Genomic DNA, 72,089 nt, shown 5'->3' on the forward strand with positions numbered 1-72,089 from the left:
CATTTAATGTTGAAATTATTAGATTCCATTTAACAGCATGATAACCTAGGATCTGCTACATGCAAGTCGGTTGTTTAACAGCCTGCTTAAGAAAATATAAAGCTGCACTCTGGATTGTATATAATGGTACATCTAGAAAATTGGAACTGCTTTACTGCCGTAGAACATTGGTTAAGTGCTATATTATGTACATGTGAAATTTTGGAAAATTGGAAATGCAATATTGCTATAGGAAAATTTACAGTAAAAAGAAGGTACTTAGCACATAGATTGGCCAAAGTATATGAGCCCAACTGCAACGTCAATGCGTACCCTATAGTTGGGTCCCTGTGCAGATAAGACACCTCTCCTGGACTAAAAAGCCTGTAAAATATGGGGCAGAAAGTATCCAGCTAGTTAAAACCACCTGAATCTGCTGGAATTGGCGTGGGAGTGCATATGTCACATGAGTTTGCTTGTTGTGGATTCTGTTTGTGGGCTCCCTCTGGTGGTTACTGCTGGTACTGGGTGACTTTGGTGGGTTGCGGCCTTTGGTTTCCACCTGTCCATCAGTGGCTGGGTGTTTCCTATTTTACCTGGCCTTTCTGTCATTCCCTTGCCGGCTATCAATGTATTCAGATGTGCTCTGTTTGGTTCCTGCCTACCTGCTCCCAGATCTTTCAGGATAAGCTAAGTGCTGATTTTCAGTTGTTTGGTTTTTTGTCCAGCTTGCTCATTATGTCTCTATGCTAGCTGGTAGCTCTAGTGGACTGAGGTTCTCCCCATGTGCCATGAGTTGGCACATGGGTTCTTGTAATCTCAGGATGTTTTTTTTTTATTAGGGTTTTTTGCTGACCGCTCAGTCCCCTTTTGTATCGTTCTGCTTTCTAGTTTACAGCGGGCCTCAATTTGCTAAAACTATATATATCATCTCTATGTGTGTGCCTTCCTCTCATTTCACCGTCAATACATGTGGGGGGCAACTATATCTTTTGGGGTTCATTCCTCTGGAGGCAAGTGAGGTCTTTATTTTCTCTGCAGTGCTAGTTAGCTCTTAGGCTGGTGCGTGGCGTCTAGAACCAACGTAGGCACACTCCCTGGCTATCTCTAGTTGCGTTTGTCAGGCGTAGGGCAGCGGTCAGCCCAGGTTCCATCACCCTAGAGCTCATCCGTAATATATTTGTACTTTGCTTGTCCTGTGCTATCCCTAGCCATTGGGATTCATGACAGTATAGCCGGCCCACAAAGTGTTAATTGTTTGGGCTGAAGCAGGAGAAAGAGAAGTGTTTAAGGGAAATTTTTTTTTTTTTCCCTTCAGAGTTATGCTGCCTAGCCCTTAATTGCTGTCTAGCTGCTTCTTACCTCCTCTTAACCCTTGAATGGCTCTGATCTTAGCTGTTTAACATGGATGTCCAGAGTTTGGCTTCCAGCCTGAGTAATCTCGCGGCAAAAGTTCAAAACATACAGGATTTTGTTGTTCACACTCCCATGTCTGAACCTAGAATTCCTATTCCAGAGTTCTTTTCTGGAGATAGATCTACCTTCCTGAATTTCAGGAACAATTGTAAATTGTTTCTTTCTTTAAAATCTCGCTCCTCTGGAGACCCTGCTCAACAGGTCAAGATTGTAATATCTTTCCTGCGGGGCGACCCTCAGAATTGGGCATTTGCATTGGCACCAGGGATCCTGCATTGCTCAGTGTGGATGCGTTTTTTCTGGCATTGGGATTGCTCTATGAGGAACCTAACCTGGAGATTCAGGCTGAAAAGGCTTTATTAGCCCTCTCTCAGGGGCATGATGAAGCGGAAATATATTGTCAGAAGTTTCGGAAATGGTCGGTGCTTACTCAGTGGAATGAGTGCGCCCTGGCTGCAAACTTCAGAAATGGTCTTTCTGAGGCCATTAAGGATATTATGGTGGGGTTCCCTACGCCTACAGGTCTGAATGAGTCTATGGCTATGGCCATTCAGATTGATCAGCGTTTACGGGAGTGCAAACCCGTGCACCAGTTGGCGGTGTCTTCTGAACAGGCACCTGAGACTATGCAATGTGATAGAATTCAGTCCAGAAGTGAACGGCAAAATTATAGGCGGAAAAATGGATTGTGTTTCTATTGTGGTGATTCAGCTCATGTTATATCAGCATGCTCTAAACGCACAAAAAGGGTTGATAAATCTTTTGCCATTGGTACTCTGCAGCCTAAGTTCATTTTGTCTGTGACTCTGATTTTTTCACTGTCTTCCATTTCCGCCGATGCCTATGTGGATTCGGGCGCTGCCCTGAGTCTTATGGATTGGTCATTTGCTAAACGCTGCGGTTTTAGTCTGGAACCTCTGGAAGTTCCTATTCCTCTGAAGGGAATTGACTCTACACCATTGGCTATGAATAAACCGCAGTATTGGACACAAGTGACCATGCGCATGACTCCCGTTCATCAGGAGGTGATTCGCTTCCTTGTACTTTATAATTTACATGATGTACTAGTGCTTGGTCTGCCATGGTTACAAACTCATAATCCTGTCCTGGACTGGAAAACAATGTCTGTGTTAAGCTGGGGATGTCAGGGGGTTCATGATGATGCACCTCCGATTTCAATCGCTTCATCTACTCCTTCTGAGATCCCTGTGTTTTTGTCTGACTATAGGGATGTTTTTGAGGAGCCTAAGCTCAATTCGCTCCCTCCGCATAGAGATTGTGACTGTGCTATAGAATTGATTCCTGGCAGTAAGTTCCCTAAGGGTCGTTTATTTAATCTGTCACTGCCAGAGCATACTGCTATGTGGAATTATATTAAGGAGTCCTTGGAAAAGGGACATATTCGTCCATCTTCGTCCCCTCTGGGAGCAGGTTTTTTTTTGTGGCAAAAAAAGATGGTTCCCTGAGGCCTTGTATAGATTATCGCCTTCTGAATAAGATTACAGTCAAGTATCAGTATCCATTGCCATTATTGACTGATTTGTTTGCTCGCATTAAGGGGGCTAGGTGGTTCACTAAGATAGATCTTCGCGGTGCGTATAATCTGGTGCGGATAAAACAGGGTGATGAGTGGAAAACCGCATTTAATACGCCTGAGGGCCATTTTGAGTATTTGGTAATGCCTTTTGGACTCTCCAATGCTCCGTCAGTCTTTCAGTCCTTTATGCACAATATTTTCCATGAATATCTGGATAAGTTTATGATTGTGTATTTGGATGATATTTTGGTGTTTTCTGATGACTGGGAGTCTCATGTTCTACAGGTCAGGAAGGTGTTTCAGGTTCTGCGGGCCAATTCTCTGTTTGTGAAGGGCTCAAAGTGTCTCTTCGGAGTCCAGAAGATTTTTTTTTGGGGGGTACATTTTTCTCCTTCTACTATTGAGATGGATCCCGTCAAGGTTCAGGCGATTTGTGACTGGACACAACCTACATCTGTTAAGAGCCTTCAGAAGTTCTTGGGGTTTGCTAATTTTTATCGTCGGTTCATTGCTAATTTTTCCAGTATTGTTAAACCTTTGACTGATTTGACTAAAAAGGGTGCTGATGTTGCTGATTGGTCTCCTGCGGCCGTGGAGGCCTTTCAGGAACTTAAGCGCCGGTTTTCTTCTGCTCCTGTGTTGTGTCAACCAGATGTTTCACTTCCTTTTCAGGTTGAGGTTGATGCTTCCGAGATTGGAGCGGGGGCGGTTTTGTCACAGAGAAGTTCTAATGGCTCGGTGATGAAGCCATGTGCATTCTTCTCTAGAAAATTCTCGCCCGCCGAGCGCAATTATGATGTGGGTAATCGGGAGCTTTTGGCCATGAAGTGGGCATTTGAGGAGTGGCGTCATTGGCTTGAGGGTGCTAAACATCGTGTGGTGGTCTTGACTGATCACAAGAATCTCATTTACCTTGAGTCTGCCAGGCGTTTGAATCCTAGACAGGCTCGTTGGTCGTTGTTTTTTTCTCGTTTCAATTTTGTGGTTTCATACCTGCCAGGTTCAAAGAATGTGAAGGCAGATGCTCTTTCCAGGAGTTTTGTGCCTGACTCTCCTGGAGACTCTGGGCCTACTGGTATCCTTAGGGATGGGGTAATATTGTCCACCGTATCCCCAGACTTGCGACGTGCATTGCAGGAGTTTCAGGTGGATAAACCGGATCGTTGTCCACCAGAAAGACTGTTTGTTCCGGATGATTGGACCAGTAGAGTCATCTCCGAGGTCCATTCTTCTGTGTTGGCTGGTCATCCTGGAATATTTGGTACTAGAGACTTGGTGGCCAGGTCTTTTTGGTGGCCTTCCTTGTCTAGGGATGTGCGTACCTTTGTGCAGTCTTGTGAAGTGTGTGCTCGAGCTAAGCCTTGCTGTTCTCGGGCCAGTGGGTTGTTGTTATCCTTGCCCGTCCCGAAGAGGCCTTGGACGCACATTTCCATGGATTTTATTTCTGATCTCCCGGTTTCACAGAAAATGTCCGTTATCTGGGTTGTGTGTGACCGCTTTTCTAAGATGGTTCATTTGGTGCCCTTGCCTAAGTTGCCTTCCTCCTCTGAGTTGGTCCCTTTATTTTTTCAGAACGTGGTTCGTTTGCATGGGATTCCGGAGAATATCGTTTCTGACAGGGGATCCCAGTTTGTGTCTAGATTTTGGCGGACGTTTTGTGCCAAGATGGGCATTGATTTGTCTTTCTCGTCTGCATTCCATCCTCAGACGAATGGCCAGACGGAGCGAACTAATCAGACCTTGGAAACTTATTTGAGGTGTTTTGTTTCTGCTGATCAAGATGACTGGGTTGCTTTTTTGCCACTGGCCGAATTTGCTCTTAATAATCGGGCTAGTTCTGCCACGTTGGTCTCTCCTTTTTTTTGTAATTCGGGGTTTCATCCTCGTTTTTCCTCTGGTCAGGTGGAGCCTTCGGATTGTCCTGGAGTGGACGTGGTGGTGGACAGGCTACATCAGATTTGGAATCAGGTGGTGGACAATTTGAAGTTATCTCAGGAGAAGACTCAGCAGTTTGCTAATCGCCGTCGCCGCGTGGGTCCCCGACTTCTTGTTGGGGATTTGGTGTGGTTGTCTTCTCGTTTTGTCCCTATGAAGGTCTCTTCTCCTAAGTTCAAGCCTCGGTTCATCGGTCCTTATAGGATCTCGGAGATTCTTAACCCTGTATCTTTTCGTTTGGATCTCCCAGCATCGTTTGCTATTCATAATGTGTTCCATCGGTCGTTGTTGCGGAGGTATGAGGTGCCCGTTGTTCCTTCGGTTGAGCCTCCTGCTCCGGTGCTGGTGGAGGGAGAATTGGAGTATGTTGTTGAGAAGATCTTGGATTCTCGTGTTTCCAGACGCAAACTCCAGTATTTGGTTAAGTGGAAGGGTTATGGTCAGGAGGATAATTCCTGGGTGGTCGCCTCCGATGTTCATGCGACTGATTTGGTCCGCGCCTTCCATAGAGCTCACCCTGATCGCCCTGGGGGTTCTCGTAAGGGTTCGGTGACCCCTCCTCAAGGGGGGGGTACTGTTGTGGATTCTGTTTGTGGGCTCCCTCTGGTGGTTACTGCTGGTACTGGGTGACTTTGGTGGGTTGCGGCCTTTGGTTTCCACCTGTCCATCAGTGGCTGGGTGTTTCCTATTTTACCTGGCCTTTCTGTCATTTCCCTTGCCGGCTATCAATGTATTCAGATGTGCTCTGTTTGGTTCCTGCCTACCTGCTCATAGATCTTTCAGGATAAGCTAAGTGCTGATTTTCAGTTGTTTGGTTTTTTGTCCAGCTTGCTCATTATGTCTCTATGCTAGCTGGTAGCTCTAGTGGACTGAGGTTCTCCCCATGTGCCATGAGTTGGCACATGGGTTCTTGTAATCTCAGGATGGTTTTTTTGATTAGGGTTTTTTGCTGACCGCTCAGTCCCCTTTTGTATCGTTCTGCTTTCTAGTTTACAGCGGGCCTCAATTTGCTAAAACTATATATATCATCTCTATGTGTGTGCCTTCCTCTCATTTCACCGTCAATACATGTGGGGGGCAACTATATCTTTTGGGGTTCATTCCTCTGGAGGCAAGTGAGGTCTTTATTTTCTCTGCAGTGCTAGTTAGCTCTTAGGCTGGTGCGTGGCGTCTAGAACCAACGTAGGCACGCTCCCTGGCTATCTCTAGTTGCGTTTGTCAGGCGTAGGGCAGCGGTCAGCCCAGGTTCCATCACCCTAGAGCTCGTCCGTAATATATTTGTACTTTGCTTGTCCTGTGCTATCCCTAGCCATTGGGATTCATGACATTTGCTACAAACAGAAAAAAAAACTGACCAGCTTGTCCCTACTAGCGTGAATGGGTGCCATCTGACATAACAATTCTAAGTAAATAAAAAGCTGCACTCTGGATTGTTTAGAATGGTTCATCTAGAAAATTGGAACTGCATTACTGCAATCTATATATCTAATCAACTCTATACTATTCTGCCCACTGATAGGATTGCATGTTGAAAATGTTAGATTCAATTTAACAGCATAATAACCCTCGATCTGCTACATGCAAGTCGGTTGTTTAATAGCCTGCTTAGAGAGGCTACCCATACTTCTATAGAAATAGGTGTAAGATGACCATACACAATAAAAAAAAAGTTTCCTTTAAAAAAATCCTTTATTTGAAATCTATTTAAAATGAGCATACAGCAAGTTGGCCAAACATTGGCACCACTTACCAATAAAAAACATGAACAAGACACCATATATGATGTTTGGTACAAATTATCCTACAAAATTCAGCAAAAAAAGTAAGTACATAGTAACTATGATTATTAGATATCAATGTAGTATACAGTCCATTATATAGTCAGTATAACCACATAATAATCTCTCTATCCAGACCTGATATCAGAACATAATGAACCAAAACATGCATAATAGTATAATAAAAAGTATTGGTACCAAAGGTGCATCATGGTGCCAAAAAGATGGTCAGCGTAACTATGCCGATTTTGTGCCTAAGTAAACAATTGCTGCTCACAATTAAATATGAAGCGCTTTGCATGCTTGCCAGGTGAGGAAGACATAACACAGAGAGATTCTAGCCACCCCAGCCTCATCTCATCTGATCAGCGCAGATTTGGTAGCAATGAGGAGGTGGACGTTCAGGAGGAGGTATAGGGGGAACTGTTGAATATCACTAGAGAGTCTAGTAGCCACACAACCTTCGTCTCTCTTACATGGATGGGCTGAGGATGGGAATGAGGTGCAAGAGATGAGAGTCATCATGGTAGAGACAGGGAAGTGTTGGCTGTATGGAACTTGGCACATATGGCCAACTTTATGTATCATTTGTTGTGAATTCTGCTCTTGGGCTCCCTCCGGTGGTTGTAAGTGGTAGCGCTGCTGTCTCTGAATCGCAGCATTTATCAGGTGTGTTCACTTTTTGCAATTTTGACTGGGCTATTTAGTCTTGCTTCACCCTTTAGTCAGTTCCAGTTGTCCATTGTTCCTGGAGGATTCACATCCCTGCCTGGTCTCTTCTGCTTTGCAGTTCATTTCAACAAAGATAAGTTCTGGCCTTGATTTTTGCTGTTCACATGCTTTGGCCTTATTGTTCAGTTCTTTTCCATGTTTTTGTCTTGTCCAGCTTGGTCTGTATAAGGATTTGTTTAGCCAAGCTGGTATCTCTGGAGATGCAGATATGCCCTCCATATCTTTAGTTAGCTGTGGAGATTTTGTATTTTCTGTGGTGGATATTTTCTAGTGTTTTAATACTGACCGAATAGTACTCTGTCCTATCCTTTCTATTTAGCTAGAAGTGGCCTCCTTTGCTAAATTCTCATTTCAGTCTGTGTATGTTTTTTCCCTCTCCTCTCACAGTCAATATTTGTGGGGGGCTGTCTATCCTTTGGGGATTTTCTCTGAGGCAAGATAGTTTTCCCTTTTCTATCTTTAGGGGTAATTAGTCCTCCGGCTGTGTCGAGATGTCTAGGGAGCGCTAGGTACATTCCACGGCTACTTCTAGTTGCGGTGTTAAGTTCAGGGTCTGCGGTCAGTACAGGTACCACCTTCTCTAGAGTACGTCTCATGCTGCTCTTAGGCCACCAGATCATAACAGTACAACTGGCCAACAATGAGTTAACCGCATCTCAGAAGAAGGGAAGGAAAGTGCTGAGCCATTTTTTTTTTTTTTTCTGTAGTCTGTTGTGTTTTTTTTTTTTTTCTTTCTTCCCTCTTTACTTCTGGGTGGCTCAGGAGTTCGGCGCTGGTATGGATGTTCAGGGATTGGCTTCTCGTGTGGATCAACTTGCTGCTAGAGTACAGGGTATTTCCGATTATATCGTTCAGACTCCGGTTTTAGAGCCTAGAATTCCAACTCCTGATTTGTTTTTTGGGGATAGGTCCAAATTTCTGAGCTTTAAAAATAACTGTAAACTGTTTTTTGCTCTGAAACCCCGTTCCTCTGGTGATCCCATCCAGCAGGTTAAAATTGTTATATGTCTGCTGCGTGGTGACCCCCAGGATTGGGCATTTGCCCTGGAACCTGGGAATCCGGCTTTGCTTAATGTAGACACCTTTTTTCAGGCGCTTGGGTTATTGTATGATGAAACTAATTCAGTGGATCATGCTGAGAAGACCTTGTTGGCCCTGTCTCAGGGTCAAGAAGCGGCAGAATCATATTGCCAGAAGTTTAGAAAATGGTCTGTACTGACTAAATGGAATGAGGATGCCTTGGCGGCAATCTTCAGAAAGGGTCTTTCTGAATCCGTTAAAGATGTTATGGTGGGGTTCCCCACGCCTGCTGGTCTGAGTGATTCTATGTCTCTGGCCATTCAGATTGATCGGCGCTTGCGCGAGCGCAGAGTTGTGCACACTGTGGCGTTGTCTTCCGAGCGGAGTCCTGAGCCTATGCAGTGTGATAGGATTGTGTCTAGACCTGAAAGACAAGGATTCAGACGTCAGAATGGGTTGTGTTTTTGCTGCGGCGATTCTGCTCATGTTGTTTCTGATTGCCCTAAGCGTGCCAAGAGAATCGCTAGTTCTGTTACCATCAGTACTGTACAACCTAAATTTCTGTTGTCTGTGACCCTGATCTGCTCATTATCGTCATTTTCTGTCATGGCATTTGTGGATTCAGGCGCCGCTCTAAATTTAATGGACTTAGAATTTGACAGACGTTGTGGTTTCCCCTTGCAGCCTTTGCAGAGTCCTATTCCTTTGAGGGGCATTGATGCTACACCGTTGGCTAAAAATAAACCTCAGTTTTGGACACAGCTGATCATGTGCATGGCGCCAGCCCATCAGGAAGATTGTCGTTTTCTGGTGTTGCATAATTTGCATGATGCTATTGTGCTGGGTTTCCCATGGTTACAGGTGCATAATCCGGTATTAGATTGGAAATCTATGTCTGTGACTAGTTGGGGTTGTCAGGGGGTTCATAATGACGTTCCTTTGATGTCAATTGCCTCCTCCCCCTCTTCTGAAATTCCTGAGTTTTTGTCAGATTTCCAGGATGTATTCAATGAGCCCAAGTCCAGTTCCCTTCCACCGCATAGGGACTGTGATTGTGCTATTGACTTGATTCCAGGCTGTAAGTTCCCTAAGGGCCAACTTTTCAACCTGTCTGTGCCAGAACATACCGCCATGCGGAGCTATGTTAAGGAGTCCTTGGAGAAGGGGCATATTCGGCCATCTTCTTCATCATTGGGAGCAGGGGTTTTTTTTGTTGCCAAAAAAGATGGCTCCTTGAGACCCTGTATTGATTATCGCCTCTTGAATAAGATCACGGTCAAATTCCAATACCCTTTGCCTTTGCTTTCTGATCTGTTTGCTAGGATTAAGGGGGCTAGTTGGTTTACTAAGATTGACCTTCGAGGAGCATATAATCTTGTTCGTATTAATCAGGGTGACGAATGGAAAACTGCATTTAATACGCCCGAAGGCCATTTTGAATACCTTGTGATGCCATTCGGACTCTCTAATGCTCCATCTGTGTTTCAGTCCTTTATGCATGATATATTTCGGAATTATCTTGATAAATTCATGATTGTATATTTGGATGATATTTTGATTTTTTCAGATGATTGGGAGTCTCATGTGAAACAAGTCAGGATGGTATTTCAGATCCTTCGTGATAATGCCTTGTTTGTGAAGGGGTCTAAGTGCCTCTTTGGAGTACAGAAGATTTCTTTTTTGGGCTTCATTTTTTCTCCCTCATCTATAGAAATGGATCCGGTTAAGGTTCAGGCCATTCATGATTGGATCCAGCCCACATCCGTGAAGAGCCTTCAGAAATTTTTGGGCTTTGCTAATTTTTATCGCCGTTTCATTGCCAACTTCTCCAGTGTGGTTAAACCCCTGACCGATTTGACGAAGAAAGGCGCTGATGTGACGAATTGGTCCTCTGCGGCTGTTTCTGCCTTTCAGGAGCTTAAACGCCGATTTACTTCTGCCCCTGTGTTGCGTCAGCCAGATGTTTCTCTTCCTTTTCAGGTTGAGGTTGACGCTTCTGAGATTGGGGCAGGGGCCGTTTTGTCTCAGAGGAATTCTGATGTTTCCTTGATGAAACCGTGTGCCTTCTTTTCTCGAAAGTTTTCGCCTGCGGAACACAATTATGATGTCGGCAATCATGAGTTGTTGGCTATGAAGTGGGCATTTGAGGAGTGGCGACATTGGCTTGAGGGAGCCAAGCACCATATTGTGGTCTGACTCTTGACCGATCATAAGAATCTGATTTATCTCGAGTCTGCCAAACGGCTGAATCCTAGACAGGCCCGATGGTCCCTGTTTTTCTCCCATTTTGATTTTGTGGTCTCGTATCTTCCGGGTTCTAAGAATGTTAAGGCTGATGCCCTCTCTAGGAGCTTTTTGCCTGATTCTCCTGGGGTCCTTGAGCCAGTCGGTATTCTGAAGGAAGGGGTGATTCTTTCTGCCATCTCCCCTGATTTACGACGGGTTCTTCAGGAATTTCAGGCTGATAAACCTGACCGCTGTCCAGTGGGGAAACTGTTTGTTCCTGACAGATGGACTAGTAAAGTGATTTCGGAGGTTCATTGTTCTGTGTTAGCTGGTCATCCTGGGATTTTTGGTACCAGAGATTTGGTTGGTATGTCCTTTTGGTGGCCTTCTTTGTCACGGGATGTGCGTTCTTTTGTGCAGTCCTGTGGGATTTGTGCGCGGGCCAAGCCTTGCTGTTCCCGCACTAGTGGGTTGCTTTTGCCTTTGCCGGTCCCTGAGAGGCCTTGGACGCATATTTCTAAGGATTTTATTTCGGATCTTCCGGTTTCCCAGAGGATGTCAGTTATCTGGGTGGTTTGTGACCGGTTTTCTAAGATGGTTCATTTGGTACCTTTGCCTAAGTTGCCTTCCTCTTCTGATTTGGTTCCGTTGTTTTTTCAGCATGTGGTTCGTTTGCATGGCATTCCGGAGAATATTGTGTCCGATAGAGGTTCCCAGTTTGTTTCTAGGTTTTGGCGGGCCTTTTGTGCTAGGCTGGGCATTGATTTGTCTTTTTCTTCCGCATTTCATCCTCAGACAAATGGCCAAACCGAGTGAACTAATCAGACTTTGGAAACTTATTTGAGATGCTTTGTGTCTGCTGATCAGGATGATTGGGTGGCTTTCTTGCCATTGGCCGAGGTTGCCCTTAATAATCAGGCTAGTTCTGTTACCTTGGTTTCACCCTTCTTTTGTAACTCTGGTTTTCATCCTCGTTTTTCTTCGGGGCAGGTTGAGCCTTCTGATTGTCCTGGGGTGACCTCTGTAGTTGACAGGTTGCAGCAAATTTTGGCTCATGTTGACAATTTGGTGTTGTCTCAGGAGGGGGCTCAGCGTTTTGCTAACCGTCGTCGGTGTGTTTGTTCCCGGCTTCGGGTTGGGGATTTGGTCTGGTTGTCTTCCCGCCATGTCCCTATCAAGGTTTCTTCCCCTAAGTTTAAGCCTCGGTTTATTGGCCCTTATAGGATTTCTGAGATTATCAATCCAGTGTCTTTTCGTTTCGCCCTTCCAGCCTCTTTTTCCATCCATAATGTTTTTCATAGATCTTTGTTGCGGAAATATGTGGTGCCCGTTGTTCCCTCTGTTGATCCTCCTGCCCCGGTGTTGATTGATGGGGAGTTGGAGTATGTGGTTGAGAAGATTTTGGATTCTCGTTTTTCGAGGCGGAAGCTTCAGTATCTTGTCAAATGGAAGGGTTATGGCCAGGAGTATAATTCTTGGGTTGTTGCCTCCGATGTTCATGCTGATGATTTGGTTTGTGCCTTTCATTTGGCTCATCCGGATCGGCCTGGGGGCTCTGGTGAGGGTTCGGTGACCCCTCCTCAAGGGGGGGTACTGTTGTGAATTCTGCTCTTTGGCTCCCTCCGGTGGTTGTAAGTGGTAGCGCTGCTGTCTCTGAATCGCAGCATTTATCAGGTGTGTTCACTTTTTGCAATTTTGACTGGGCTATTTAGTCTTGCTTCACCGTTTAGTCAGTGCCAGTTGTCCATTGTTCCTGGAGGATTCACATCCCTGCCTGGTCTCTTCTGCTTTGCAGTTCATTTCAACAATGATAAGTTCTGGCCTTGATTTTTGCTGTCCACATGCTGTGGCCTTATTGTTCAGTTCTTTTCCATGTTTTTGTCTTGTCCAGCTTGGTCTGTATAAGGATTTGTTTAGCCAAGCTGGTATCTCTGGAGATGTAGATATACCCTGCATATATTTAGTTAGCTGTGGAGATTTTGTATTTTCTGTGGTGGATATTTTCTAGTGTTTTAATACTGACCGCATAGTACTCTGTCCTATCCTTTCTATTTAGCTAGAAGTGGCCTCCTTTGCTAAATTCTCATTTCAGTCTGTGTATGTTTTTTCCCTCTCCTCTCACAGTCAATATTTGTGGGGGGCTGTCTATCCTTTGGGGATTTTCTCTGAGGCAAGATAGTTTTCCCTTTTCTATCTCTAGGGGTAATTAGTCCTCTGGCTGTGTCGAGATGTCTAGGGAGCGCTAGGTACATTCCACGGCTACTTCTAGTTGCGGTGTTAAGTTCAGGGTCTGCGGTCAGTACAGGTACCACCTTCTCCAGAGTACGTCTCATGCTGCTCTTAGGCCACCAGATCATAACAATCATTGCCTTTACCATTAACCTTGCATTATATTCATCTTAGCCAAAAAGAGTACTGCTTCTTTTCACCATGCTAGATCCACGCTACAAGGAGAACTTTGCTTCTCTTCTACCTGATGTGGAGAGGTCTTCTAAAATTGAGCCATACCAGAAGGCCATTGTGTAAAATATTTTGAAAAATTCCCATCAGACAATGCTAGCGGCAGTGGTCCAGCTTCCTTGTCTAACCAAGAAGGAGAGTCCAGGGAGACAAACAGCAGAGGCAGGGGTACACTGTCAAAGGCATGGTCCAATTTCATGACACCAGCCCAGCAATCAGGGCCTGATGACTAGGTATTTTTGACAAGGAGGAAAATGTTTTTAAAGATGGTCAAGCAATACCTGGCCAACCAAACTGGTGTACTCCCTACTTCTTCTTTGACTTTTATCTATTGGGTCTCACAGCTGGACACCTGGCCTGAACTTTCCCTCTATGCCTTGGATGTGTTGTGCTACCCTGTCATTATCGTCTCGTGCGAGCATGTTTTTAGTGCCACCGAGGGTGTCATAACAGACAGACACTTTTGCCTGTGAACTGAGAATGCTGACAGACTATGGAGTACATTTCATTGGTATATAACACTCAAAAAACTTGTTAAAAATGTATCGCTAATACTGTATATTCCTCATCCATAGGGTATTACATCTTCTTAGGTACAGTTCATTGCTATACAAGCCTAAAAAAACTTGTTAAAAAGTGTATCTTTATTATAACGCTCATCCATAGACTTTTCCATATTATTGGGTAGATTTCAGTGGCACTGTATATAAGCCTCAAAATACTTGTTCAAGATATTCTCAGTATTGTCTTGCTCACCCATAGACTATTCTATGAGTTTTATCCTTCTGTGACAGAGCCAACTCCTGCCAATTATTGTTTTGGGGGGAGGGCCCATGATTTATATATATATATATATATATATATATATATATATATATATATATATATATATATTTATATATATAATTGTCTAAGGGTCTGTTTGTAACTGAAATCCCACGTTGCTGATTGGTCGTGCCTGGCTGGCATTGACCAATCAGCATTGGAGGACAGTCTGTGAGGGAGAGAATAACATGGACAGTCTGTGAGGGAGAGAATAACATGGAGGACAGTGTGTGAGGGAGAGAATAACATGGAGGACAGTGTGTGAGGGAGAGAATAACATGGAGGACAGTTAGGGCGGGAGAGAATAACATGGAGGACAGTCTGTGAGGGAGAAAATAATATGGAGGACAGTCTGTGAGGGAGAGAACAACATGGAGGACAGTCTGTGATGTAGAGAATAACATGGAGGACAGTGTGTGAGGGAGAGAATAACATGGAGGACAGTCTGTGAGGGAGAGAACAACATGGAGGGCAGTGTGTAAGGGAGAGAATAAAAATTTTCCCTGTTTTTAAGTTTATCATATGGTAAATGGTGTCTTTGAAAACTATAAGTCATTCTGTAGAAAACAAGCTGTCATACAGCGATAGATGACTAATAAAGTTTTGACTCTTAAAATAAAGACAGGAGAAAAACAATGGCAGAGTGTCCAATGGGTTAAAACATAAATGTAAGCACCAATGTTTATATGAATACTAGATGGTGGCCCGATTCTAACGCATCGGGTATCTACTATATAATCTTCTAATTCTGTCTGTTTGTTTGTAACACCAGCTGCCCGTGACCAATCAGCGACAGGCACAGTCCGGCCGCGAATTGGCACGGGATTTGAACCACGCACGGGCACGGCACAGGATTTGAACCACGCTTCACTGATTGGTTATTCCCGGCCGGCCGCGACCAATCAGCGACAGGCGCAGTCCGGCCGCAAATTCGCGCAAGATTTAAATCACGCTTCGCTGATTGGTTGCGCCTGGCCAGCCGCCACAAATCAGCGACAGGCACAGTCCGGCCGCAATTTGGCCCAGGATTTGAACCACGCTTCGCTGATCGGTTGCGCCCGCTTGGCCGCAACCAATCAGCGATATTGTCGCGGGATTTAAACACCGCTTCACTGATTGGTTGCGACTGGCTGGGCGTGACCAATCAGTGAAGCGGTGTTTAAATCCAGCGCCTATATCACTGATTGGTTGCGTCCGGCCGGGTGCGACCAATCAGCGACAGGTGCAGTCTGGCCGAGAATTGGTGCGGGATTTGAACCATGCTTCGCGATATTGGCTCGAGATTTAAATCCCACTGCGCTGATTGGTCGCACCCGGCCGGCCGCGACCAATCAGTGATATTGGCGGGGGATTTAAACACCACTTCACTGATAATGTATATATTTTACCCGGAAAATCCTGTGTATTCATTGCATTAGTCTTAAATCTTCATAAACTACATACATATTCTAGAATACCCGATGTGTTAGAATCGGGCCACCATCTAGTATATATATATATACATATATATATATATATATATATATATATATATATATACACTCACTGGCCACTTTATTAGGTACACCTGTCCAACTTCTTGTTAACACTTAATTTCTAATCAGCCAATCACATGGCGGCAACTCAGTGCATTTAGGCATGTAGACATGGTCAAGACAATCTCCTGCAGTTCAAACCGAGCATCAGTATGGGGAAGAAAGGTGATTTGAGTGCCTTTGAACGTGGCATGGTTGTTGGTGCCAGAAGGGCTGGTCTGAGTATTTCAGAAACTGCTGATCTACTGGGATTTTCACGCACAACCATCTCTAGGGTTTACAGAGAATGGTCCGAAAAAGAAAAAAAATCCAGTGAGCGGCAGTTCTGTGGGCGGAAATGCCTTGTTGATGCCAGAGGTCAGAGGAGAATGGGCAAACTGGTTCGAGCTGATAGAAAGGCAACAGTGACTCAAATCGCCACCCGTTACAACCAAGGTAGGCCTAAGAGCATCTCTGAACGCACAGTGCGTCGAACTTTGAGGCAGATGGGCTACAGCAGCAGAAGACCACACCGGGTACCACTCCTTTCAGCTAAGAACAGGAAACTGAGGCTACAATTTGTACAAGCTCATCGAAATTGGACAGTAGAAGATTGGAAAAACGTTGCTTGGTCTGATGAGTCTCGATTTCTGCTGCGACATTCGGATGGTAGGGTCAGAATTTGGCGTAAACAACATGAAAGCATGGATCCATCCTGCCTTGTATGGAGCATCTTTGGGATGTGCAGCCGACAAATCTGCGGCAACTGTGTGATGCCATCATGTCAATATGGACCAAAATCTCTGAGGAATGCTTCCAGCACCTTGTTGAATCTATGCCACGAAGAATTGAGGCAGTTCTGAAGGCAAAAGGGGGTCCAACCCGTTACTAGCATGGTGTACCTAATAAAGTGGCCGGTGAGTGTATATGTATATATATATGTACCCCTGTATATGTATGTTTGTTTCATTTATTTACAGTTGTTTTTTGGCTCAGTATTTTTTTGTAGGGGAAGGCAAGGAGCATTATTAGTACATATAAGAGGACTCTAGGGTTGTTATTATTACTGCATGTGAAACTACTCCGGTGCTAATACTACTGTTTATGGGGACACTGTTGCGATTATTACTGTATGTGTACAGACTCTGTGGCCATTATTACTGTATGTGGAGTAGAACTCAGGTGCCATTATTAATATATGTTGGGGGAACTCAAAGGCCACATGGGAAGAACTCTGGGGGCTATCAAAGGGAATGCAAGAGTTGTTATTACTGTATGTGATGGAGACATTGGACCATTATTACTGAAAATGGGGCTGTGTGCCCCATTATTACTTTGTGTGTGTTGAAGACAATAGTCCATTATTACTGTGAGTGGGGGCTCTGTTTGTGATAGAGCTTAAAGACCATTATTACTCTATAGGGGGCACAAGGGACATTAATATTGTGTGTGGGGAGGACTCAAGGGACATTATATAATGTGTGTTGTGTGGCGATTATTGCAGTATATGATGGAGACAGTTCTTATTCTCTAACTCTTAATTCTCTAAATCTTAGATAAAAAATGTACAACTTTCTGATGTCCCATTAATGTAATGGTTCTTTATTTGCACACAACATATGTGCATAGCTAATTTTTAGTCATCTGCTGTGTTTTATATGTATTAATACATGACTGAAGTTTGAGGATAGAGATGTAATCGCTTCACTTACTGTAAATCTTGTGCTTTGTTTGCTCACTGTGTCTGTTATCACTTTTATAAAGTCCTGAGAACCTTCCTTCATCCAGATATTCTTCTTGAAACCTCACTGTATAAATTAAGATTACAGAGATTATAACAAAGAAAGCTACTAGCAGTGTTTGTTTTGTGATTATCTCAAAAAAGAAATTCACCACAGGAATGTTAGCATACAGCTCTCTTTTAATGTTGCTTTCAATGAACAACATCGTCCCTTTCATCACTGGATTTAGGGATCCTTAACATAACTTGTCATGTAAGTAATAGTTTCCGGAACAAATGACAGGTTTATTTTTTTTCTTTTATAAGACTACAGGTCATCTGAGTAATTTTAAGGACCGAAATACAGTAATAATTGATATTTTACATTAGAACTTATTTTAGCTGGTTCTAAATGAATTGAATTTGTTAGCCATAATTCTCAAAACAAAATAAAAGTCAGAGACGGAATTAGGCTTTTCCTGTACAAAGGGAAGCTATCATCAGAAATTGACCAATCAATTTATATCACTCACAATCTTTATTAAAAAAAAAAAAAAATAGTAATCTTGCAATTTTCACACTGGCCACTGGGAATTTTTTTAGATTTTACAGGCCTGATTTATTATTTTTAATTTCTTAAAGTCACTTTTCTTTTTTGTACTGAGGTAGTCGCTGACATTTTTTTTTTGTACTAAATTCTTCAAAATGATGAATGCAATTAATGAATTTGGCACAAAATAAAAGAAATGCTATTTATATTTTCTTTAACTAGTTGTTATAACTTTTCAGCACCAAAAGTTGCAAAGCCTTTAAAAAGTTACAACAAAGTAAAACATTGAAAACTCTGACAAAAACTTTATTCCATACAGGGACTGGGATGAGATGTGCTAAAAATCTGGAAGATTTGGTAAAAGTTGCATTTAATGAATCTGTCTAAACCACCTGTAAATGCAAAAAAATAAAATAATAAAACAACTTACAAAGTAGTGCAAAACAAATCGAGAATAAGGCACAAATACTAAAGTGTCTAAATAGGAGAAAATTATTCCTTAAAAGTGAAGAAAAACAATGTTAAAGGGCCACTGTCACCCCCCTCCAGCCGTTATAAACTAAAAGAGCCACCTTGGGCAGCAGTAATGCTCCATTCTAACAAGGTGGCTCTTTTAGTTTTTGATTCAGTTATTCCCTAAATAAAGCGTTTTAAAATTTGTACAAAATAACCTGTCCTTAGACCTGGAGGCGGTCCGAAGCTTCCTCGGTGAATCTCCCAACGGCCGTCACTCTTCTCTTCTGGGGATGTTGTCGCTGCCCCCTGAGCGCTGTTTCTTCTTAAATCCGGCGCCTGCGCTGTGCGTGCCTGCCTGGGGCAGGCGCAGTCTTCATTGTCCTTCATAGCTCAGATCCAGGGTGCCGAACTGCGCCTGTGCAGGCAGTGCGGCCACCCTGTTGCTGAATCCCCGCCCCGCACTGTGTTATTCATTATGCACAGTGCGGGGCTGGTGTTCCTGGGCATGCGCACTGCGCTGTTCAGACGCTCCCCCGGTCCCCCGCCTTCCAGCGTTGCCGGAATATACAGGTTTCCTTGCCGGCGTTTGGAACAGCCACAAAGAACAAAGCTGGAAGGCGGGGGACCTGGGGAGCGTCTGAACAGCGCAGAGCGCATGCCCAGGAACACCGGCCCCGCACTGTGCATAATGAATAACACAGTGCGGGGCGGGGATTCAGCAACAGGGTGGCCGCACTGCCCGCACAGGCGCAGTTCGGCACCCTGGATCTGAGCTATGAAGGACAATGAAGACTGCGCCTGCCCCAGGCAGGCACGCACAGCGCAGGCGCCGGATTTAAGAAGAAACAGCGCTCAGGGGGCAGCGACAACATCCCCAGAAGAGAAGAGTGACGGCCGTTGGGAGATTCACCGAGGAAGCTTCGGACCGCCTCCAGGTCTAAGGACAGGTTATTTTGTACAAATTTTAAAACGCTTTATTTATGGAATAACTGAATCAAAAACTAAAAGAGCCACCTTGTTAGAATGCAGCATTACTGCTGCACAAGGTGGCTCTTTTAGTTTATAACGGCTGGAGGGGGGTGACAGTGGCCTTTTAAATTGTGATACAGGAGAACCACGAGTCAAAAAATAGCCAGAAGGTTAACAAACTCATGTAATTTATTGAAAATCCAAAAACTCTAATTTTCACATTATAAGTATAAAATGTTACCATATAATAAACAATTTCAGAAAACTTGTGACTACATCCATAGGTACAAGCAATGACCCAGAATCACAGACCGAGATGGTAAAAAACGTAACAAATGCTAGCAAGTGTTGCCAAGTGGACAGCAGGCATGCTGCCAACACATCAATATAAGTATCATAGGCATATGGTGATTCAATTCAAAATTATAAGCTTATTAGTAATGCTTGTGAAATCGCCACATGCCTATATACAGAAAAGTGTACCTAGTGAGGTTAAATGGGCGGATTAATTACCCATGTATACGAGAAGTCCCGTCCGGATCCTAGTCAGCTACCCCAATGCGCATTTCGTGTCCAATTATAACCGCTTCCTCAGGGGGCGTGGCTTAGTCAAGATCTCAGTCCGGTTTAAGTAGTGATCGCTTCCGATCATGTAATAACCCTAAGAATTGCAAGTGCGCATGCGTGAATCGCAAGCGAGCTTCATCCCTACATCTCAACATCTCAGCCCTCCACACCGAACAGCAGGTCACAGTCACGTGAGTGGGTCGGTGCCACACCCACACCACGTCACACAGGACCGCCATCAGGTAAGGAGCCAAGAATGCAGGAAGTTCTGCACACCAGCATAATAACACCATGTATATAGTCATAAAATGACAAAGTGCCTAATGTGACAAACTGCCTATGAAAAGTGCTTAGATCGTGCATAAATCATCCTTATATTAAAGATCGTGTCCGATCATGAATAAATAGAAGTGCGCTTGCGTGAACCATAGCAGGGTTACACCCCACTCCCAACCCTCCCCCACATGGCTCTGGTAGACCACCTAATGGCTGTTTTCCCTGTGGCGACTGTACTTCGTGTCCGAATATCTGTCGTATTGCTACTTTTGATTCGGTTGATGGTAAAAGGACTTTTTCCATCAACCATCATATAACCTGCAATACTACCCAGGTTATATATTATGCGGTATGTAGTTGCCCAAAAATTTATGTTGGTTTAACATCTCGTCATTTGGGCACACGCACACGTGAACATGTGCGCGACATAATGGCTGCTAAGAATGTGACAGATATGACACTATTGAAGACGATACCACTTTACTGTCACTTTAGACAGTGTCACGGGTGTAACCCCAAGTCCTTTTAGGTACGAGGAATTGATCATGTTCAGTGTGGTATTAGAGGTGGAGATGTTAAGTGCATACTGGCACAGAGAGAGTGTCGTTGGATTACCACACTGGGCACTATGACACCTATGGGCCTCAATGAAACGCAGGGCTTTTCCTCTTTTTTTATAAATACTGTCCGAGGTTAGATATTATCCTGGTTTGTCTCTGCCATGTGCTATCAGTTTTAATTTTGTATCTCTGTTCTGTATTTTATATTTTTAGTGTGCTTGTACTGTTGACCATATCCACATGATTTCTGATGTTGGGGATATCTACATGAAAATTGGACTAGACCGGAATATCTGCAAATTACCCCTATATGGAGGAACTGTAAAGTCTTGCAGTGTGAAGTCTGACACATACAGGATCAGTGTGAAACATGACGGAATAATAACCAATATGTGATTGAGTATATGTGATCAATATATATGATTTGTTTCCTTGGTGTCACACACTGATCTGTCTGATATATGATATTATATTATTTTCTATGTCCTCACATTTCGGTCATGTAGTGTTTATGGCCGGGGTACATTTTATATTTATATGTCTACTTTTGTATTTGTATTTGATAAATAGTTTCCTTATATTGTTACCGTATATAGTAGATTATGCACAATGTCACTTTATTATTATCATTATTTGGTTAGCACACGTTAGTGGGTTTAATTCCCCGAACCCAATACCCCACCTGGCGGTCGTCCTAAGTCATGGGGTATGGGCGTGACTGGGTCTTGTCATGTGGGGGAGGGTTGGGAGTGGGGTGTAACCCTGCTACGGTTCACGCAAGTGCACTTCTATTTATTCATGATCGGACACCATCTTTAATATAAGCATGATTTATGCACGATCTAAGCACTTTTCATAGGCACTTTGTCACTTTAGGCACTTTGTCATTTTATGACTATATATATGGTGTTATTATGCTGGTGTGCAGAGCTTCCTGCGTTCTTGACTCCTTACCCGATGAAGGTCCTGTGTGACGTGGCGTGGGCGTGGCGCCGACCCACTCACGTGACTGGGACCTGCTGTTCAGTGTGGAGGGCTGAGACGCAGGGATGAAACTCGCTTGCGGTTCACGCATGCACACTTGCAATTCTTAGGGTTATTACATGATCGGAAGCGATCACTACTTAAACCGGACTGAGAGCTTGATTAAGCCATGCCCCCTGAGGAAGCGGTTATAATTGGACGCGAAACGCGCGTTGGGGTAGCTGACTAGGATCCGGACGGGACCTCTCGTATACATGGGTAATTAATCCCCTCATTTAACCTCACTAGGTACACTTTTCTGTATATAGGCATGTGGCAATTTCACTAGCATTACTAATAAGCTTATAATTTTGAATTGAATCACCATATGCCTATGATACTTATATTGATGTGTTGGCAGCATGCCTGCTGTCCACTTGGCAACACTTGCTAGCATTTGTTACATTTTTTACCGTCTCGGTCTGTGATCCTGGGTCATTGTTTGTACCTATGGATGTAGTCACAAGTTTTCTGAAATTGTTTATTATATGGTAACATTTTATACTTATAATGTGAAAATTAGATTTTTGGGATTTTCAATAAATTACATGAGTTTGTTAACCTTCTGGCTATTTTTTGACTCGTGGTTTTCCTGTGTTATAATAACGTTATTGGAGTCGCCATTTTTTATGGTGGAATTTATAACTGATGTTCATTTATGTAAATGTTAAATTGTGGCTTACATTCATGTCATTTCAGAAATAGTTTATAGCACTTTTCTGATCAGCAGAGGCAGGATTACAATGGCAGATGACATCGCTAGACTGCAGATAACACAGGATCCACCAATCACAATAGGTGGTTTCACACATGACTTCCTTCAAAATGACCTTTGAACAGGCTCACCTGACAATTTCAGCTATATACAGTATGTACCATATGTTATTTCCTGTAGCAAAAGGCCGAATCTAAAATGGCCAATGGCCAGAGTGAAAATCATAAGATTTCAGTTTTTTTACTTTTAATTCAATACAAACTGTGCTATGTAATTAAAAGAATTGACAACATTTAAAGGACACATTTGAAAATACAAATTTGATTTAATCAATAGATTATTTTCTAATTATAGCTTGCCTGTAAGGTTAACACCTTAAAATTTAATCAGCAATTTCTAATTTTTCCAACAAAATTTACAAAAACATTTTTTTAGGAATCACATCACATTTGAAGTGACTTTCGGAACACTGTATGACATAAAATAGCTAAAAGTGACACCATTCTAAAAATTGTACCCTTCAAGGTGCTCAAAACCACATTCAGGGAGTTTATTAACCCTTCAGGTGCTTCACAGTAACTAAGCAACAAAAATGTGAACCAACAAAAATGTTTATCTCAAAATTTGCATTTTTCCAAGGGTAACGGAAGAACATGAACACCAAAATTTGGGTCCTAAAGCAACTTCTTTTGTGGGAAAAATGTGATTTTTTATTTTCATAGTTCAAATTTATAAAATTCTGTGAAGGTTCAAGGTGCTCACCACATATTTAGGCACACTGCTGCTCTCCAAATGGAAGGAGTGAAGTTTTGGAGTGAAGACTTTGATTGAATTGTTTGTGGGCGCCATGTAGCATTTCCAGAGCCCTTGACATGCCTAAACAGTAGAAACCACCTACAAGTGACTCTGATATTGGAATTGATTTAGGGTTGTATTGAGATATAGTTTTATACCTGTTTTTCTTGGTATATCAATTTTATAATGTGGTGTCATATGTAAGTTATGCAGAGTACATCAGGTTGATATATGTGAATTGTGTAGAGTGTATCAGCTTGGCATATGTAAGTTGTGTAGAGTGCGTCAATTTGGCACATGTGTAGGGTACATCAAGTTGGCATATGTAAGTTGTGTAGATTGTATTAAATTGGCAAATGTGTAGGATACGTCAGGTTGGCATATGTAAATTGTGTAGAGTGCATCAAATTGGCACATGTGTAGGGTACATCAGGTTGGCATATGTAAGTTTTGTTGAATACATGAGGTTGGCATATGTAAGTTTTGTAGAGTGCATCAGGTTGGCATATGTAAGTTTTGTAGAGTGCATCAGGTTGGCATATGTAAGTTTTGTAGAGTGCATCAGGATGGCATATGTAAATTGTGTAGAGTGCATCAGGTTGGCATAAATTGTGTAAAATGCATCAGGTTGGCATATGGAAGTTGTGTAGGGTACATCAGGTTTGCATATGTAAGTTGTGTAGAGTACATCAGATTGGCATATGTAAATTGTGTAGAGTGTGTCAGGTTGGCATATGTAAATTGTGTAGAGTGCATCAGGTTGGCATAAATTGTGTAAAATGCATCAGGTTGGCATATGGAAGTTGTGTAGGGTACATCAGGTTGGCATATGTAAGTTGTGTGAAGTGCATTAGGTTGGCATATGTGTGTTGTGTAAAATAAATAAGGTAGTGAAATAAATTAGAGTAAATCAGAATTAAATTTACTAATCTATGGATAAGTGGTACAGTTTGAAACAGTCTTTTATGCACAGGCCAGGTTTGTCGGGGCAGATGTCACATGGAAAAATTGTGTCCTTACTTATTTCCCTTCTGTAACACACTTTGCGTAATACATTGCCATCTGTTCGACATGCACGGCCAGCTTTTTGTACCACACCTTAGCTTTCTGCATGGCACTGTAGGTCTGGAGGACTTGATTTTAGAGATCAATTCCCCCCAGATTCTTATTGTACCCCAAAACATACTTTGGTTTGGGGACCTGTGTATCTTGTACAGTGATGGGGGTGCTGCCATTATCATACATTGTGGTTAAGAAAAGGACATCCCTCTTGTCCTTATACTTGACCACTAACAAGTTGTTGTTACATTGGGCTCTGCTGTCACTCTTTCTGAGAAGCTGCCCAACTAGCTACCTATGGAGGCCTCTCTGGCTTTTGCGCACAGCACTGCATACTTCTGATTTGAAAAGTGGGATGCTGGTGAAGAAGTCAACTACATTGAGGTGATAACCCTGATCCAGCAGTGAAAGCACCAATTCAAAACACAATTTTCCCACTCTCTCCCAGGACAGGGGGACATTCAGGGGGGGTCAATCTAAGTGTTACTGCCTTTGCAAACCCTAAATCTGTATGTTTACCCTGAGATATTCTCACACAACTTTTAAATTTTAATTCCATACCTTCCGGTATTGCCGGAATTAAAGCTTTCTCTTGAAGTGTATTATACATACACTTAAGGACTAATTAGTAGCATTTAGGGTTGAGCGAAATGGATCGGACAAATTAAAAAATCGCCGACTTTCGGCAAAGTTGGGTTTCATGAAACCCGACCCGATCCTAGCGTGGGATCGGCCATGAGGTCGGCGATCTGCGCTCCAAAGTCGCGTTTCATATGATGCTTTCAGCGCCATTTTTCAGCCAATGAAGGAGGACGCAGAGGGTGGGCAGCGTGATGACATAGGTCTCGGTCCCCACCATCTTAGAGAAGGGCATGACAGTGATTGGCTTGCTTTCTGCGGCGTCACAGGGGCTATAAAGGGACGTGCACACCGACCACCGTCTTACTTCTGCCGATCTTAGCATAGGGAGAGGTTGCTGCAGCTTCATCAGAAGAAGGGATATAGTTAGGGAGGGAAGATTAACCCCCAAACTGCTTGTGCTGTAGCGATTTCCACTGTCCAACACCACCTTTTTTTTGCAGGGACAGTGGAGGCTATATTTTTGTGCATCAGCTCTGTAGCTTATTAGGCTGCCTTATAAGGCTCCCTGATAGCTGCATTGCTGTTTGCACGCTGCTGTGCAAACCAACTACTTTTTTAAAAGCAAAAATCCTGTTGCTCCTTTCTGCACAGTTATCTTGTTTATTTGTCCACACTTTTGTGTGCAGCAGTCCTTTTTATTGCTGCCATACTTTTCCTGAGATCATTGTAGGGAGATTGAAATTGTACTACGGTCCTTGTATTTTTTCATATATCTTCCAGCCACTTTCTGCCACTTACATTGTGTTGTTTTATACACTGGGCCTGAGTTTTGGTTCAGTCTCCCAAAAAAAAAGTGAGATTCAAATTCTCACAAAGTGGATATACTTCTGTCCTGTTAGTTTGTTGTATATCAGCCAGCCACTTTCTGCCACTTACATTGTGTTGTTTTATACACTGGGCCTGAGTTTTGGTTCAGTCTCCCCCAAAAAAAGTGAGATTCAAATTCTCATAAAATGGATATACTTCTGTCCTGTTAGTTTGTCGTATATCAGCCAGCCACTTTCTGCCACTTACATTGTGCTGTTTTATACACTGGGCCTGAGTTTTGGTTCAGTCTCCCAAAAAAAAAGTGAGATTCAAATTCTCACAAAGTGGATATACTTCTGTCCTGTTAGTTTGTCGTATATCAGCCAGCCACTTTCTGCCACTTACATTGTGTTGTTTTATGCACAGGGCATGAGTTTTGGTTCAGTCTCCCCCCCAAAAAATGTAAAGATTTAAATTCTCAACAAGTTAATATACACCTTCTACCTTGTTTTACAGTACTATATAACGATTGTTATTTTGGTTAGATTTTCCAAAAAATTAGGAAGTCTGGTGGAAGAGCCCGTTGGTGGTCATTGCCAGCTGGTACTGATGGTGGTGGTGGAGGTGCATCTGGTGGTAGTGGGAAAAGCACAATAGCACCTAAGGCTGGAGGTGTTGAGCCAGCATCATCGTCTGGCTATACAAGGCCTCGAAGGCTCCCTTATCTGGGAGTAGGAAAACAGCTTTTAAAGCTGGAGCAGCAGGAAAAAGTTTTGGCTTTCCTTGCTGACTCAGCCTCTAGCTCTTTCGCCTCCTCTTCAGAAAGTTCCAAATATAAAAGCAGCGAGTCGTCAGTGGATGCTCCCGGTCAGGAACAAGACGTTTCCTTGTGTCATTCACCCAAACCAAAAGTGAAGGATGCGTCAGGTGACACTACAGGTTACTCCATGGAGCTCTTTACTCATACCGTGCCTGGGTTAGAAAGGGAAATTGTTAACTGCCCATTACAAGATAAATCGGACATGGAGTGCACTGATGCACAGCCACAGCTAGATTATTATGCTGTTCCATTGACTCAGATCACTACATTGCCCTCGCAGTGTACTGAGCCAGAATCTGACCCTGATGAGACTATGGTACCGCGTCCCAAATGCTATAGCACCTTACACGGTGACACAGAGGAAGGTGCACATGACAATGAAGAGGAGGTGATAGATGACCCAGTTGTTGACCCAGATTGGCAGCCATTGGGGAAGTGGGTGCTGCTGCCATTAGCTCAGAAGCAGAGGAGGATGATCCGCAGCAGCCATCTACATCGCAACAGCTGTCATCTGGCAGGCCCGTATAAGGCCAAAAACATTTGTCAAGAGCAAAAACAGTTTTAGGACAGCATGACCATCCGGTGAAAGTAGCACAGCGTGCAATGTCTGAAAAGGTATTTCATAGTAGGAAGAGTGTAGTGTGGCAATTTTTTAACCAAGATCCGAATGATCAGTGCAAAGTTATCTGTAAGAAATGCTCAAAGACCTTTAGCAGAGGGAAGAATCTTCAAAATTTTAATACAACGTGCATGCTTAGACATTTAACCAGCATGCACTTGCAAGCCTGGACTAACTACCAAACGTCCCGTACCGTTGGTGCACCTGCTCAGAATGAAGGTAGTCAGCAATGCTACATTGCTTCCCTCACTGTAAGCCCACTGGTTAGGGCACCACCAGCAGCAAATGTGGAGGTATCGTCGCAAGGCCAAAGCAGTCAGGGAATCACAAGGTTATTGGTAGGAAACACTGTATGTAGGCCAACATCAAGAATACCATCACCAACCCTCTCTCAATCCGCCATGTCCACCACCACCAACACCGCTAGTTCCACCATATGCAGCTCTCCAGTCCAGCTCACCCTACAAGAGACTCTTTTTAGGAAAAGAAAGTACTCATCCTCTCATCCGCGTACACAGGGTTTGAACACCCACATTGCTATACTAATCTCGTTAGAGATGATGCCCTACCGGTTGGTTGAAAGCGAAGCTTTCAAAGACCTGATGGCCTACGCAGTACCATGCTATGACCTACCCAGTCGGCACTTCTTTGCGAGAAAAGCCATCCCAGCCCTCCACCAGCATGTCAAAGACCGCATTGTCCATGCACTAAGGCAATCAGTCAGTGGAAAGGTGCACCTCACAACAGATGCATGGACCAGTAGGCATGGCCAGGGACATTACGTGCCCATCACTGCGCACTGGGTTAATGTGGTGGATGCAGGGTCCATAGGGGACAGCCATAGTGGGACAGTTCTGCCTAGCTCATGGTCTAGGAAACAGTTGGCTGTAGGCGTTCTCCACCCCTCCTCCTCCTCCTTCAGAAGCGAAAGCTCGTCCACAGAGCGCAGTCGCACGACCACTCCATCCACAGCTGCCAGTGTTGCACACGAGGTGTCCCATTATCGAACAGCTAGTGGTAAGCGTCAGCAGGCTGTGTTACAAATGAAGTGTTTGGGCGACAACAGACACCGCGGAAGTACTGGCCGAGTACTTGCAGCAACAAACTCAGTCATGGCTGGGCAGTGTACATCTTGAGGTAGGCAAGGTAGTCAGTGATAACGGAAGGAATTTTATGGCTGCCATAGCCCTTTCAGAACTGAAACACATACCTTGCCTGGCTCACACCTTGAACCTGGTGGTGCACTGCTTCCTGAAAAATTATCCGGGGTTACCAGCCCTGCTCCTGAAGGTGCGAAGACTTTGCTCGCACATCCGCCAGTCACCTGTACACTCCAGCCTTATGCTGAACTATCAGCGATCGCTGAATCTTCCCCAGCACTGCCTAATAATCGACATTGGTGTACACATTGCAACAAGGTGTAACTCCACACTGCACATGGTTCAGAGGCTGTGCGAACAGAGGCGTGCTGTAATTAATTTGTGGGAGGATACACATACACGGGCAGGCACTTGGATGGCAGACATGGAGCTGTCTGTTGTGCAGTGGTCGAAGCTAGAAGACCTCTGTCAAGTCCTTCAGTGTTTTGAGGAATGCACACGGCTGGTAAGTGCAGACGGCGCCATCATAAGCATGAGCATCCCACTAATGCGTCTGCTGATGCAAAGTTTGACGCACATTAAGGAGCAGGCATCTGCAGCCGAGGACGAGGGAAGCCTTGATGACAGTCAGCCATTGTCTGCTCAGGGAACTATCCTGGACGAGGTGGAGGACGAAGAGGAAGAGGAGGAGGATGATGGGGATGAATATTTATGGGAGGAGGATGCTTCTCAGGGGGCAATAGAAACTGGTGGCGTTGCAAGGTCAGGTACAGGGTTTTTGCGGGACACAAGTGATGTTGATTTGCAAGAAAGTGCTCCTCAACCCAGCACAAGCAGTGAATTGACACCTGGAACATAGGTGTTATGACCCCAATGGCGAGGGTCTCAGAGGAACGTGGAAGTCTGCAGAATACAAAAATCCAGCTCATAGGGCAGTGGTAACTGGGTTGACCATATATCTACTCCTAACGCCAACACTAGAAGTAGCCGGGGATCATTCCTACGTTGATTCTAGATGACACGCGCCAGCCGGAGAATCTAGCTACCCCTAGTAGAGGAAAACAAAGACCTTTCTTGCCTCCAGAGAAGGGGACCCCAAAGCTGGATAGAAGCCCCCCACAAATAATGACGGTGAGGTAAGAGGAAATGACAAACACAGAAATGAACCAGGTTTAGCACAGAGAGGCCCGCTTACTGATAGCAGAATAAAGAAAGGTAACTTATATGGTCAACAAAAACCCTATCAAAATCCACACTGGAAATTCAAGAACCCCCGAACCGTCTAACGGTCCGGGGGGAGAACACCAGCCCCCCTAGAGCTTCCAGCAAAGGTCAGGATATAGATTAGGAACAAGCTGGACAAAAATACAAAACCAAAACAAATAGCAAAAAGCAAAAGGCAGACTTAGCTGATATAACTGGAACCAGGATCAGTAGACAAGAGCACAGAAGACTAGCTCTGATAACTACGTTGCCAGGCATTGAACTGAAGGTCCAGGGAGCTTATATAGCAACACCCCTAACTAACGACCCAGGTGCGGATAAAAGGAATGACAGAAAAACCAGAGTAAAAAAACTAGTAACCACTAGAGGGAGCAAAAAGCAAATTCACAACAGTACCCCCCCCTTAGTGAGGGGTCACCGAACCCTCACCACGACCACCAGGGCGATCAGGATGAGCGGCATGAAAGGCACGAACTAAATCGGCCGCATGAACATCAGAGGCGACCACCCAGGAATTATCCTCCTGACCATAGCCCTTCCACTTGACCAGGTACTGAAGCCTCCGCCTGGAGAGGCGAGAATCCAAGATCTTCTCCACCACGTACTCCAACTCGCCCTCAACCAACACCGGAGCAGGAGGCTCAGCAGAAGGAACTACAGGCACAATGTACCGCCGCAACAAGGACCTATGAAATACATTGTGAATAGCAAACGACACAGGAAGATCCAGACGAAAAGATACAGGATTAAGGATTTCCAATATCTTGTAAGGCCCAATAAAACGAGGTTTAAATTTGGGAGAGGAGACCTTCATAGGAACAAAGCGGGAAGAAAGCCATACCAAATCCCCAACGCGTAGTCGGGGACCCACACCGCGACGGCGGTTGGCAAAGCGCTGAGCCTTCTCCTGTGACAACTTCAAGTTGTCCACCACATGATTCCAGATCTGCTGCAACCTATCCACCACAGAATCCACCCCAGGACAGTCAGAAGGCTCCACATGACCCGAAGAAAAGCGAGGATGGAAACCAGAGTTGCAGAAAAAAGGCGAAACCAAGGTGGCGGAACTAGCCCGATTATTAAGGGCAAACTCAGCCAATGGCAAGAATGTCACCCAATCGTCCTGATCAGCAGAGACAAAACACCTCAAATAAGCCTCCAAAGTCTGATTGGTTCGCTCCGTCTGTCCATTAGTCTGAGGATGGAAAGCAGACGAAAACGACAAATCAATGCCCATCCTACTACAAAAGGATCGCCAGAACCTGGAAACGAACTGGGATCCTCTGTCTGACACAATATTCTCAGGGATGCCGTGCAAACGAACCACGTTCTGGAAAAACACAGGAACCAGATCGGAAGAGGAAGGCAGCTTAGGCAAAGGAACCAAATGGACCATCTTGGAGAAGCGATCACATATCACCCAGATAACGGACATGCCCTGAGATAGCGGAAGATCAGAAATGAAATCCATGGAGATATGTGTCCAAGGTCTCTTCGGGACAGGCAAGGGCAAGAGCAAACCGCTGGCACGAGAACAGCAAGGCTTAGCTCGAGCACAAGTCCCACAGGACTGCACAAATGACCGCACATCCCTTGACAAGGAAGGCCACCAAAAGGACCTGGCCACCAGATCTCTGGTGCCAAAAATTCCCGGGTGACCTGCCAACACCGAGGAATGAACCTCGGAAATGACTCTGCTGGTCCACTTATCCGGGACAAACAGTCTGTCTGGTGGACAAGACTCAGGCCTATCAGCCTGAAATCTCTGCAACACACGTCGCAGATCCGGAGAAATAGCTGACAAGATAACTCCATCTTTAAGAATACCAACAGGATCAGTGACTCCAGGAGCATCAGGCACAAAGCTCCTGGAAAGAGCATCGGCCTTCACATTCTTTGAACCTGGTAAATACGAGACAACAAAATCAAAGCGGGAGAAAAACAATGACCAGCGGGCCTGTCTCGGATTAAGGCGTTTAGCAGACTCGAGATACATCAGATTTTTGTGATCAGTCAAGACCACCACACGATGCTTAGCACCCTCGAGCCAATGACGCCACTCCTCAAATGCCCATTTCATGGCCAACAACTCCCGATTGCCCACATCATAATTTCGCTCGGCAGGCGAAAACTTCCTAGAGAAAAAGGCACAAGGTTTCATAACAGAGCAACCAGGGCCTCTCTGCGACAAAACGGCCCCTGCCCCAATCTCCGAAGCATCCACCTCAACCTGAAAGGGAAGTGAGACGTCAGGCTGGCACAAAACAGGCGCCGAAGTAAACCGGCGTTTCAACTCCTGGAAAGCCTCCACGGCAGCAGGAGCCCAGTTAGCTACATCGGAGCCCTTCTTGGTCATATCCGTCAAAGGTTTCACAATGCTAGAAAAATTAGCGATAAAACGACGGTAGAAGTTAGCGAAGCCCAAGAACTTCTGAAGACTCTTAACTGACGAGGGCTGAGTCCAATCAAGAATAGCTCGGACCTTGACTGGGTCCATCTCCACAGCAGAAGGGGAAAAAATGAACCCCAAAAAGGGAACCTTCTGTACACCAAAGAGACACTTTGAGCCCTTGACAAACAAAGAATTTTCACGCAAAATTTTAAAGACCAACCTGACCTGCTCCACATGCGAATCCCAATTATCAGAAAAAACCAAAATATCATCCAGATAAACAATCAAAAATTTATCCAGATACTTCCGGAAAATGTCATGCATAAAGGACTGAAAAACTGAAGGCGCATTGGAGAGCCCAAAAGGCATCACTAAGTACTCAAAATGACCTTCGGGCGTATTGAATGCGGTTTTCCATTCATCACCTTGCTTAATGCGCACAAGGTTGTACGCACCACGAAGGTCTATCTTGGTGAACCACTTGGCACCCTTAATCCGGGCAAACAAGTCAGACAACAGCGGCAAAGGATACTGAAATTTGACAGTGATCTTATTCAAAAGCCGATAATCAATACAAGGTCTCAAAGATCCGTCCTTTTTTGCCACAAAAAAGAATCCCGCACCAAGAGGGGAAGAAGACGGACGAATATGTCCCTTCTCCAGAGACTCCTTGATATATGAACGCATAGCGGTATGTTCAGGTACCGACAGATTAAACAGTCTTCCCTTAGGAAACTTACTGCCCGGGATCAAATCTATAGCACAGTCACAGTCCCTATGAGGAGGCAGTGCACTGGACTCAGACTCACTGAAGACATCCTGATAATCAGACAAATACTCCGGAACTTCCGAAGGCGTAGAAGAAGCAATAGACACAGGCAGGGAATCCCCATGAATACCACGACAGCCCCAACTTGAGACTGACATAGCCTTCCAGTCCAGGACTGGATTATGGGTCTGTAACCATGGCAGCCCTAAAACAACCAAATCATGCATTTTATGTAAAACCAGGAAACGTATCACCTCGCGGTGTTCAGGAGTCATGCACATGGTAACCTGTGTCCAATACTGCGGTTTATTTGCTGCCAATGGTGTAGCATCAATACCCCTAAGAGGAATAGGATTTTCTAATGGTTCAAGAGTAAAACCACAGCGCTTAGCAAATGAGAGATCCATGAGACTCAGGGCAGCACCTGAATCTACAAACGCCATGACAGGATAAGATGACAGTGAGCAAATCAAAGTTACAGACAGAATAAATTTAGGTTGCAAATTACCAACGGTGACAGGACTAACAACCTTAGCTATACGTTTAGAGCATGCTGAGATAACATGTGTAGAATCACCACAGTAGTAGCACAAGCCATTCTGGCGTCTATGAATTTTCCGCTCATTTCTAGTCAGGATTCTATCACATTGCATTAAATCAGGTGTCTGTTCAGACAACACCATGAGGGAATTTGCGGTTTTTCTATCACATTGCACCGAATTAGGTGTCTGTTCAGACAACACCATGAGGGAATTTGCGGTTTTGCGCTCCCGCAACCGCCGGTCAATTTGAATAGCCAGTGCCATAGTATCATTCAGACCTGTGGGAATGGGAAAACCCACCATAACATTCTTAATGGCTTCAGAAAGGCCATTTCTAAAATTAGCGGCCAGTGCACACTCGTTCCAATGTGTCAGCACGGACCATTTCCGAAATTTTTGGCAATACACTTCAGCCTCGTCCTGCCCCTGAGACATAGCCAGCAAGGCCTTTTCTGCCTGAATCTCAAGATTGGGTTCCTCATAAAGTAAACCGAGCGCCAGAAAAAACGCATCAAGATCAGCCAATGCCGGATCTCCTGGCGCCAGCGAAAAAGCCCAATCCTGAGGGTCGCCCCGTAAGAACGAAATAACAATTTTTACTTGCTGAGCAGAATCTCCAGATGAACAGGGTCTCAGGGACAAAAACAATTTACAATTATTCACGAAATTCCTAAACTTAAACCTGTCTCCGGAAAACAGTTCAGGAATCGGTATTTTAGGTTCTGACCTAGGATTTCTGATAACATAGTCTTGTATGCCCTGCACACGAGTAGCCAGCTGGTCCACACTTGTAATCAAGGTCTGGACATTCATGTCTGCAGCAAGCATAGCCACTCTGAGGTAAAGGGGAAGAAGAAGAAAAAAAAAAAAAAAAAACTCAGAATCTTCTTTCTTATAATCCCTCTTCTGCAATGCATTAAACATTTAATACTGGCCTGGCAAACTGTTATGACCCCAATGGCGAGGGTCTCAGAGGAACGTGGAAGTCTGCAGAATACAAAAATCCAGCTCATAGGGCAGTGGTAACTGGGTTGACCATATATCTACTCCTAACGCCAACACTAGAAGTAGCCGGGGATCATTCCTACGTTGATTCTAGATGACACGCGCCAGCCGGAGAATCTAGCTACCCCTAGTAGAGGAAAACAAAGACCTTTCTTGCCTCCAGAGAAGGGGACCCCAAAGCTGGATAGAAGCCCCCCACAAATAATGACGGTGAGGTAAGAGGAAATGACAAACACAGAAATGAACCAGGTTTAGCACAGAGAGGCCCGCTTACTGATAGCAGAATAAAGAAAGGTAACTTATATGGTCAACAAAAACCCTATCAAAATCCACACTGGAAATTCAAGAACCCCCGAACCGTCTAACGGTCCGGGGGGAGAACACCAGCCCCCCTAGAGCTTCCAGCAAAGGTCAGGATATAGATTAGGAACAAGCTGGACAAAAATACAAAACCAAAACAAATAGCAAAAAGCAAAAGGCAGACTTAGCTGATATAACTGGAACCAGGATCAGTAGACAAGAGCACAGAAGACTAGCTCTGATAACTACGTTGCCAGGCATTGAACTGAAGGTCCAGGGAGCTTATATAGCAACACCCCTAACTAACGACCCAGGTGCGGATAAAAGGAATGACAGAAAAACCAGAGTCAAAAAACTAGTAACCACTAGAGGGAGCAAAAAGCAAATTCACAACACATAGGCCCACATGGCTGAGTATGCCTTGCGTATCCTTAAAAGGGACCCCCGCATGATCAAAATGATGACCGATGACGATTACTGGTTGGCCTGCCTCCTGGATCCACGATATAAAGGAAAATTACAAAATATCATGCCACATGAGAACCTTGAGCTACCAAACAAGCAACTCTTGTAGACCGTTTGGTTCAGGCATTCCCAGCACACAGCAGCAGTGATGGTTCTCACACGAGCCATAGGGGGCAACATGGCAGAGGTGTTAGAGGTGCACAAATCCGAAGTGGCGTTGGACAGAGGGGTTTTATGACCAGGTTGTGGAGTGATTTTGCAATGACCGCTGACGTGACAGGTACTGCTGCATCGATTCAAAGTGACAGGAGACAACATTTGTCCAGTATGGTTACGAACTACTTTTCCTCCCTTATCGATGTTCTCCCTCACAAGTTATTCCCCTTTGATTACTGGGCATCTAAAATAGACACCTGGCCTGAATTGGCAGAACATGCATTACAGCAGCTCACTTGCCCTGCTGCTAGTGTGCTATCAAAAAGAGTCTTCAGTGCTGCTGGTTCAATACTGACCTAAAAAAGGACATGTCTGGCTACCCGAAATGTTGATGATCTATCCTTCATTAAAATGAACCAATCATGGATTTCAAATTATTTGTCCCCACCTTCCCCTGCTGACACGTAGCTTGCCTGAAAAATGTCTTGCTTTTGGCCTCCTCTTACTGACTTCTCCAATCCCTCCATTTGCAGCTGCTGAATGTCCACCATAGGCCATTTTTATACCTCCCTAAATGGGCTGACTCCCCGCACAGGGCCGTGGTCACCACCTGGCGCAAGCACCCGTGCGAGTGCCGTTTGCCTGGACAGGTGGGTGTGCCCACTCTTGGGCGACGGCACTGGCACAGGGTCCCTCCACTGAACAAAGCAATGCCGCCTGTTTAGTCCTGTTACCAATTTTGAACTGCATTTAGCCTACTTTATTATTTGGGCCTACTAACTGTGTCTGCCACTCATTACAGTTGTCCTTCACTGAACAAAGCAATGCCGCCTGTTTAGTCCTGTTACGAATTTTGAACTGCATTTAGCCTACTTTATTATTTGGGCCTACTAACTGTGTCTGCCACTCATTACAGTTTTCCTCCACTGAACAAAGCAATGCCGCCTGTTTAGTCCTGTTACCACATTTGAACTGCTTTTAGCCCACTTGATTATTTGGGCCTATATCTGTGTTTCTTCCTCATCCTGCCCATTGCCCAGCCACTGCTAGATGAGTCTGCTGGTACATTGACCCAGACCACTACATTCCCCTTGCACTCTACACAGCCAGAATCTGACCCTGCTGAAAGTCACGGTCCCCTTCCTGCATACTATACCACCTTACACGGGGACAAAGAGGAAGGTGCAGATGAAAGTGCAGGTTCCTTCATCAGGTAGGGGGGGCATACTCATTGGCGACGTCACTGGCACAGGGCCCCTCATAGTATGCAAAAGTGTCTCTGCTGGTGGGACGCGCCACCCGCCATCAAACAAACCGCCGTGTGAGGGGCCCTGTGTCAGTGCCAATGCCAACGAGTGGGCCCCCCTGCTTGCTCAGGATCACAGCACTTGCAAAGTTGAAATACTTACCTCTCCCTGCTCCACCGCCGTGACGAATTCCGCATTTCCTGGGCCCACGAAAATCTTGAGCCAGCCCTACCCCCCCACAACGTTAGCCAAATGACCCCCAGTTTTCAATGCCTAACTATTATTATAAAGTAAATTAAGATTGACAAGCTTCAGTAATAAGAATTGATGTTTTTGGCATTAAAATGGGCACTGTAGGTGTATTCCTGTCCTCCACTCACTGCCGTCTTTGATTCCCCATTGACTTGCATTGGGTTTCGTGTTTCAGTCGGCCCCCGACTTTTCACAATAATCGGCCGATTTCACCCGACCCGACTTTTGACAAGGTCGGGTTTCGCAAAACCCGACTCGATCCGAAAAAAGTAAAAGTCGCTCAACTCTAGTAGTATTAACCCCTTTCTGTCATTGGACGTACTATTCCGTCCATGTGGGGTGGGCCCTACTTCCCAAGGACGGAATAGTACGTCCAGCACGATCGGCCGCGCTCACGGGGGGAGCGCGGCCGATCGCGGCCGGGTGTCAGCTGACTATCGCAGCTGACATCCGGCACTATGTGCCAGGAGCGGTCACGGATCGCCCCCGGCACATTAACCCCCAGCACACCGCGATCAAACATGATCGCGGTGTACCGGCGGTATAGGGAAGCATCGCGCAGGGAGGGGGCTCCCTGCGTGCTTCCCTGAGACCCTCGGAGCAACGCGATGTGATCGCATTGCTCCAAGGGTCTCCTACCTCCTTCCTCGCTGCAGGTCCCGGATCCAAGATGGCCGCGGCATCCGGGTCCTGCAGGGAAGGAGGTGGCTTACCGAGTGTATGCTCAGTGCAGACGCTGGTAAGCCTGCAGCCCTGTCAGTGAGATCGGTGATATGACAGAGTGCTGTGCACACTGTCAAATCACCGATCTGTGATGTCCCCCCCTGGGACAAAGTAAAAAAGTAAAAAAAAAATGTCCACATGTGTAAAAAAAAAAAAAAAAAATTCCTAAATAAATAAATAAAAAAAAAAAATTATTCCCATAAATACATTTCTTTATCTAAATAAAAAAAAAATCAAACAATAAAAGTACACATATTTAGTATCGCCGCGTCCATAACGACCCCACCTATAAAACTACATAACTAGTTAACCCCTTCAGTGAACACCGTAAAAAAAAAAAAAAAAAAAACGAGGCAAAAAACAACGCTTTATTCTCATACCGCCAATCAAAAAGTGGAATAACACGCGATCAAAAAGACGGATATAAATAACCATGGTACCGCTGAAAACATCATCTTGTCCCGCAAAAAACGAGGCACCATACACCATCATCAGCGAAAAAATAAAAAAGTTATAGTCCTCAGAATAAAGTGATGCCAAAATAATTATTTTTTCTATAAAATAGCTTTTATCGTATAAAAGCGCCAAAACATAAAAAAATGATGTAAATGAGATATCGCTGTAATTGTACTGACCCGAAGAATAAAACTGCTTTATCAATTTTACCAAACGCGGAACGGTATAAACGCCTCCCCCAAAAGCTAATGAATAGCTGGTTTTTGGTCATTCTGCCTCACAAAAATCGGAATAAAAAGCGATCAAAAAATCTCCCGTGCCCGAACATGTTACCAATAAAAACATCAACTCGTCCCGCAAAAAACAAGACCTCACATGACTCTGTGGACTCAAATATGGAAAAATTATAGCTCTCAAAATGAGGTAACGCAAAAAATATTTTTTGCAATAAAAAGCGTCTTTCAGTGTGTGACGGCTGCCAATCATAAAAATCCGCTAAATAACCCGCTATAAAAGTAAATCAAACCCCCCTTCATCACCCGCTTAGGCTACGTTCACATTTGCGTTGTGCGCCACAGCGTCGGCGACGCAACACACAACGCAGGAACACCGCATGCACAACGCATGCACAACGCTGCGTTTTGCGACGCATGCGTCCTTTTTTTGCTTGATTTTGTGCGCACAAAAAATGCAACTTGCGTCCTCTGCGCCATGACGCGTGCGCTGCAGTGACGCATGCATCGCAAAACGCAAGTGCAACGCATGTCCATGCGCTCCCATGTTAAATATAGGGGCGCATGACGCATGCGGCGACGCTGCGGCGCCCGACGCTGCGGCGCAGAACGCTAATGTGAACGTAGCCTTAGTTAGGGAAAAATTAAAAAAATTTAAAAAATGTATTTATTTCCATTTTCCCATTAGGGTTAGGGCTAGGGTTAGGGTTAGGGCTAGGGTTAGGGCTAGGGCTAGGGTTAGGGCTACATTTAGGGTTGGGGCTAAAGTTAGGGTTAGGGTTGGGGCTAAAGTTAGGGTTAGGGTTTGGATTACATTTACGGTTGGGAATAGGGTTGGGATTAGGGTTAGGGGTGTGTCTGGGTTAGAGGTGTGGTTAGGGTTACCATTGGGATTAGGGTTAGGGGTGTGTGTGGATTAGGGTTTCAGTTATAATTGGGGGGTTTCCACTGTTTAGGCACATCAGGGGCTCTCCAAACGTGACATGGCGTCCCATTTCAATTCCAGCCAATTCTGCGTTGAAAAAGTAAAACAGTGCTCCTTCCCTTCCAAGCTCTCCCGTGCGCCCAAACAGGGGTTTACCCCAACATATGGGGTATCAGCGTACTCGGAACACATTGGAGAACAACTTTTGTGGTCCAATTTCTCCTGTTACCCTTGGGAAAATACAAAACTGGGGCTAAAAAATAATTTTTGTGGAAAAAAAATTATTTTTTATTTGCATGGCTCTGCGTTATAAACTGTAGTGAAACACTAGGGGGTTCAAAGCTCTCACAACACATCTAGATGAGTTCCTTAGGGGGTCTACTTTCCAAAATGGTGTCACTTGTGGGGGGTTTCTACTGTTTAGGTACATTAGGGGCTCTGCAAACGCAAAGTGACGCCTGCAGACCATTCCATCTAAGTCTGCATTCCAAATGGCGCTCCTTCCCTTCCGAGCCCTCCCATGCGCCCAAACGGTGGTTCCCCCCCACATATGGACAACAACAAGACAAATTGGACAACAACTTTTGGGGTCCAATTTCTCCTGTTATCATTGGGAAAATACAAAACTGGGGGCTAAAAAATAATTTTGGGGGGAAATTTTTTATTTTTTTATTTTCACGGCTCTGCGTTGTAAACTGTAGTGAAACACTTGGGGGTTCAAAGTTCTCACAACACAACTAGATAAGTTCCTTGGGGGGTCTAGTTTCCAATATTGGGTCACTTGTGGGGGGTTTCTACGGTTTATGACCATTAGGGGCTCTGCAAACGCAATGTGACGCCTGCAGACCAATCCATCTAAGTCTGCATTGCAAATGATGCTCCTTCCCTTCCGAGCTCTGCCATGCGCTCAAACGGTGGTTCCTCCCCAGATATCAGGTATCAGCGTACTCAGGACAAATTGGACAACAATATATAGGGTCTAATTTCTCCTGTTACCCTTGGAAAAATACAAAACTGGGGGCTAAAATATAATTTTTGTGGAAAAAAAAAAAAAATTTATTTGCACGGCTCTGCGTTATAAACTGTAGTGAAACACTTAGGGGTTCAAATCTCTCACAACACATCTAGATGAGTTCCTTAGGGGGTCTACTTTCCAAAATGGTGTCACTTGTGGGTTTTTTTCACTGTTTAGGTACATTAGGGGCTCTGCAAATGCAATGTGACGCCTGCAGACCATTCCATCTAAGTCTGCATTCCAAATGGCGCTCCATCCCTTCCGAGCCCTCCCATGCGCCCAAACGGTGGTTCCCCCCCACATATGGGGTATCAGCGTACTCAGGACAAATTGGACAACAACTTTTGGGGTCCAATTTCTTTTGTTACCCTCGGGAAAATACAAAACTGGGGGCTAAAATATAATTTTTGTGGGAAAAAATTTTTGTTTTATTTTTACGTCTCTGCATTATAAACTTCTGCGAAGCACTTGGTGGGTCAAAGTGCTCACCACACCTCTAGATAAGTTCCTTAGGGGGTCTACTTTCCAAAATGGTGTCACTTGTGGGGGGGGTTTCAATGTTTAGGCACATCAGTGGCTCTCCAAACGCAACATGGCGTCCCATCTCAATTCCTGTCAATTTTGCAGTGAAAAGTCAAACGGCGCTCCTTCCCTTCCGAGCTCTCCCATGCGCCCAAACAGTGGTTTACCCCCACATATGGGGTATCACCGTACTCAGGACAAATTGCAGAACAACTTTTGTGGTCCAATTTCTTCTCTTACCCTTGGGAAAATAAAAAATTGGGGGTGAAAAGATCATTTTTGTGAAAAAATATGATTTCTTATTTTTACGGTCCTGCATTATAAACTCCTGTGAAGCACTTGGTGGGTCAAAGTGCTCACCACACATCTAGATAAGTTCCTTAGGGGGTCTACTTTCCAAAATGGTGTCACTTGTGGGGGGTTTCAATGTTTAGGCACATCAGTGGCTCTCCAAACGCAACATGGTGTCCCATCTCAATTCCTGTCAATTTTGCAGTGAAAAGTCAAACGGCGCTCCTTCCCTTCCGAGCTCTCCCATGCGCCCAAACAGTGGTTTACCCCCACATATGGGGTATCAGCGTACTCAGGACAAATTGTTCAACAACTTTTGGGGTCCAATTTCTTCTCTTACCCTTGGGAAAATAAAAAATTGGGGGCGAAAAGATCATTTTTGTGAAAAAATATGATTTTTTATTTTTACGGTTCTGCATTATAAACTTCTGTGAAGCACTTGGTGGGTCAAAGTGCTCACCACACCTCTAGATAAGTTCCTTAGGGGGTCTACTTTCCAAAATGGTGTCATTTGTGGGGGGTTTCAATGTTTAGGCACATCAGTGGCTCTCCAAACGCAACATGGCGTCCCATCTCAATTCCAGTCAATTTTGCATTGAAAAGTCAAATGGCGCTCCTTCGCTTCCCGAGCTCTGTCATGCGCCAAAACAGTGGTTTACCCCCACATATGGGGTATCGGCGTACTCAGGACAAATTGTATAACATCTTTTGTGGTCCATTTTCTCCTGTTACCCTTGGTAAAATAAAACAAATTGGAGCTGAATTAAATTTTGTGTGAAAAAAAGTTAAATGTTCATTTTTATTTAAACATTCCAAAAATTCCTGTGAAACACCTGAAGGGTTAATAAACTTTTTGAATGTGGTTTTGAGCACCTTGAGGGGTGCAGTTTTTAGAATGGTGTCACACTTGGGTATTTTCTATCATATAGACCCCTCAAAATGACTTCAAATGAGATGTGGTCCCTAAAAAAAAATGGTTGTAAAAATGAGAAATTGCTGGTCAACTTTTAACCCTTATAACTCCCTAACATAAAAAAATTTTGGTTCCAAAATGATGCTGATGTAAAGTAGACATGTGGGAAATGTTACTTATTAAGTATTTTGTGTGACATATCACTGTGATTTAATTGCATAAAAATTCAAATTTGGAAAATTGCGAAATTTTCAAAATTTTCACCAAATTTCCATTTTTTTCACAAATAAATGCAGGTAATATCAAAGAAATTTTACCACTATCATGAAGTACAATATGTCACGAGAAAACAATGTCAGAATCACCAGGATCCGTTGAAGCGTTCCAGAGTTATAACCTCATAAAGGGACAGTGGTCAGAATTGTAAAAATTGGCCCGGTCCATAACGTGCAAACCACCCTTGGGGGTGAAGGGGTTAAGTTGAAATATGTAGTGTCCCAACAAAAATGTAAATGTGTTATGTAGCAATTGGGATAAAAATTATCTTTTCTTATAAACTTTTTATATACTTTACGCAGCACTTGTGTATCCATCAATATCATGTACTGAATATCCAATTAACTTTATATTTCTCGAAGGAGACCTAGTAATTCCAGTCTAGATAGAAATGCAGAATAAAAATATATCCAATAAGTACACCTATTCCACCATGTAAGCCCCTAGTGCAGGTGCAATAGATGGATTAATGAACTGGTGTGCGTGCATACAACACTGTTAGTTCTCCTACTCAGATTTTCTGATACACAAGTGTTGCGTAAAGTATAGACATTATAGTCACCTTTCATGCTAGGAGGATTCATGTTCCAATAGAATAGCTGTGACTAAGAGCAGGCACTTTATATATCATATGAATTTATGTATATTTGTCTAAGGCACCTTGCACTTTAGGTTGCGCAGCTCATATATTTTTTATAAAAAGTTTATAATAAAAGTTAATTTTTATCCCAATTGCTACATCACACATATTAGGAACTAATCTACGTAGATGTCTCTTTGGGGAATGTACATGTCAGCAAATTTGACTGGCCTAATTTTGAAAAGTCAGTCCAAGTTAGGGTCAACTCAGGGTGGACATTGTTCATTATGGCCTCAAAGCGTGTCCGGGACATAGCCAAGTGGAAACTGGAGTGTTGTATAAAACATCAGCACTCCAATATTGCTTAACTTCTGGCTTCTACACTAACCCCATGTGAAGGACAAGGCCTCAAAAGTTCACCATTTCTACTGCATCTATGGTGGGGCCAGTCAACAAATTAAGAATTGGGATTCTGACATAAAAGTTGTTGGGCACATAAAGATCTACAAAATTGTCAGAGAAAAGACTTTGAAAAAGTCAATCTCTGTGAGGCTGGTGGTGTCAAATCGGATTCCTGATTGGATCACAGAATCAGGAATCTGTGGCTTATAATCTTCAGGAGTGAGGTCACTAAAGGTACCTTCACACTGAACAACTTAACAACGATAACAATAGCGATCCGTGACGTTGCAGCGTCCTGGATAGCGATATCATTGAGTTTGACATGCAGCAGCGATCTGGATCCTGCTGTGACATCGTTGGTCGGAGCTAGAAGGCCAGCACCTTATTTCATCGCTGGATCACCCGCTGACATCGCTGAGTCGGCGTGTGTGACGCGGATTCAGCGATGTCTTCACTGGTAACCAGGGTAAACATCGGGTTACTAAGTGCAGGGCCGCGCTTAGTAACCCGATGTTTACCCTGGTTACCAGTGTAAATGTAAAAAAAAACAAACACTACATACTTACATTCCAGTGTCTGTCGGGTCCCCCGGCGTCCGCTTCCCTGCACTGTGTCAGCGCCGGCCGGCCGTAAAGCAGAGCACAGTGCAGGGAAGCGGATGCCGGGGTACGCGACAGACACCGGAATGTAAGTATGTAGTGTTTGGTTTTTTTACATTTACCCTGGTAACCAGGGTAAACATCGGGTTACTAAGCGCGGCCCTGCGCTTAGTAACCCGATGTTTACCCTGGTTACCCGGGGACTTCGGCATCGTTGGTCGCTGGAGAGCTATCTGTGTGACAGCTCTCCAGCGACCACACAACGACGAAACAGCGACGCTGCAGCGATCGGCATCGTTGTCTATATCGCTGCAGCGTCGCTTAATGTGATGGTACCTTAACAGAGCACACTGGCTCAGCTGCTGTCCTAGGGTGTCTGCGTGGTGGCTCATTACCACTAGAGGAAGTGAAGGAAAAATAGAGGATGATGGAATCCTCTCCCTCACTATCAGTGTCAGCAGCAAGGAAGGAGTATGCTTCAAAGACTGAATGCCATCCTTGGGAAGAGCAGGACATTAAATGGAACTATACTTGAGACTACAGAACAGGAGAAGGACTTGGGTATCCTGGTCACAAGGAAGATGAGCAGCAGTAGTCAATGTCAAGCAGCATCCGCAAAAACTAACAAGATTTTAGGATGTATAAAAAGAGAGATAAAATCTTGTGATACCAACGTATTATTACCAATATATAAATCACTGGTGAGGCCACATCTAGAATATGGGATTCAGTTTTGGGCTCCATCTTTTAAAAAAGGATATTCAGAAGTTAGAATCGATTCAGAGATGGGCAACTAGATTATTACAAGGGAAGGAAGGCCTCTCACATTCTGAGAGGTTGGAAAAGTTGGACTTGTTTAGCTTAGAAAAAAGATGCCTCAGAGGAGATCCCATTTACATGTATAAATATATGTGTGGTCAGTACAAAACACTGGCACATGACTTATTCCTTCCAATGTCCATATAACCGTGGCACTCATTATAAGTGGAAGAAAGGAGATTCCAGCAGCTAAATAGGAAAGGATTCTTTACAGTTAGAGCAGTTAGACTGTGGAATGCCCTACTGCAAGAGGTAGCAATGACAGACACTATAACAGCTTTTAAAAAAGGGCTGGAAGATTTCCTTGATATACATAACATTGTGTATTAAAGATAAATTAGTGACGAAATGTATAATTGGTGAAGAAAGGTTAACCTTAATGGACCTAGGTCTTCTTTCAACCTATGTAACTATGTAACTATGGTCATCCGCACCTTCTCTGGCTGATGGAATCTTCTTTAAGGCCAGTGTCACACTTGCAACTGCAATCCGAGAAACTCGCACGAGTCTATGTGGCTTATAATCTTTGGGACCAGAGTGTGCGTCTGCATGTATTTCTATGCAGCTCAACGCTCCAGCCCTGAGAGCCGGCGGCAGGCCTGGGTATTGACGCGCAAGTTTCTTGCATTGCAGTTGCAAGTGTGACACCGGCCTAATACGTAAAATGGTGGCAGCCATAGTAATAGCAATCTCAAATTATTCACTTGGTTCAGTGAATTTATATGTGAAAAAAACTGACCAAACACAGATGACACACGGATCCAAAACACTGATGACACAGGTAACATTATTTTGCTTGTGTAAAAAACACTGAATGAGACCTTAATGAAATTAATCAGTTCAGTAATAATTCATCCATACATTCATTAATTCACTCTCATATGAAATATTGCTTAGACTAGAGTCATATATTTTTTAAAAGAATCGTGCAAGTGTGAGTAGCTTGAAGCTTAATTAACTTGTGTATTTCGTACGTCTGAGTTATTTTATTGTGTTGGTTTAGGTTTACCTACAAAAGTGCAATTTCCTGTGTAATGTCAGGAAAGTGTGAAACGCTTCAGGTGAGGCCTATTTTTTACTATATCTTTGTCTTTTATCCCTAAGCTTCATGTAAACAAAGTTGGAATTTTATTGTGTGCATAAAAGAACTTACTCCAATGTTTACTAAGAAAATCTCATAATATTCCTTCAAATTTTTTAATATGACAATGAATACAGTATAGGAGGTAAAAGTAGTTTATACAATATAACATTTCTGCTCTGGCAGATGAAACCTGAGTAAGGGCTCACATACAAAGTAGTAACTCGCATGTACCCTATAATATGGAACAATGCTGGTTTCTTGGGTCTGTAATTTAGTAAGTTAGTAAGTGAAACAGCAGCTCTGAAATCTTAGATCTGAAATTCACAGTAAAAAGTCCTACAAAGTGGCGATACCATAATGTCATTGAAACCAGTTGTTAGGGCTGGGGGAACGCACCGAGTAAATATTGAGATAATATAGGTGCGTTCGCAGTCCGGGATCCACCGTGCAGGAGTGGAACCTGCTGCTAGTAAATGGCGGCACTATATGGTGGTACAACGCCTGAGTAGACATGGGTTACGTCACCAGGTCTGTATAGCAGCGAGCTCTGTTGCTTCACAGAGTTGCCGGGATTAGGATAACGCTGTGCCCTGTTAACCTCACAGAGGATCACAGCTCACTAACAGAGCAGGTAGCATACTGTGGTCATACAGTCAGCGTCAGCACACAAACAACTCCTCTCCAGAGATGCCGGAATTCTAGTGGCTATACACCAGCCCTAAATTCACATACACAAACTCCTCTCTGGAGGTGCCGGAATTCTAGTGGCTATACAGCCGACCCTGAGCACATGCAGACACAGACCACAAGGTAGCTAAGCTCATAAACATAAGTTGATACTAGCGCATGGCCGTGTGGCCATGCGAACCTTTTATAGAGGAAGCTCTCCAGGACCTTCCTAGTGGTCCAATAGGAACTGCTTCAGGACTTGAGCATGTGACCCCCTGACCTCCAATGAAAGGTCGTCCCTTGGGCATGCCCAGTAGAGGAAAAGCAGGACTTAGTCCCAGGAGAATCTGCTTGCCGCAGAACAGTGCTGGTTACAATGGCTGAGTCTGGAAGATCAGAAGCAACCAAGCGTGCAGTATCTGCCTGAGCCAGATGCTGGGACCGATGTCTCTGCTGAGCAGGCTCCACTGTGGCCAGAGAAGAATGGGAGACCGCAGCGGAGGTGGTTCGAGATTCCCACTGTGCAGCGATGGGAACTCAACACTTAACACTAGGGTTGAGCGAAACGGGTTGGCCATTTTCAGAAGTCGCCGACTTTTGGCAAAGTCGGGTTTCATGAAACCCGACCCGACCCCTGTGTGGGGTCGGCCATGAGGTCGGCGATCTTCTGAATCTGGTATCGGAATTCCGATACCGAATTCCGATATGTTTGCGATATTGGGAATCGGTATCGGAATCCATATTTAAGTGTAAAATAAAGAATCAAAATAAAAAATATTGATATACTCACCCTCGGACGCGCCCTGGTACTAATCGGCAGCCTTCCTTCCTAAGAATGAGCGCGTGAATGACCTGCGGTGACGTCGTGGCTTGTGATTGGTCGCGTGAGCGGTCACATGGGCGGTCACGCGACCAATCACAAGCCGCGACGTCATCTAAGGTCCTTCACACGCTCATTCTTAGGAAGGAAGGCTGCCGGAAAGAAGCAGGGCACGTCCGAGGGTGAGTATATACCTAATAGGAATATACTCACCCTCGGACGTGCCCTGCTTCTTTCCGGCAGCCTTCCTTCCTAAGAATGAGCACGTGAAGGACCTTAGATGACGTCGCTGCTTGTGATTGGTCGCGTGACTGCCCATGTGACCGCTCACGCGACCAATCACAAGCCGCGACGTCACCGCAGGTCATTCACGCGCTCATTCTTAGGAAGAAAGGCTGCCGGTTAGTACCAGGGCGCATCCGAGGGTGAGTATATCAATATTTTTTATTTTGATTCTTTATTTTACACATTAATATGGATCCCAGGGCCTGAAGGAGAGTTTCCTCTCCTTCAGACCCTGGGAACCATAGTATCCCATTGCACTGCATTGGGTTTCGTGTTTCGGCCGACCCCGACCCCGACTTTTTTATAGGATCGGCCGATTTCACTCGACCCGACTTTTGAGAAAGTCGGGTTTCGTGAAACCCGACCCGATCCTATAAAAATAAGTCGCTCAACCCTACTTAACACCAGTCTTTAACAAAAACCTACTAGTGGGAATACTGCACCATTTCAAGGAATATTCCAAAAATGACACATCGCTACCATGTAAAGGTACATGCCCTTGTGGTTCCCAATGGTGTAGCTTGTGTAAACATATATATACATATAGAAAATAACGTTCTCTGACGCTAAGTAAAAAAAAATCTAATCAAATAATATCATTAATTAACTGTAATTTTATATATTTAATATAACAAATATATTGGCTGCACTACCAGAACGTTTAAGGTGCCAATCACTTAGGGCTCTTCACACATCCGTGTCTACGGTACATGTGGTGACAGTTTTCACACATCCGGGAGACACTGACACGTAGACCCATTCAAGTGAACGGGTCTGTGCACAAGTCAGTGTGTGTCCACAGACCATGTGTCCATGAGCAAAACACGCTGACATGTCCGTTTTTTACTGTCAGCATGGGCCACAAAACGTCCCGCACACGTGCACTTGGATGACACTCATGGATGGAATGGAGTGGACTAGGCCTCGACTCTTGATGGGCAACATCTGGTCTCTTGAGATTTACTGGCGTTGGGAACGAATCCTCATCCCGATTAGCGGAATCCTCCTGAGTGGATTCTGGGCCTTGTCAAGTGATATCCGACCCCTTGAAGGCATAGACATGGAGGTCTGTTACGCTGGCTTCAGCGGTATCCCTGGAGTGTGTCTGCTCCACTCTCTTCTCTGACACCAAATTTGCCTGTGGCTTGGCTTGTAGGGCTTTTATATGAAGGAAGTCCTTCCTGTGGGTCACCTGATCAGGTCCAGCACATGAAGTAATTTCCCCTGCAAAGCTCCCAGCACAATTTTTTTTTTATTCCGCCTGGCCAGCAGATAGCAGTCTATCCTGATTAATTTCACATCTTGCAATGGCTCTTCAGGGATATCACTATTTCCTATTACAATATCATTGCTTCTTATTACATCGCAAAGGTAGTTTACACAGATACAGGATGAATCTAAAGTATGAGGTTTGTATTGGTCTAATACTGTATATCACAATGTGCAAGATGCCTGAATAATAGATGTGTAAGTTCATGAAACCTGTCAGGAAGAGTGTATGGATAAAGAAGATTTGATACTAAGCTATTGCACTATTGTTGTTTGATTATTTATTTACCGCAGGGTATTTACTTATTATGTATCCGTCTTTGTTTTTTTTTCTGTTCAGTGGCCAGTGTGAATGTGCGCTTACATGCTGCATGCATACCAGTTTGTATCCCAGTTCATTTCTTAAGTTTTTTTTCAGTCTGCTTGCACTATGTGAATATAAAGGTGTGGCGTGCCTTTTCTTTGAGCTGGACATTACATTGATGTAGTTCCCCATGATTATGTGTCTACTAGCTGGGCTCAGTCCTTCTCAGCCCTTATCCACATGCTTGTCACGTGACAAATGGTAAGGTTTTTAACATTAGAGTAAGGACCTTTCCAATTAGGGTCACTGTAAAGTGGTGTGATGGCTTTTGCTTTTTTTAAATCAAAATTATGTTACCTAAGTACCCTATATTATTTTCATGCACTATCTCTTGTACATCAAGTATGCCAAAAGCACGTTGGTAAATATCTCATGGTCTGATTAAACTTTTTGACCATAATTCCAAATTGTGTATTTGGTGCAAAGCCAACACTGCAAATCACCAACTGAACTCCATAACCACAGTGAAACATGATGGAGGCAGCATTATGCTTTGAGGATGTTTTTCAACAGCTGGAACTGGGGCTTTAGTAAAGGTAGAGGAAATTATCAACAGTTCCAAATATCAGTCAGTTTTGCATCAAAATTTTTACGTTTCTGCTAAGAAGCTGAACATGAATTTCACATTTCAATATAAAAATGACACTAAGCATACTTCTAAATCAACAAAAGAATTGCTTGCCCAAATGAAGATTAAGGTTCTGGAATGGTCCAGCCAGAGCTCAGCCTGTATCCAATAGAAAATATTATAGGTGACCAGAAGATAGCTGTACAGAGGAGATGCTCTCGCAATCTGAGTGAAAATCAGACAGCACACATATCAATGCAATTGAATAGGACTGTTCAGATGACAACGTTTTCATATGAAAGTGTCTGTGTGAAAAAATTACAGCATGCACAATTCTCCAAATATCGGTTGAAAATAGTCTATAAAAGTCTAAGGGTATGCAAAAAACATGGAACATATGTATTATCCAATTTTTACACATACATTTCCATTATTAACCTAAGAATCTGTTGTTGGTCATGTAATTTATAAAAATGGAGGTCACACAGATGTAAAAATTGGACATAAAATGGTAATATGGATGAAAATTGTCTGAGTTTTCTTGCTGAAATTCTCTATTTTATACAATTGTCTAACCCCGACCTAAAGCAGTCTTATGCTGCAGTGACCCTGCAAACAATTCACTATATTGCAGCTTCCTATTTGTATAAAATAGGGATAAAAAGGTTTTTCAACACTATAGATAAATATACTGTTCATGTAAAAATGAATTAGATAGAGGTGCTTCTCACAAGATTAGAATATCATGAAAAGGGCTCATTTATTTCAGTTCTTCAATAAAAAAGTGAACTGATATATAATATAGAGTCATTACAAACAGAGTAATCTATTCCTAGTGTTTATTTCTGTTTATGTTGATGATTATGGCTTACAGCCAATGAAAACCCAAACGTCATTATCTCAGTAAATTAGAATACTTTATAACAACAGTTTGAAAAATTATTTTAAAATCCGAAATGTTGGCCTACTGAAATGTATGTTCAGTAAATGCACTCATTAATGCATCAATGCGGCGTGTCATGGAGGCGATCAGCCTCTGGCACTTCTGAGGTGTTATGGAAGCCGAGTAAATGCTGGTTGTTAGATGATAGTTAGGCATACTGGCAAGATAATAAGACACCTGTCTCTTGAAACTGAGCCAAGTGCAAAGTAAAGTTAACTCTTGACATCACAAAGTAACTGTGAACTATGATTCCTTAAAACTCAGACAGCTGGCATCTGCCTCAGAAGGTATTTTTATAGGCATTGCACGATGGTGTCAGAGCTGCTTTTCCAGAAAGACTTGATGTGGACTAGTATAGAGGGAGCAGAGAGTTTGGCAAACAGAGCAAGGCCCGGTGCTGGAGCCTGGACAAGTGAGTTACACCTCCAACCATATCCCATGTTTAAAAAAAAGTCAAATATGACCAGCACCAGTAGTGCCTACAATATCTAGATACCACAGAGTATGATTGCTGGCTGCAGCAGTAAGATATATACAAACGTGGAATATATTTATTCTAAATTGCATAACTTCCATATAGACTATGCTTATAAATAGTGTTGAGCGATACCGTCCGATACTTGAAAGTATCGGTATCGGATAGTATCGGCCGATACCCGAAAAGTATCGGATATCGCCGATACCGATACCCGATACCAATACAAGTCAATGGGACACCAAGTATCGGAAGGTATCCTGTATGGTTCCCAGGTTCTGAAGGAGTGTAAACTTTCCTTCAGGCCCTGGGATCCATATTAATGTGTAAAATAAAGAATAAAAATAAAAAATATTGATATACTCACCTCTCTGACGCAGCCTAGACCTTACCGATGTAACCGGCAGCTTCCGTTCCTAAGAATGAGCGCTTGAAAGACCTTAGATGACGTCGCGGCTTGTGATTGGTCGTGTGGCGGTCACGTGACCGCTCACGCGACCAATCACAGGCCGCGACGTCATCTAAGGTCTTTCAAGCGCTCATTCTTAGGAACGGAAGCTGCCGGTTACATCGGTAAGGTCCAGGCTGCGTCGGAGAGGTGAGTATATCAATATTTTTTATTTTTATTCTTTATTTTACACATTAATATCGATCCCGATACCGATTCCCGATATCACAAAAGTATCGGATCTCGGTATCGGAATTCCGATACAGCAAATATCAGCCGATACCCGATACTTGCGGTATCGGAATGCTCAACACTACTTATAAATTGAGGTACTTAACACACACACTTTCTTTGTTGGAACTATAACTCTATCAGACGTCCCACTCCTGGATTAAGACTTTCAATTTTAAAGGTTAGGAAGGATGCAGTAATTATTATAAACAGCCTAATTCTAATTGAATGAGTGCTTACCCAGAGTCATGGCTTTGTCTTTGAAATTTGTAGGCCTTTGACTCTACAGTAGAGAAGTTCTCTGAGCACTCCTCCCGTCATATTAAGATTGTTTTTAATTGAAAATGGATGCTACCTGTCTTTAAATATTACTTAACAAGCACCATACTCATAGTAGGTGAAAAAGAGGCATAGGCAAATATAAAAACATATCTATTTTATTGACAATTAATAAAACAAACAAGACAAGGATATTCATACAAGACTGATAGCAGGCAGAACAGGACCATATATTAACATACTAATGGGTAATCAAAGCCATCAGAATAAATCACCATATCATGTTTACATCAGCCAATAAAGAGGTAAACATGCACAACTTTCCTGCACTCTGTATAGATTATAAAGAGGGATTTTTATATATAAAGCTTCCCACAGAACGAATTATTACTTATATCTAATGGGAGCCAAAAAATCTCAAAATTAAATAGTACTAGAAAGTGTCTAGTGCATCTAAGATAAAGTGCTCTTTCATGTCCTCATTCCCAATGGCAATATTGACTCTCCCAAGCAGCATAACCATGTTTAAAGGTGTCTAGTGCATCTAGAGTAAAATGCCACGACCTATCACTATTTTCAGTGGCAAATAACACCAATCATTATTGGCTAAGTCCTAAACGGCATATTACTTACATCAGTATGTTTTCCCGTCTGCGTGCTCCTCAGTCACCCCGACAGCGCCGTTTCGCCTCTGTGGCTTCCTCAAAATAGGGGCATATGTGTACGCTATAAAAGGCATATGCCTTTATACCCCCGTCCACAGCTGAATCTTAATTTCGGCGTGTCCGGCATGTAATTGCGCATGCGCCGATGACGGACTTCCCCAGAGACAAATAGTGACCTCCTATCCTCCGCGCCTGGAACGCAAAGCGTGACACGCTCTGCGTCACCTAATTGAGCGGAGGAGGAGAGCACGGGGTTGTCCCCAATGGCGCATGCGTCAGCCGGGCAGCGAGATCTTACAATATACTACAGGCAATACTAAAAACGCATGGACAGTGGGCATTTTACAATGTAAACAAACAATACAAGGATCCCTAGCGTGAAGATGAACTAATAACCAAACATAATATATATATATATACTTCTAAATAAATAGTGAACTGTGTTTAAATCCAATAAATTACAAACCTCATCAATATTATAAATACATTAATATAATAACCGTGGCAAAATAATAAATATACATAATAAAAATCAAAAAAGTGATACCGTGCCTATAATTCATATCATAATTATATACACAACCAAATTACAAACCACATCCATATTATGAATAAAGCATACATAAAAAATATATAGAAATGATCAGTATGCATAACATAATCAATAAAGTGATTCCGTGCCTATAATTCATGTAATACTTATATACCCAATACAAGGTACCCTACTATGACATCCATAATAAATATAATAAAATATATCAGTGAAATTATATAATGAATAAAATCCATAAAGTGATACTATGACAAAAAAATACATATCATGATTATACACCCAAAAACAGAATACCACATTATGACATACTGTAACAAATAATATTTAAAAATGTCCCACTGGATTTATAACATACATAATAAAAACATTTGACTATTATATTCTTGTACAGATTGGATAACAGCTCAGGGAAAAATTCATTTCTATTAATCTTCACTTTTATTATTTCTTTATTATACAGAAATCCCTTTCCTCTATACGCATTACTTCCCTCAGATACGAATCCACCTAAAGCTAGAAATAAAATCAATACAAAAGTTAAAAACAACATACACATAGACAATTTAAAAACAGGAAAAACAGGGAAAAAGTAACAAATAAAATTACCTATAATATACTAGACATCTCTCTTTACAGGAATGCATTGAACCCTAAACTCTCATTCAGACCATTTGGGGCCATAGTACCCAGTAGGTAAATCCACCTACTCTCCTTTTGAGCCAGAATTCTTCCAAGATTACCTCCCCTAGGGCCGAGGCATACTTGATCAATGGCCCGAATCTCAAGCCCTGTTGGATCACTACTGTGATACACTCTAAAGTGCTTTGGCAGTGTTTTAAGGGACTTAATATCCTCAATTGCTGCTGACTTCTCAATGTCCCTAATGTGCTCTCTTGTCCTCACTCTTAGTTCTCGTGTAGTCAATCCTACATAAATTTTTTTGCAAGGACAACGTGCGTGATATATCACGCCCTTTGATGCACATGTAAGGGACTTCCATATTTTATATACTTTAGATCCATCAAAATTCTCAAAGATGGTACTTTTGATATGATTCCTACAGGCCTTACATGAGGTACATGGAAAGAAACCCTTTACTTCACTTCCCGTGCTTACAGATGCTGGACCTGAATAATGACTATGTACCAACATGTCATTCAGGTTCCTTGACCGTTTTGGCGTCATTAACGGATAATTTGACAGCACCTTTTTTAGTATTGGGTCCGACTGCAATACTCCCCAATATTTATTCATAATCATGACTAGCTCAGGCCATTGTTTATTATACCCCGTGATAAATCTCACCTGATTGGCTGCCCCTGTTGTATTTTTCCTTGTGTGATGGTATAATAAATCTTCTCTCGTACATTTTGACGCTTTTTTGAAACCTCTTTTTATTTGCCTATTACTATATCCTCGGTCCTGCAATCTGCGAGTGAGGTCCTCCGCTTGTTCAAGAAAGGCTTCTTCAGTAGTACAGATCCTTTTTATCCTCATAAATTGTCCAGTAGGAATCCCATTCAAAGTGGACCTGTGATGAGCAGAGGATGCAGATAATAACGTATTCGTGGCTGTAGGCTTTCTAAAGACATTTGTAATAACTCTTCCATTAGGGAGTACCTCTATCCTTAGGTCTAAAAACTCCACATTCCTCCCAAAATTATATGTCAGTTTTATTTGTTACTTTTTCCCTGTTTTTCCTGTTTTTAAATTGTCTATGTGTATGTTGTTTTTAACTTTTGTATTGATTTTATTTCTAGCTTTAGGTGGATTCGTATCTGAGGGAAGTAATGTGTATAGAGGAAAGGGATTTCTGTATAATAAAGAAATAATAAAAGTGAAGATTAATAGAAATGAATTTTTCCCTGAGCTGTTATCCAATCTGTACAAGAATATAATAGTCAAATGTTTTTATTATGTATGTTATAAATCCAGTGGGACATTTTTAAATATTATTTGTTACAGTATGTCATAATGTGGTATTCTGTTTTTGGGTGTATAATCATGATATGTATTTTTTTGTCATAGTATCACTTTATGGATTTTATTCATTATATAATTTCACTGATATATTTTATTATATTTATTATGGATGTCATAGTAGGGTACCTTGTATTGGGTATATAAGTATTACATGAATTATAGGCACGGAATCACTTTATTGATTATGTTATGCATACTGATCATTTCTATATATTTTTTATGTATGCTTTAGTCATAATATGGATGTGGTTTGTAATTTGGTTGTGTATATAATTATGATATGAATTATAGGCACGGTATCACTTTTTTGATTTTTATTATGTATATTTATTATTTTGCCACGGTTATTATATTAATGTATTTATAATATTGATGAGGTTTGTAATTTATTGGATTTAAACACAGTTCACTATTTATTTAGAAGTATATATATATATATTATGTTTGGTTATTAGTTCATCTTCACGCTAGGGATCCTTGTATTGTTTGTTTACATTGTAAAATGCCCACTGTCCATGCGTTTTTAGTATTGCCTGTAGTATATTGTAAGATCTCGCTGCCCGGCTGACGCATGCGCCATTGGGGACAACCCCGTGCTCTCCTCCTCCGCTCAATTAGGTGACGCAGAGCGTGTCACGCTTTGCGTTCCAGGCGCGGAGGATAGGAGGTCACTATTTGTCTCTGGGGAAGTCCGTCATCGGCGCATGCGCAATTACATGCCGGACACGCCGAAATTAAGATTCAGCTGTGGACGGGGGTATAAAGGCATATGCCTTTTATAGCGTACACATATGCCCCTATTTTGAGGAAGCCACAGAGGCGAAACGGCGCTGTCGGGGTGACTGAGGAGCACGCAGACGGGAAAACATACTGATGTAAGTAATATGCCGTTTAGGACTTAGCCAATAATGATTGGTGTTATTTGCCACTGAAAATAGTGATAGGTCGTGGCATTTTACTCTAGATGCACTAGACACCTTTAAACATGGTTATGCTGCTTGGGAGAGTCAATATTGCCATTGGGAATGAGGACATGAAAGAGCACTTTATCTTAGATGCACTAGACACTTTCTAGTACTATTTAATTTTGAGATTTTTTGGCTCCCATTAGATATAAGTAATAATTCGTTCTGTGGGAAGCTTTATATATAAAAATCCCTCTTTATAATCTATACAGAGTGCAGGAAAGTTGTGCATGTTTACCTCTTTATTGGCTGATGTAAACATGATATGGTGATTTATTCTGATGGCTTTGATTACCCATTAGTATGTTAATATATGGTCCTGTTCTGCCTGCTATCAGTCTTGTATGAATATCCTTGTCTTGTTTGTTTTATTAATTGTCAATAAAATAGATATGTTTTTATATTTGCCTATGCCTCTTTTTCACCTACTATGAGTATGGTGCTTGTTAAGTAATGCTGGTTTTTGAGGTGGTTAATCCACGATTGGATTGTGTTTATGTATAAAACTGTCTTTAAATATGTATGCCTTGGCCAAGGAGATGTAAGTCTGACTGTTAGGGTCAAATTCCAAATTAAAGAAAAGTACGCCTTGCTGTTGCAGGTGAACACAGAGAAATTGGCTAACTTGTGCCCTAAATACCTTCATTTTCTTATCATAGTATATATGGCAGTAATGTAGTATAACATTTTTTTATTCAGGGTTTGCATATGTTGTGAGGCACACAGTGTACTGCTTCACTCCTTGATATGAACATATCCCATATTTGTTGAGATGTTAAGGGCTGTTTGGGTCCTCTTAAGCATCAGGACCTGCGTAACACTGAACATAGAGACAATTAGTCAAGATTTATCATTTCTTTTCAATCTGATATTCCTCCAATTTAATATTAAAATTACCAGAAATGTATTACATAATACAATGGAGGGAAACCACCAGAATAAAGTGAGAATTAATACATTGAAATCTTCCATAGAATATTTTCCTAGATCGTTAATTGGTTGACATTCCTTTACTAATCGCAGGAGACTCTGACCATGCCAACAACACAACACTCAAGACAATAGGAAAATCTAATTGACAACCAAAATATGCAAAAGACTAGACTAAAGGTTTTAAGAGTCTTTAAACTATTAAGGAATTTTTTGGAAATGGTGAGAAATATTCACGGACTCCATATGAAAATCGAAAATTTTCCTATGTAATATATGCTTATTTTCCCATGATTTATAATGACATGGTATACTGCAGTGTGTATGTGATTTGCGACCTAATTGAGCTATATTTCCTAGATAGATGTACCTTGAAAAGTAGACACTTGGTTTTGCAATCGGCACTGACTACAGTGAGATGCGTACTCTACAAAATGCTTCTATTCTCCATGTGGGACCAACAAGGAGGACTGGACTTAGTTTGATCCTTATGCACAACCAGAAAGGTGAACATAAGGTGATAAAGTGATGGTGCTATAGAGCCAATGTGCTATGCTAATGCTCATAGAAACATGGCACACCCAACTGAGAGATGCAGAAGATCAGCAATTAAGTGATTTGTACCAATATTTCTATATACTTTTATATATATATATAATATATATAATATTTTTTGCAGAGCTGAAGACATGCTTTCATATACTTAAAAAACTAAGTTTTCCTTTTTCAAATATTAAGAGTGGTGAAGAGCAAATAGTGAAATATTTGGATATGGGAAAATCGGCACAAATACTTTTTAATATCCATGTATTCGTACCGAATAACAAATCCAATGCAAGTCAATGAAAAGGCCAAATATTTTTCTGCTGGACCCAACAAACAAGTCTGGGGGCATGAGAAAAAAAGCTGAAATGGAAGGGAAAGAGCTAAAATTAAATTGGAACAGCATAGAGAAGGTGTCTGCATGTCTTTCTGACTCAAATATGGTATGTGGGAATAATGTCAGACTATTGAGCTGGTTTTACGGTCAGAGAGCGGCGATTCCCATGCTGTCAAAAGACAAAGTGAACACGCAGCTGTGATCGAAGGAATAAAGTTCACCTCCGGTCACTGGTGTCAGCTGATGGGGCTACAGCTCCCATCAGCCGACACCTGCTGCTACTAATAACAGTGAGAGCAGGAGCGGCTGATGAGATTATTCATCAGCCGGCTCCTGCGCTGTAAATAAATACAGTTATATGAAAAAGTTTGGGCACCCCTATTAATCTTAAGCTTAATGTTTTATAAAAAAAATTTTTTTTTTGCAACAGCTATTTCAGTTTCATATATCTAATAACTGTTGGACACAGTAATGTTTTTGCCTTGAAATGAGGTTTATTGTACTATCAGAAAATGTGCAATCTGCATTCAAACAAAATTTGACAGGTGCATAAGTATGGGCACTTCACCAGAAAAGTGACATTAATATTTAGTAGATCCTCCTTTTGCAAAAATAACAGCCTCTAGTAGCTTCCTGTAGCTTTTAATGAGTTCCTGGATCCTGGATGAAAGTATTTTTGACCATTCCTCTTTACAAAACAATTCCAGTTCAGTTAAGTTTGATGGTCGCCGAGCATGGACAGCCCTCTTCAAATGATCCCACAGATGTTCAATGATATTCAGGTCTGGGGACTGGGATGGCCATTCCAGAACAGACTAATTGTTCCTCTGCATGAATGCCTGAGTAGATTTGGAGCGGTGTTTTGGATCATTGTCTTGCTGAAAGATCCATCCCCTGCGTAACTTCAACTTTGTCACTGATTCATGAACATTATTGTCAAGAATCTGCTGATACTGAGAGGAATCCATGTGTCCCAAAACTTTAACAAGATTCCCGGTGCCGGCACTGGCCACACAGCCCCAAAGCATGATGGAACCTCCACCAAATTTTATTGTGGGTAGCAAGTGTTTTTCTTGGAATGCTGTGTTTTTTTGCCGCCATGCATAACGCCTTTTTGTATGACCAAACAACTCCATCTTGGTTTCATCAGTCCACAGGACCTTCTTCCAAAAAGAAATTGGCTTCTCCATATGTGCTTTTGCATACCTCAGCCGACTCTGTTTGTGGCGTGCTTGCAGAAACGGCTTCTTTCGCATCACTCTCCCATACAGCTTCTCCTTGTGCAAAGTGCGTTGTATAGTTGACCGATGCACAGTGACACCATCTGCAGCAAGTTGATGCTGCAGCTCTCTGGAGGTGGTCTGAGGATTGTCCTTGACTGATCTCACCATTCTTCTTCTCTGCCTTTCTGATGTTTTTCTTTGCCTGCCACTTCTGGCCTTAACAAGAACTGTACCTGTGTTCTTCCATTTCCTTACTATGTTCCTCACAGTGGAAATTGACAGGTTAAATTTCTTAGACAGCTTTTTGTATCCTTCCCCGGAACAACTATGTTGAATAATCTTTGTTTTCAGATCATTTGACAGTTGTTTTGAGGAGCCCATGATGACACTCTTCAGAGGAGATTCAAACAGGAGAACAACTTGCAAGTGGCCACTTTAAGTAGCTTTTCTCATGATTGCATACACCTGGCTTTGAAGTTCAAAGCTCAATGAGGTTACAAAACAAAAAAAAGTGCTTTAGTAAGTCAGTAAAAAGTAGGTAGGAGTATTTAAAACAAGAAAATGATAAGGGTGCCCATACTTATGCACCTGTCAAATTTTGTTTGAATGCAGATTGCACGTTTTCTGTACAATAAACCTCATTTCAAGGCAGAAACATTACTGTGTCCAACAGTTATTAGATATATGAAACTGAAATAGCTGTTGCAAAAAAAACAATTTTTATAAAACATTAAGCTTAAGATTAATAGGGGTGCCCAAACTTTTTCATATAACTGTAATTTTTAAAAAACGGCGTGGTTTCCCCTGTATTTTTGATAACAAGTCAGGCAAAACTCACAGCTGGGGGCTGCAACCCTCAGCTGTCAGCTTCAGCAAGTCTGGTTATCAAGAATAGAGGGGTGCTCATACTTTATTTTTTAACTATTTATATAAATAATTGAAAAAAATGGGGTGGAGTACCCCCCATTTTTGACAACCAGCTGGAGTCTGGTATTCTCAGGCTGGTAAGGAGCCATGGATATTGGCCTCCCCCAGCCTAAAAATAGCAGCCCACAGCCACCCTGAAAAAAATAAGCTGGTGTTTTGCCCGACTCTTCCAATTTGCCCTGCAGTGGTGGCAAGTGGGGATCATATTTGTGGGGTTGATGTCACCTTTGTATTCTCAGGTGACATTAAGCCCACGGATTACTAGTGGAGAGGAGTCTATAAGACACCTATCCATTACTAATCCTATAGTTTTATGGTAAGACACAGCCATAATAAAGTCTTTTATTAGAAATAAAACAAACATAGTTATCCATTTTTATTTAAAAATAACAAACACAGATATACTCACCTACCACCTAATACCACTGAATCCCTCGTCTCCTTTAATAAATAGAAAATAAAAAACAACCACGTCCCTCACTTGTCCGTCATTCTGTCCCATACCATAATCCATGTCTGGGGGATTAATAGTTTTCAACCTGGACGGTGCCAAGATGTGACTGGCCAGACTGAGAACTTTATACCTCTGATCACAGCAGCGCACTCCCACTGTCTTTTGACATCTTGAGAATAGCGATTTCCCTGCCGATAAGAAGCGGTGTTTGCCCCACTGTCATGCACATGACAGCGAGACAAACACCCGGTGTTCGGGCAGCCAATCATAGTAATGCCACACCAAAGATGGCGCCGGAATTACTGTGATTGTCAAGCAAGCCCAGCATGTTCATTGGATGCAAATAAAGTGCCAAACATGCTGAGTAGGTTACTCGAATATACCGAAGCGAATAGCAAATTACTCGCTGAGTAACGGATATCCTGAATACTGTACTGTTTGTACTAAGCATCCTTATATATATTAGATAAATACAGTATATACAACTGACATGTTTTGAACTGGTTTCTTTGTTTAATTAGCTGTATTTTACTAGAAATTCTCAAATAAACAATACAAGGCATTAGGCCACCAAAGCTAGACGTACTGTATGTGAAACCATAAAACATTTTTTATTTTTAAAAACAACAGAGGGAAGGTGAATTGATCCAGTATTGTTTATCTAACACATTTAAAGGTCATTCAGTTGGTCTGACACTGTTCACTTTCACACATTGGTAGGGCATTGAATTCCTATGGCAGTGTTTCTCAACTCTGGTTCTCAAGACCCACCAACAGGTCAAGTTTTAAGGATCTCTAATTTCATCACCTGCTTCAGCATTAACTCCATCACCTATGGAAATCCTGAAAACTTGGCCTGTTGGTGGGTCTTGAGGACTGGAGTTGAGAAACACTGTCCTAGGGTTTTGTTTAACATACTGTATATCACTAATTTAACCCCTTATCAATCGTCAAAATGCATTAAAATGGCGGTCGCTAAGGGGCCTTATTCCCTCAATGCCATTTTAAAATGGCGATGAGGAATAAGGGAATAGTGCCGCCCAGCAGCAGTGATTCCTGACAGCTGAAACACTGCAGTATTGGACCCGGATGGTTTTGCAACCGATCGGGGATGATTAATCCCTTAAATACCACTGTCAATCGCAACAGTGGTATTTAAGTTGTCACAAGATTCCCTTAGTAACCATCGGACCCACGTGATGAGAATTGCAGGTCCCGATGGTTACCATGGTACCCTGAGGTCAAGTGATGACCCCACGGTATGGTGGCAAAAAGCTTGGTCTAGTACAGAAGTACTGCAGTGTATGAGACCAGCAATCAAAATAAAAATTATACATATGCCACTGTAGGACTAAGTAAAATAGTAAAATAAACATGTAAAAAAGTAAAAAAAACACACAAAAATCGCACACAAATCACGAAAAGCTGTTTCTCCACTGAAAACACAACGTTTGTGATAAAACAAAAATTGAGAAAAATAAGTACACATAATTGGTATCGCCTTATCCAGAATGACCTGTTCTATAAAACTGGCATGATATTTATTCTGTTTGGCGAATGCCGTAAAATTAACAACATTAAAAAAGAAAAAATTGTGCTTTTTTATCATATTGACTCACAAAAAGTGAATAAAAAGTGATCAAAAAGTCATATATAAAAAAATTGTATAAATGAAAATACCAAACCGTTCCGCAAAAAACAAGCCTTAATATGGCTCATTTGGCAAAAAAAATAAAAAAGTTACAGCTCAGAGAATATGACGATACAAAAACAAATTCATTGCGGTAAAATATTGTTATTAGTCTATAAAAGTAGCGAAGCATAAAAAAATTACAAATCTGGTTTCACTGTAATCGTACCAACCCGATGACCAAATTGGTCTTACCACTTTTACCGCTTGGTAAATGGCGCAAAAAAATAAAATAAAACCATTAACTGAATTTCTGCTTTTTAGGTACTGGTAGAACAAAAACCCTGGAAAAGAGACATGGCTCCCAACCTGTTAAATAAAATCCAGTGAATTCAGCACTCCCAAATCAAACCACAGTAAGTGGTCACATGTTTGGCATTACTGTAATGGAGAGAATGCACAATGTATGGGGGTGCTACAATATATGGGGGCTCTACACTGCATGGAAATGCAACATATGGGTACTATACGGGCAGACTTGCAATTCTCCAGGGAAGAAACCTGGCTTGAATGTTACAAAATAGTCACTGCAGCCATAGATGAAGATGAATTCATTGAGAGGTACAGTTTCTACAAAGGGGTAACTTTTGGGGCTTTTCTGCTGTTCTGGTACATTCAGGGCTCTGCAAATGTCACCCACAAACTATTCTAGTAAAATTTGTAATTCAAAAACAAATTAACGCTCCTTCCTTCTCAACCCTGACATATGGCCTAACAGTAATTTATGGCAACATATGGGGCAGAAATTGTGCAATAAACTGCGAGGTCTAGCTTCACCTATTAACCCTTGTTTACCTGACAAATTTGCAGCAAATATAAAAATTACATTTTTACCACTAAAATGTCAAATTTTCATATCTCAATGTTATAAAATTCTGTGAGGCACCTATGGGTTCAAAATACACAATACACCCCTAGATGAATTCCTTAAGGGGTCTAGTTTCCAAAATGAGATCACTTGTGGGGGTTTCTGCTGTTTTCACATGTCAGGGGATCTTCAATTGTGACATGGCAGTCACAATCTATTCCAGGCAAATAATGCTCTCTCTTTTCCTAGCCCTGCTATATTCCCAAGCAAAAGTCTTTGACCACGTAAGGGGAATTGTCACATTCGGAACAAATTGTGCAACAAATTATCTAGTCTATTTTCTCCTATTATCCATTGTGAAAAAAATGTGGCTAAAACAATATTTTCATGAAAAAAATGAACATTTTCAATATGATGATCTACTGTTATCAAATTCTTTGTAGTACCTATGGGTTGAAAATGCTCACTATTCCCCTGGATAAAATCCTTGAGGGGTGTAGTTACCAAAATGGGGTAACTTATGTTTTTTTTCACTGTTTAGGCACATCATGGGTTCTCCAAACGTGACATGACCCCCATTCCATCAAAGTCTGAGTTCCAAAATTTCACTTCTTCCTTTCCGAGCCTTGCCGTGAGCCCAAACAGAAGTTTTTCTCCATACATGGGTATCGGCATACTAAGAAGAAATTGCACAACAAACTTTTGGGTCCATTTTTTACTCTTGTGAAAATAAAAAAAATTGGGGTGAAAAGTACATTTCTGTAGGGTAAAATGTGATTTTTTTTTATTTTCATAGCTCTACATTATAAACTTCTGTGAAGCACCCCCAGGTACTCACCACACATTTAGATACATTCCTTGAGGGGTCTAGTTTCCAAAGTGGGGATACTTGTGGGGGGTTTCCACTGTTTAGGCACATCAGGGGCTCTCCAAATGCGACAGGGGGTCCACTCTCGAGTCCAGCCATTTTTGTGTTCTAAAAGTCACACCGTGCTTTTTTTCCTTCCACATTGCTTTATTTCCTGTGAAACACCTGAAGGGTTAATAAACTGTTAGTGTTGACGGATTGCACTAAATATAAATTATGATGAAGTGCAATCGCAACCAGGGGTCCACCATGCAGAGATGAAATACCGCAGCTAGTAAACAATGGCGGTTAAATGTCACCCTGTGTGAAATGAAACTAAATACCCAACTCTGTAAGGCTAGGTTCACATTGCGTTAATGGGTGTCCGCTAGCGGACTCCATTACATGGCGAAATTGTCGCAATTAACGCCATGTAATGGGTCCGTTAGTGCACCCATTGACAGCAATGTGCTAACGGGTCGCCAACGCATCGCTAGCGCATGCCATTTTCAGCACGCGCTAGCGATGTCCCGTTATTTTCGGACGGACCTCAAACGCTGCTTGCAAACGTGAGCCCTAAAGTGACATTGCGTTAGCGCAATCCGCTAGCGTATGCGCTAAACGGATTGCCCTAACGCAATGTGAACCTAGCCTTAGCTTCACAGAGGGGCAGAGACAGAAATACAGCTGTCCCTAGACAGTATGGTGTAGCTAGATGCCACGCTAGTGAAAATGGCGCTACGTGAAATTCCCTGTTACTTCACAGGTGAGTGCAACCCTCTCAGGGGCTAGGAAACAGGTAGTGGACACAGTAACAGCGTATGCACTCACATGAACTCCTCTCTGGAAGTGCCGGAATTCTAAAGGCTATACGCCTGCCCTGAGCATACACAGACAAGTCCACACTACCGTAGTGTTCAACACATGATCTTAGCGCACCCACGGGCGTGCCAAAGATCCTTTTATAGACAGTGCCAATCAGACAGGACCTTGCTCGCGGGCTAATCCGGAGCCGGCACAGGACCTGAGCAGCTGACAACCGACCACCAATGAGAGGTCGCCACCTCACGAGCATGCTCAATAGAGCGAATCCTGGACTTAGTCTCAGGAATGGCTGCTCGCTGCTGTCTATTGTTAATTACCATAGCTGAACCTAGAGAGGCAACTATAGCAATGCGCACAGCCTGAGTCTGAGCAAGATGCTGAAACTGATGTCTTTGCTGAGCAGCATCTGCTGTGGTTGAGACTGAATGGGAGACCACAGAGGAAGATAAGGCTTGGGATCTATCCTGTGTAGAGGAAGAATCCTGATGCTTAACATTAACTTCTTGAATGTGGATTTGAGTACTTGAGGTGTTCAGTTTTAATAATGGTGTCACTTTGGGGTATTTTCTGTCATATAGGGCCTCCAAAGTCACTTCAAATGTTATGTGGTCTGTAAAAATTGTTTTTATAAATTTTGTTGGAAAAATGAGAAATTTCTGATCAAATTTGAACCCTCCTAACTTCCTAACAAAAAAAAATATTTAAAAGGATGCAGATTTAAAGTGGGAGATGTTATTTATTATCTATTTTATGTAACATAACTTTCTGATTTAAAGGCATAAGAATCAAAAGTTTGAAAATTGTGAATTTTTTTAAAACTTTTGCCAAATTTCCAATATTTTTACAAATAAACGCAAGTCGTATCGAACAAATTTTAACACCATTATGAAAAGCTGCAAAAATGCTTAAAGAGCTTACATGCTGCAGTTTAAAAAAAAGCAGCAGCTTTCCAGTTCAGTCAGGAAAAAGAAAGCAAGTCTGTGTATGAGATTTCTAAAATCTCATAGCTTTTGCTGGTACTATAAAAAGCAGCTTTTAATTTGCATTAAAAACGCCACAAAAATGCAGTGTGTGAATATAGCCTACATAGGTATTTTTGTTATTTGGGAGAGTTTTAAAAGGGAACTCTCATAGCTATACTCCATTAGTATAGCTATAGTAACATGCCATGGTGCGGTGGCAAATGTGGTGATAGTTGCAGGGGTTGATGTCACCTTTGTATTGCCAGGTCACATCAAGCGCAGAGATTAGTAATGGAGAGGCATCTATAAGACTCCCCCATTACTAACCCCATTGTCAAATTGTATAAAAACACACACACACACACACACACACACACCCAATGAAGTCCTTTAATTGAAAGAATAACACAGACTTCTTTAAGGAATCTAAATTAAACCATACTTATGTAATCTCTCAGTCCACAGAAGCTAATGTCTGCTGTAACTGAATTAAAATAATAAGTAACAATGTTTCTATATTAATAGTTGCGCCTTCTCTGGGGTGGCTGTGGGCTGCTATTTCTAGGATGGAGTGGCAAGATCCATGGCTCCTTACCAGCCTGGGAATACCAGCCTCCAGCTGTCAGCTTTAGCTTGGCTGGTTGTCAAAACTGAGGGGTCCCCACACCATTTTTTAAATAATTTACATATCGAATATACTCGAGTATAAGCTGACCCGAGTATAAGCCGAGATTCCTAATTTTGACACAAACAAATGGGAAAACTTAATGACTCGAGTATAAGCCTAGGGTGGGAAATGCACCAGATAATGGTAAATTTCAAAAATAAAAATAGATACAAATAAAAGTAAAATTAATTGAGACATCAGTAGGTTAAGTGTTTTTGAATATCTATATTGAATCAGGAGCCCCATAAGATGCTCCATACAAAATACACCCCATATAATGCTCCATAAAGTTTATGATGGGCCCCATAAGATGCTCCATACAAAATACGCCCCATATAATGCTCCATAAAGTTTATGATGGGCCCCATAAGATGCTTCATACAAATATATGCCCCATATAATGCTGCACAAAGGTTGATTATGGCCCCATAAGATGCTCCATAGAAATATTTGCCCCATACAATGCAGCATAAAGGTTGAATATGGCCCCATAAGATGCTCCATAGAAACATTTGCCCCATACAATGCTGCGTAAAGGTTGATTATGGCCCCATAAGATGCTCCATAAAAACATTTGCCCCATATAATGCTGCACAAAGGTTGATTATGGCCCCATAAGGCGCTTCATAGAAACATTTGCCCCATATAATGCTGCACAAAGGTTGATTATGGCCCCATAAGATGCTCCATAGAAACATTTGCCCCATACAATGCTGCATAAAGGATGATTATGGCCCCATAAGATGCTTCATAGAAACATTTGCCCCATATAATGCTGCACAAAGGTTGATTATGGTCCTATAAGATGCTCTATAGAAACATTTGCCCCATGCAATGCTGCATAAAGGATGATTATGGCCCCATAAGATGCTTCATAGAAACATTTGCCCCATATAATGCTGCACAAAGGTTGATTATGGCCCCATAAGATGCTCCATAGAAATATTTGCCCCATACAATGCAGCATAAAGGTTGAATATGGCCCCATAAGATGCTCCATAGAAACATTTGCCCCATACAATGCTGCGTAAAGGTTGATTATGGCCCCATAAGATGCTCCATAAAAACATTTGCCCCATATAATGCTGCACAAAGGTTGATTATGGCCCCATAAGGCGCTTCATAGAAACATTTGCCCCATATAATGCTGCACAAAGGTTGATTATGGCCCCATAAGATGCTCCATAGAAACATTTGCCCCATACAATGCTGCATAAAGGATGATTATGGCCCCATAAGATGCTTCATAGAAACATTTGCCCCATATAATGCTGCACAAAGGTTGATTATGGTCCTATAAGATGCTCTATAGAAACATTTGCCCCATGCAATGCTGCATAAAGGATGATTATGGCCCCATAAGATGCTTCATAGAAACATTTGCCCCATATAATGCTGCACAAAGGTTGATTATGGTCCTATAAGATGCTCTATAGAAACATTTGCCCCATGCAATGCTGCATAAAGGATGATTATGGCCCCATAAGATGCTCCATAGAATATTATGCCCCATATGCTGCTGCTGCGATTAAAAGAAAATGACCTACTCATTTCTTGTCCTGAGCAGGCGGGGATATCGGCACTTGCGATATTCACCTATCCCCGTTCCACAGCCACGCGTCGCTCCGTCTTCCGGCTCTCTGACTGTTCAGGCAGAGGGTGCGCACTAACCACGTCATCGCACCCTCTGACCTGAACATCACCCTCCCCCATCATACTCACCCTCCCGGTGCGGTCCCTGGCAGCTTCACTGATGCGATGGTCTCCGCGCGCCGGCAGCTCTTCCTGTACTCAGCGGTCACTGGTACCGCTCATTAAAGTAATGAATATGCGCTCCACCCCTATGGGAGTGGAGTCGCGTCCATATTCATTACTTTAATGAGCGGTACCACATGACCGCTGAACACAGGGGGAGCTGCCGGTGCCCAGAGACCATCGGAGAAACAGGGAGGTGCAGAGACCATGCCGGGAGGGTGATTATGATGTGAAAGCTGCTGCTCCCCCTCCCCCGCCAGCCCCCTGGGACAATGACTCGAGTATAAGCCGAGAGGGGCACTTTCAGGCTAAAATATGGGCTGAAAATCTTGGCTTATACTCGAGTATATACGGTAAATGATTAAAAAATATGGTGTGGGGACCCCTCTATTCTTGATAAACAGACTTGCTGAACCTGACAGCTGGGGGTTGCTGCCAATAGCTGTCAGTTTTGCCTGGCTAGTTAATAAAAATACACGGGAAGCTCATGTAATTTTTTAAAATTTATTTATATTTCATCAGGCGCCTGATGAATACTCCCATCAGCCACCACCTGCTCTTGTTGTTTACAGTTGAATACAACTCTCATAATTGTCCCCTGCCAGCGCTGATCGCAGTGCAAACATGGAACATTGATGTGAGCTGTCTGCACTTCAGTACCCAGCACTGGGGATCAGCAAAAACTGTAATTCTGAGTCACAGTCGCTGGTGCGTGTAACACTTATAACTGTGAGGCAGTGAGGGGATCATTTGCGAGGGTTGATATGTATCGCCCAGGGTGCGCAGACAAGCATATTGAGGCCGCTGGAGTGCATTGCAGTTACAGGCATAGCTGTGGTTGCAATGCAAGTGTGGACCTTGTCAATGACTTGTTTTTGGTAGTGGGGCAGTTCACTCTCTCCATCCGGGTCTTACAAGTGGCCCATGGCAAAAGATTCCATTTTAAAGACCCTGCAGCAAAGAGTTGGGGGTGTCAGTCTATGTTTGCAAACTGCAGAGCAGGTGGCTCTGCAAGATTTGGCTTGTGTGAAGTAACACGGAGCCTAGCGGAGCCAAAATGCCTGGCATCCCTCAGCATGACATGGTGATGCAGTTGCCTATGGCAACCATTCTCAGATGCAGACTGTCTTGAAGCCCGGCTGCAATCCAGAGGATACCATTTGTTTTCCATTTGTAAGTTACATTGGACATTAAAAAAATATTTAGAATTCAGAGTCCTCAGTGGTTGATACCTTTTAATGGCTAAGAGATTTGAAGTTACCTTTCAATACAAGTAATTTCGGGGTCCATGGTGCTATGATCAAACATACAGAAATGTTTGGCCACAGCTAGATCCATTCTTTTTTCTTTTATTGTGTGGTGGTGAGAATTTATCCTTGTTCTCAGTTTCTGCCCTGTCTCCACAACATACAGACCCCCAGTTGGACATTTAGTACATATAATTAGCTACACCTCATTAGAAGTGACGCAGCTGAAAGTACCTGGTATCTTGTAGCCCTGATGTGAATTGGGGATCTTTATCTTATCCGTGGTCATTATAAATGGACAGGTTTTACATTTTTCTTGTTGCAAGGAAAGGTTCCTGCAGCTGTTGGAGAGGACAGCGAGCTTCTGACAATGATACTTCTTAGATTTGGGGGCTGCCTAAAACACAGTAGTCGGGGGTCTGGAAAAATGGATTGTAATCGGGCATCTTTTTGTAGTAAAGGTTATAATTTCTGTGCAGCTCCCCTTAGCACCACCAGATTTGGATTGTAGGTGACTACTAGAGGTACCCGGTTATTTTCTTCTTTAGCTTTGTAATTTAGTAGGTGATCCCTTGATATTCTGGTGGCTCTTGTGATCTGGTTTTCAATTGTTCTTGGATGGTAGCCCTAATTCAAAAAGGCCTTTCTGAGGCGACCAAGGTGTTCATCTCTATCCATGGAGTTGGAACATATACGATTGCATCTGATGGCTTGGCTGTAAACAATAGAGTTTTTTATGTGTTTTGGATGGAAACTGTCCCATTTAAGGTATGTTGGATGGTTGATTGGCTTCTGATATAGGGATGTTTCTATTTCATTGTTCTGCAGCTTAATGATGGTGTCCAAAAAGTTAATTTCAGTACAGGAGTAGCTGAGTGTCAAGTTGATGGTAGGATAAGATTGGTTAAACTGTTCATGGAACGTCTTGCTGTGGCTCAGACTCTGTCCAGATGATTAAAATATCATCAATGTAGCAGTAGTATGCCAGAGGCCTGATGGGACATGAGGACAAAAATCACTTTCAAGCTTGGCCATGTAAAGATTTGCATACTGTGGATCCATATTACTTCCCATTGCTGTGCCAGTCTCCTGTAGATATATCATGTTGTCAAATTCAAAGTAATTGTGGGTGAGGATGAATTTTATAAGTTTCACCACAGAGTCTGCATCAGTCCCTGTGTTTTCCATGAAGAATTTACAGGCATTTAATCCATCCTGGTGTGGGATAGTAGAGTATAAAGATTCAACATCCATGGTGGCCAGGATGGTTCCTTCTGGTAGAGGACCTATTGCTGTATCCTTTACCAGTAGTTTAAGAACACCCTCTACCCATGCAGATACCTGCTCAGTAAGGGTGCCCACACATGAAATAATTGGTCTTCCTGGATTTCCAGATTTGTGGATTTTGGGAAGCATGTAGAATGTCCCTATTCTTGGACTTTCTGGTATCAGGTCATCAGCTCTTATGGATTCGTCAGGCAGACAAGATACCAACTTTCTTAGTTCCTTGTAATAGTCCTGTGTAGGATCCGACTCCAATTTTTTGTAGTAGTGGGTGTCCATAAGTTGTCTGATGTGTTCATCATGACTATTGCACCTCCCTTGCCAGCAGGTTTGATGATTATTGTTGGTTTTCAGAGACTGTATGGCCTTTCTCTCCTGGGCACTGATGTTGGATGCTTGTCTCCTGTTGGTGTCTATGATGGTGGATTTTATCAAATGTCTGAAGAAGTTTATATATTTATCCAAATGAGGGTTGCTGTTATGATCCTTAGTGGTTGAGGATCACAAATTACTCCAGCTAAGTAACAAACATAGGACAAGCTCTAGGGAGGTGGCAAACTGGACTGACCGCAAATCTGAACCTATCCAAACACACTAGAAGTAGCCGGTGAACGTGCCTAGAAATCCTAGACGTCTCGAGCCAGCCTGAGGAACTAACTACCCCTAGAGAGAAAGAAAGACGTCTCTTGCCTCCAGAGAAATAATCCTCAAAGATATAGAAGCCCCCAACAAATAATAACGGTGAGGTAAGAGGAAGGCACATACACAGGGGTGAAAGCAGATTCAGCAAATGAGGCCCACTAATACTAGATAGCAGAAAATAGAAAAGGGAATCTATGCGGTCAGTAAAAAACCCTTACAAAATATCCACTCTGAGATTTCAAGAACCCCCACACCAACTAACGGTGTGGGGGGAGAAACTCAGTCCCCTAGAGCAACCAGCAAGCGAGGAAATCACATTTTAGCGAGCTGGACTAAAAACATAATGAACGCTGATAATCAAAAAATGATCAAACAAAAACTTAGCTTGTCTTGGAGAGACTGGGAGCAAGGTAGACACAAGGAATCTGAAGAGCACTGAATACATTGATAGCAGGCAAGGAACTGAGTATCCAGGTGGGCTAAATAGGAAACCAACCAAGGATAACGAACCAGCTGATGCTGCAACCTGCAGAAAGACAACACTACACAGTACCGCTTGTGACCACTAGAGGGAGCCCAAAAATAGAGTTCACAACTGGTTGCGTCCAGGTGGAGGTGTCCAGTCTGACCTCTTCTTGGTTGTTAGGATCCCTTTTCCTTCAGTCAGAGTGTTTTCTGAATCTTCTGTACCATTGAAATATTCCCTCAGGCGCAGTTTCCTGAAATAATGTTCCATATCACTGCAGAGTTCAGTTTTACCCAGGGTCTTAGTAGGACAAAATGAGAGTCCTCTGGAAAGTACGGCCAGCTCCACTTTGTTGGGTTTATAATCGAGAAATTAATTCTCCCCTTTTGAGCTATTCTATGGCAGGCATCTGAGGGGGTTGCTGGACGTAGCTAAGGAGATGTGGGAACAGGAGCCAACTCCACATCAGAGTGTAAATAAGCACGTAGCAAGCATGCAGGACCGGATTGCCTCAGTCAGGCCCATAGTAAAGGAGCATCTGATGGATGCCTAGGCCGCGTAGAGCCACACGTATAATAAAATAACCACGGTCAGGACCTTTAAAGAAGGAAACCGGGTGTTGGTACTAGTGCCCACCGCAGAGAGTAAACTCATGGCCAAGTGGCAGGGGCCATATGAGATACGACATAGTGATATAAACCCTTTACCTTTATAAATGCGGTATTTTCTTTTGCT

Source organism: Ranitomeya variabilis, chromosome 1 (assembly GCF_051348905.1).
Source record: "Ranitomeya variabilis isolate aRanVar5 chromosome 1, aRanVar5.hap1, whole genome shotgun sequence".
Lineage (NCBI taxonomy): Eukaryota > Metazoa > Chordata > Amphibia > Anura > Dendrobatidae > Ranitomeya > Ranitomeya variabilis.